Genomic DNA, 72,089 nt, shown 5'->3' on the forward strand with positions numbered 1-72,089 from the left:
CAGTGATAATATTTATCCCACCTCTGCTGTAAGGATGTCAGTGCTGGACAGAACAGTCTAGACACTGTCCTGTAAATCATCTGAAGTCAATAGAACTGTGTCTGTGTCCCACACCTAAAGATTTTTGTCTATACTGAAATAAAGTCTACTCTTAAGGTCTGCAGCATTAGTCTTCCAAAACCTCTTTATTTCCTGTTAGGAAATCACTAATGGGGAAAAGTAATATTCATTTAGAAACTTCATTTAAAATAGACCTCTTATTTCATGTTAGGAAGTCACTAATGGGGAAAAGTCATATTCATTTAGAAACTTCATTTAAAATAGAAGTTCAAAATATTTGTAAGGAGACCATGTTATCAAAACCATATTTTCATGTTCTAACCAAGACTTGGCTCAACTCAAACTGGCTGGGTGTGATCTTCTTGTTGCCAACAGCAACCCCCCAGAAATGTAGGACATCAAATGACATAGTAAGGAGTCCAGAATAAGCAAGAATCACGGTTCCTTGTCTCCAGTAGGAAAGAGCTTGCTACTGAAATGTGAAATACTGACACTGTTGCATTTTTGTCTTGCTTTTCTTTGGCAGACCTTCACCAATTATCACCTAAGTACTCACACCACAGTAATAAGGTTCAAGACAGGTATATAGAAATAGAAGAAAAACATGTGTATGCTTGTATATGCTTGGATGGAACTCAAAAATCTATCATCCTGCTACCCCAAATATCAGCCTGTAAATGTGGTGGCACAGGTAGGTAGATGGGCCTCAACAAATTCATGTATCATGGAAGAAGTTGACTTAAGAATGAGTGAAAAACCTATATAAATACTCTGTAGTTACAGCAGGGAGATCTGGCCAGATTTCATTCATTCATTTAATTCTTCTCTCCAATATGAGGTATGTCCCAAAGAGATCCCAATATCTTGTTTGATCTGAAAACCTTTTTCTTTCTTTAATTGGTCACCACCCATTTATTTCGTTCTTCTCTCCAACATGAGGTACGTCCCAAAGAGATTTCAATATCTTGTTTGATCTGAGAACCTTTTTCTTTCTTTAATTGGTCACCACCACTGACATAGCTGATAATTAAAAGCAGAGCTGCAGAAATAGTAACAGTTAGTACTGATAGTGCTGTGCATGTAAGTATATAGCAAACGTGCTGTTTATATTACTGTTTACCCATTAAATGGTTCCCTTTCTCAGATAAGCACAACTAATCAAATGACTTGCTAGATCACACACTGAATCAGAGGCAGAGCCGGGGAAACAAGTTTAAGGGCATGAAGCTACAAATACTTACGACTATGAGTAACTTTACTCTTGGGAGTATTTCAATTGACTCCAGGAGGGATTATGTAGGGTAATAAGCTCTGAACTTCATGGAAAGTGTTCGCGGGACCGGTCCCCAAGCATATTCTATTGCAGTCTTCACATAAAATCACATAAATCTGTAGTGAGGGACTTTTAATAAACATATTCTATGTCATAAATTACTTTCTGAGGAGGATTTTTAGAGGCATAATTTTACAGCATTGACCTCCAATAGACTCATAACATTCTATCATGTTAAATGTATATTTAATAGCTTCAGACCTTTTATATTAGTGGTCCAATGGTCCTGAAGGGCTTAGGACTGCAACAGCCTATTGTGTCAATGGATATTTAGAGAGGTTTAAAAAAATGCAGATTATTGACTTTATTATTGATGCAAAGGAGCCATTATATCCTATCAGGCAATTAAATGGCCTTTCATAAAGAGCTCATTGTATGGAGACTGAATTTATGAAAATGATGAAACTTAATGGCTCCATAGGAATCATTACATCAGGTCTGAAACGCTTTTTGGGATACTATTTATTTTCACGTTCATACTTGTAGTAATGAGAAATTCAGGGATTTTGTAGTAATTTATAGATATAAAGATGTAGATGTAGAGGTCACTATATAAGTTCAAACAAATCCTAAAGGGAAATGTACTTGCATCATTTCCTCCTTTCTTTAAGGATACCAAGTTAAACCAGCTCAGTGAAGAGAGATGGCTGTATTTTGATAGCTTTTGTAAATCCAGAACATGCCAGGCTAAAATTTACAATTTTAATTTTCATTTCTACATCTGATTTATGAACACTTACCCACACTTCATCCCTTTCTACTAGAGCCATAATTTTGCACAGGTTATTCTGACACATATTTTATAGCTAAGGAAGGTTTTTGGATGTATCCACATGCAACACGGCATTGAACCTAGAAATTGCTCTGCTGTCTTTGCTCCAATCCCTTTGTAAATTCAGTCCCAAATTCAGCCTCCCAGTGAGATAGCTCTGGTTTTCAGGATTTTGCACTTCTGACTGTATGTACTACCCAGTTATGTGAGACAATTATCTGCTTTTTCTTATGGCTTTACCAGGAATTTTACTGTAGCTCCATTCAATCTTTGTGCTCTCATCAATTCTTATTCAGCAAAAGAGGCAAATTCAAGGAAGGCTGTAATACTACAGCCTGTGCTGCATAGTCCCTGAGTAGATAAAATGTTCAAACTGATTACCTATAATTAAAATGAAAATAAAAACATTTGTTTATTTTCTTGGATTTATCACCTCAAACACAGGCTTTTGCCTTTATCTGAGACTGGCAAAATGAAAACACAGGAATGTCACTGTGCTGCCAATGGCACTGTTTTGGCCCTGCTTGAGTAAAGTTTTTCTTAAATATCCTCACATGAATAAAGCCAGTTTACTTACATTACAGGTTTATCTATGGTACTAAGTTGCCCTGATATTTTTTTTATCCTTTTAGAATGTCCCCAATTCTGTTATGACTAGTATATATGCTGAAAAATAGGTGCCTGTATACATCTTGGAAGACTCAGGAGTAACACTTGTAAAAGAAGGAAATCACTGAACGGAGGCAGTGCTTTATAAACCACTGATTTAAGGGAGTGCTTAACATCACACTTATCTTTAGGAATCTCTTTAGTTTCCATTCAGGTCAATGAGACTTGTTCTTAACCTTAAGAATCTTTTATACTTAAAGGCTGCTCTGAATAAGGTCCTTTGTAGAATAATAATTAAAACAAAACCTTTAAAAAAGGCATTTCCATCTTTTACTTTCTTACTGCAGAGCTATAAGTAAGATAGCAAAAATGCTATAATTCAATATAGGTAATCTCTCTGTTGTTACTGTGAAGAAGCTTTATCGACCAGTACAAAATGATTGAAGGCCCCTGAAATGTTTGTTTTCAAGTCTTTAATTTTCATGTGGGGTTTTTCCTAATCAAAGATATGCCATAACTATAAAATAAATGCTTTTGTAGAAGGAGACTGTAGAGCATTCCCTCAAGTGCTTGACTTTAAGGACCTTTTTTAGTCAAGGTGGAGGGCTCTGTAAGGCACAAGCATTATAATTACCTGATTTTGCTCTTGTCGAGATCAGTGGCAAAACTCTCAAAGGTTGTAGTGGCAGCAAGACTGAAAGGAACCGCTTGTGCTTGAGTTTATTGTTCCATTTTCTGATTAACATCTTAAACTGCATTTTGATCATGTAGCTTCTACTGACAGAGAATGCCTGATGGTCTTTTGTTGATCTTCTGAGAGAACAAGAGCTCATCTTGATGCTCAGCCAAGGCATCTATCATTCAGCTGTACCTTTCGGTGACCGTGTTGAGAATGCAGCGCAGCCCTGGCTCTGAGAGTCTCCGCTCCATCTGGTGACCTGTTGGAAGAGTTCTTAGACCTCTTTCTTTTCAGGATCCAGCAATGTTTATTTATTTTCTGCAGAAAATGTATTTTTAACTTTTTGTATTGAGTATACTTAGCAGGTCAGACTCAAAATAAGGTTTCTATCATTCAAAAACTTACGGTGCACCAGCTTGGCCACAGTAACTGTCCAGAAGAGGTATTCTGAGCCTGCAGAAAGTATTGTGTCATTTAACTGTCCAAAACTTTGATGTTAAAACTAAAAAATATGTTATGTCACCATACACTTGCTGCACTGAGTAGAAATGGTCCACGATGTTAGAAACTAAAAAAATATGTTATGTCACCGTACACTTGCTGCACTGAGTAGAAATGGTCCAGTGCTGAAGTGTAGCTAATGTGTATCAATTTGACTATGAGATTGAACCATTTTGGCATTTCTTTCTTTTTGCTTTCCTAAACAGATGGTTTTATTCCTACCATGCAATTTTTTTTTCTCCACTTTATTTTTTGAGCACTCTCATCCAGCTTTCATTAGCTTTTGTTCTCTACACAGTATTCAGGAAAGTGCGCCGCACATAATCTATGATTGCAATTAAACAGAAATGGGAATGGGGGGAAAAAATGGCAGTTCTGTACTAAAGCTTCTGCCAAAGATAATGGTAGATGGATGCAGAGGTCCACTCTTTCTATTACGTTGTAGGACCCTTTATTACATGTAGGTATTAATCAGAGAGTACCTCCCTTTCTCCCTCATTTTAACTTTTCCATTTCATCTCTGCCTTTACACGTGTCACATGACATCCATCAGCAGTACAAAGGCAGTGGCACATGCTTAGTTATTGCTGCCAGTAGTAATACAAAATCAGGCCTGTCTGACATGTAAAAAGCAGAGCCTTCTTTATTGCAGGCCAATAATAGTCACCAACAAAACAGGCTGTGGATTTTTAATGAACGAAAGTGCTAATGAATAGGCATTAATTGAAAATTAGGGCATGAAAGACAGAGAAGAGCTAAGACAAATCAATTGCTATACCTATAAGCCTGACCTGACAATAAATCAACAGCAACAGCAGCAAGATGCATTGGACCAAATTAATCACAGGTACAAACAGTTGAAAGTTGTGAATAAATTAGTTTAAGAAGGGTCTATAAATGCTAAATAATTCCACAGTTGACCATGAGTGGATTGGATCCACTATACAAGAAGAATTTGACCTACACGTCCTGCCTCTGGTAGGAGAGACAGTGATTGACTGTCGGAGCATGAGGAACAAAAGTATGTGGCTCTTACCTTGAGGACAATAGGGTCTGTCCCCGTGTGTATTTTATAAACTTCTGTAAAACCATTGAGTCTTACTTTCCTCTTGTGCTAGGCACAGATGGTGCACGTGCCAGCACCAGGTCTAGCAGATGGTCATGTGGGCATGAAGGGTAATGCAGAGGAGAAAGTCAGGTCTCTGTACCCTGGCTGCCAGGTGACTTCATTTGTGATGTGAGTGGAGAGAATTTACTGAGTAACTCTGTGCTTCAACTCTCCTTTTTAAAATGATTAATTATTTTTGTGTTTGTGTGTGTTGAAAAACAAATTCAGTAAGCACACTGCAGTGTTCTCTTTCATTGACTTCCTGAGGAACAGCTCTAAATATTCTCAAGCTTAGACAGGCATTGGGCAACTTGGGATGAGCATGAAAGAGGACACTTAGGAAAAAGTTACAAGGTCCTTTACGAGATCTTTTTTTGTTGTTCTGGTTTCTGACATATAAAAACTAGTTAGTATTATCCAGATAATGAGTAACTTGTACTGTTCTTTCTTTATACACTATTGCTTATTTAACCCACATTATGTTATGCCCACATGTGCATGCAATAGGCCATCTTGAAGGATGTTATGCTCTTGTGATTGCTGCAAAGCAGCCAACATTAATTTCAGTTCCAAATTCTTTAAAATTAAATTATAATAATATTCCTGCTCTGCAATGGCATTGCTGACATCAACAAAAAACATTAACTCTAATTATAGGACTGATTTGGTCCTTATTAGGCATTTGTTAAGAGCTAAATATCTCAATAAAGCAGAATATGCTGCAACTTGACAGCAGAAGCGAAGCATTCTGGAGAGTGCTCCTGCCATCCATCCTCCTTCCCTGGTGATGATGAATGTGCCCCATGAAGAGATTAGATCATTTTCTCCACTTGAGAAATAAAATGTTCTGTGCACTTTCTTTTTAGTCATCTTGTTGATTCTGATCAAGTGGGGGACTTGGCTGATCTTGGGATTCAGCTGATAAGAACCTGGAAATACTTGAAACTCGGAATTGACTGTGAACTACACTGTTTTATGCATTCAATTGTAATGGTTAAAATATTGTATAATCTTAAATTTAATGCTGTTCTTTATTATAAGAGACCTGTATCTGGATTTAAATAGTTGAATTGATTTTTCACTCTAAATTCCCTAAAGCATAGTTCTTTTTCTTTTACAGCAACTGTTGCTGGTTCCCAGGGGAAGGCTGAACCAGAGGTATGGGACAAGGCACTGCCACACTTGGGGCACTTGCCTTTGCGCTGCTGTGAAACCTACAGAGTCCAGTTCCTGTGTCTGGAGAGCATTAGCTAATGGATATATCACAACTTGGAATTTCAGGTACATGTAAGCAAATGTTTTTGCAGAATTGTTGCTATGTGAAAAGCACATCTGATCTATTTGAGAATTCAGTTGAATCCCATTTAATTAAAACATAACCAGTTAGGCTGCTTGTTTTGTATCACAGAATTTAAACTCCCTTTTCCCAGAGGAACTCCCAAATGACTAAATGACTCTGCAATGCTATATTCTAGGTGCAGTATTTTGCTCCTTCAGCTGAGCCTGTCCCACTTTGTGTAATAGAGTTATCTTGTGCATCAGAAACTGGGAATCGTACTTCCTACCTTTGTAGTGAGTCATCTTTATAGTTATTGAGTCTTCACTCCTGTTTGTAACTATCGTGCTTAGTAGAATAACTTCTAGAGGAAGAACTGAAGCCAACCCCGCTGTGCCTGCAGTAACCAGTAACCCAGATATATAACAGCATCATGGTTAGGGGCATGTGTCTACAAAAGTGGCCTTATAAGTCTATGTCCCCTCAGGAAAAGAAATGTTCTCTGTGACGTTTCCAGACCTTATTGTGTAGTTCAGCAAAAAACCCCAGATATCCTTGGATGCCTCAGTTTAATCTAAAATGCAGGTAGAATCATTAACTACTGTAAGTATTGCCCATTCATTTCAGACACAAACTAGTGTTTGGGTTTTTTTTCCTTTTATTCTGTGTGGTTTTGGTCTTAAGAAGGTAGTGAGCAGCTGGTTGCTGGAAGTAGAAGAGAGTAAGAGTTTGGTTCGATGCAGTTTGCACACACGTGCTGCCTCATACAGAGCTGTTACTTTAGCGTGTTCCTGTACTGGCTACTTGTGGTATTCTTAAGCAACGTAGTCCAAAAGTATGTGGCTGTCCTTTATGCATTGCACAGAAGGACACAGAGTAATCAATGTAAAGATTAGACAGCACTGTCAATTAATCATTAAGTTTCGAAGTTCTTAGATGACTCAGCAAAGGTTTTGAATTCGAGAAATGATATGGGGCGCTGCAGTTTGTTTAAAAGCAGTCTGTGCATTCCTGCCCAATAGTCTTAAGAAGGTAGTGAGCAGCTGGTTGCTGGAAGTAGAAGAGAGTAAGAGTTTGGTTCGATGCAGTTTGCACACACGTGCTGCCTCATACAGAGCTGTTACTTTAGCGTGTTCCTGTACTGGCTACTTGTGGTATTCTTAAGCAACGTAGTCCAAAAGTATGTGGCTGTCCTTTATGCATTGCACAGAAGGACACAGAGTAATCAATGTAAAGATTAGACAGCACTGTCAATTAATCATTAAGTTTCGAAGTTCTTAGATGACTCAGCAAAGGTTTTGAATTTGAGAAATGATATGGGGCACTGGAGTTTTCTTAAAAGCAGTCTGTGCATTCCTGCCCAATAGATGCAGCATTTTGTTAATCTGCGTCCTTGCCGTGCTGTGAATGTCCAGGTAGATGCTCTTCCCTTATCCACCAATGCTGTAACATGTCCTTGCCGTGCTGTAAATGTCCGGGTAGATGCTGTCAGTTGCTCTTCCCTTATCCACCAATGCTGTAACACCATTGTAGAAGGCCACCAAATTTGTCAGACATGATTTGCCTTCAGTGAAGGCATGTCAGCTGTCGCCAGTCACCTCCTTATTTTCCATGTGCATGTCAGCTGTTGCCAATCACCTCCTTATTTTCCATGTGCCTTAGCATAATTCCCAGGAGAATCTGCTCCATGATCTTGCTGGGCACAGAGGTGAGACTGACCGGCCTGAAGTTCCTTGTGTCTTTCTTTTTTCACCCTTTTTAAAAATGAGGGTTACATTTCCCCTACCCTTTTTAAAAATGATGGTTACGTTCCCCCTTTACCAGTTGGTGGGAACTTCACCAGACTGCCACAGTTTCTCTCATATGATGGATAGTGGCTTAGCAACTTCATCTCTACAGTTTCTCTAATATGATGGATAGTGGCTTAGCAACTTCATCTGCCAGTTGCCCCATAACCTGAAGATGCATCTCATCACATCCCATGGATTTGTACATCTTCAGGATCCTCTGATTGTCTCAAACCTAATCTTCACCTCCAGTAGGTGGTACCTTGTTCTCCCAGTCCCTGCCTTTGCCTTCTGCAACTCGGTCAGTGTGGCTAGAGCACTTGCTGGTGAAGACTGAGACAAAAAAGTCATTGAATAGCTCAGCCTTCTCCATATCCCAGGTAACTAGGTCTTCTGTTTCCTTCCACAGAGGTCCAGCATTTTCCCTAGTCTTCCTTTTATCATTGGTGTACCTGTAGAAGTTTTTCTTTTTGCTCTTGGTGTCCTTGGCCAGATTTAACTCCATCTAGGCTTTAGCTTTCCTAACTTGATCTCCAATTGCTTAGACAATTTCTCTGTATTCTTCCCAGGATACTTGTCGTTGCTTCCACCCTCTGTAGGCTTCCTTTTTTTGTGTTTGAATTTGTACAGGAGCTCCTTTTTCATTCATTCATGTTTCCTGGTGGGTTTTTTTCTGACTTCCTCTTTGTTGGAATTTGTTGCTCCTGAGCTTGGAGGAGGTGATCTTTGAATATTAACCAGACTTCTTGGGCTCCTCTTCCCTCCAGGGCTTTATCCCATGGTAGTCTGCTAAGCAGATTTCTCAAATCCAGGGTACTGAGCTTGCTGTGCACCTTCCTCACTGCCCTAAGGATCTCAAACACTACCATTTCGTGGTCACTGCAGTCAAGGCTGCCCTTGAGCTTCATATTCCCCACCAGCCCCTGCTTGTTGGTGAGGGTCCAACATAGCACCTCTCCTCCTTGGCTCTTCTATAGCTTGGGGAAGGAAGTTACCATCAATGCCTTCCAGGAACCTTCTGGATTGCTTATGCCCTGCTGTGGTGTCTCTTCAACAGATATCTGTGTGGTTGAAGTCCCCCAGGAGGACTGGAGCTTGGGAATGTGAGGCTAGGCTTTAGCTTTCCTAACTTGATCTCCAATTGCTTAGACAATTTCTCTGTATTCTTCCCAGGATACTTGTCGTTGCTTCCACCCTCTGTAGGCTTTCTTTTTTTTGTGTTTGAATTTGTACAGGAGCTCCTTTTTCATTCATTCATGTTTCCTGGTGGGTTTTTTTCTGACTTCCTCTTTGTTGGAATTTGTTGCTCCTGAGCTTGGAGGAGGTGATCTTTGAATATTAACCAGACTTCTTGGGCTCCTCTTCCCTCCAGGGCTTTATCCCATGGTAGTCTGCTAAGCAGATTTCTGAAATCCAGGGTACTGAGCTTGCTGTGCACCTTCCTCACTGCCCTAAGGATCTCAAACACTACCATTTCGTGGTCACTGCAGTCAAGGCTGCCCTTGAGCTTCATATTCCCCACCAGCCCCTGCTTGTTGGTGAGGGTCCAACATAGCACCTCTCCTCCTTGGCTCTTCTATAGCTTGGGGAAGGAAGTTACCATCAATGCCTTCCAGGAACCTTCTGGATTGCTTATGCCCTTCATCAATGTCTTCCAGGAACCTTTTGGATTGCTTATGCCCTGCTGTGATGTCTCTTCAACAGATATCTGTGTGGTTGAAGTCCCCCAGGAGGACTGGAGCTTGGGAATGTGAGGCTATCTGTAGAGGGCCTCATCCATTTGGTCTTCCTGGTCAGGTGGCCTGTAGCAGACCCTCCTTCATTTAATCCTGACCCATAGGCTCTTGTTGGCTCCTCATCCATCCCCAGGTGGGGCTCCATACACTCCAGCTGGTCATTGACATAGAAGGTGACACCCCCTCCTTGTCTCCCCCTGCCTGTTCTTCCTAAAAAGAATTGAATATAAAACTCATGCCTCAACAGCTTGCTTAGGTTGGTGGGGTGCGGTGGAATCCAATATAATATGGCAGGAAAACAGCAGGCATCCCTTGCCTCTCTAAGCAAGGAGAAAAGATGGTGAGATTTACATTTAGGGATGGGAAACTTCTTTCAAAACTTCTTTTTACAATACTGTAGTTTGGGAAATATATAACAATGAAGGCATGTTTACTTTTTGTAGAATTCATGGCATGATGAGGATAATAAGACCCTCCAAGGCAATAATTGCTTCGCTGTAGGGTGCTTCTGCATCTCAAATTGCTCAGCATCTGGGTTTTAAATCATTTGTGCTCCTGGTGGGTAAAGCTGCCAGCTAAACAGGCAGGCAGACAAGTAGCATTTTTAAACTTACCCAGCGTGATCATGGCATGTGTGCATTTAAGGCTGAGCTTATTATCATCAGCAATTGTTATCTAAACCATAGAGACAGACACCAAAATAGATTCTATATGATACTCGCTTAATAAATTGTTTCCATTCACAAGGAAACCATTCAGCCTGTGGTTATGGATCTGGTACTGGTTGGGGTGTTTCTGGCAGACTGTCCAGCATGGTTTTCTGAGCTCAGAAAATGGGCAATAAATCCCACGGTTCATCCATGCTGTGGTGAGCAGGTGAGGTCACTGAATGCCACGCTGAAAATCATGTTATAAGCAGGAAGAGGCTTTGCTGTATTCGTGGAGAATTATGTTATTACTGTGTAGAGCAGACCTCTTTTTTGGTAAGAAGTGAGGCCATTCTGTATACAGGAATCATTTATTGAAACTAAATCTGTTTCATTTTTACTGGGGGAGGGTTACACTGATGGCAAATACTCTGCCTTTAATATGTCTTTATTGTTGTTTGTGAATGTTTACTATGTGTTTCCTGACGCAGACGATTTCTTCCGTTCCCGAAGCTGCAATACACTGAGTATCTCATGGTGCATATGGGGATCAGTGTTTTGGTTTTTATTTTGGAAAACTTTGGGAAGATTCTCTGAGGTGATGGTTTAGAGATGGCTGGAAGTCCAGCTTGGAACAGCAAGTCTGCGCCTTAACTGTCTGAATGGTTAAAGCATGGCAGCAATGAGAAGACTTGCAGCCAAGCTCTATCCATCTCAATTTATGGTTTAACACCTTGTGTTCATGCTTTTATATCCCCAAGTCCCAGTATTGGTATTTTGGACCTTAGGTTCAAACCCTCCTGTTACCCATGTCCATCATGTCCCTGTGATAGAACAGGCGTGTGTTCTCCTGTCTGTCCAGGCTGTAGGTCTGGAACACCAGGCCAGCTTGTTGTGAAACTACTACCTTAGGAGAGACCTTGGTGAGGCTGTGACTTGTCTGACATTTCTTTTTGGCACCACTGGCAGCTGCTTTGAGTTTTTCCTTTTTTTTTTTTTTTTTTTTCTCTTTTCCCCCCTTGGGTTATTTTTAACTTGGATCAATTCCCTGATCCGATTCACTTTGCAGTCACACAAATAGTTGTACTGGCACAACGGAGGGAGCAGCAAGAATTAGCAGAGGGAGTGGTAACTGCACACAGCAGCCCTTGTACAAGAAGGAAAACATCTTAAACTCCTCTATACTGTGCCAATTTGAAGTGTCCTCATTCTCTCTCTGTTACAGGCTCTTTTTTTTTTTCTTGTTGTTGTGGATTTTCCTCACTTTGTTGCTACATGGGTTTTTTTTCCCCATACAACATGTTGTTTCCACTCTGCCAGTACTCATCTGCCATCTCGTTGGTTGTCTGCTGACTACTGAAGCCCTTAAAAAAAAAAAAAAAAGGAAAAAAAATAAGAAAAAGTCTCTGCAGCCTTCTAAACTGTGTTAGCAGGCAATTGAAAACTAGCAGTAAGATGAGCATCACCTGATTTTCAAAAGGCAAAAAGAATAATCACTTTCCCAGTAACCAAGCAATTCTTGACACAGTCACAGATACAAAGTGATGGTACCCACTCCTTGAGGGGCTTTTCCCCTCTGCAGCCAGAGAAGGAAAGGTTTGCCAAGCATGCCTGTGCCAGGACTTGCAGCTTTCATGTTCACCCTGGTGGGACTTTGTGTTATGTATGAGGTAATGTGTATCACCATGTTGTTTTATGACCTTGAAGGTATTAATTATAATTGCTCCTGGTGGTCAGTCATTTTGCTCTTTGCTCACATGCTTTTTTTTCTTCCTTTTTCCATGAAGAGAGGCTCAATGACTTGGGGCCATTCTGCCACCCAATGTCATGCTTCTCCACACTTGATATAACCTTCTTAGTTTACCTGAGATCGTGCTTTGTTAGTTCTCATCCTCAATTTTGGGAAAGGGGAGAAGTTATTAATAGGAAGTGAAAATAGATGTTTGACTGCTATGGCCACTAGGATTCAGAAACGATTCACAGGTCAGGCTTGACTCTTCTTCAACCAGCAGCACTAAGAGTCATCTTTTATACTACTACAAAGCGGATGCAGGACATGATCCTGCCTTTCTTCTGCTGTCATTTGAGAGTGATATAATGAAGTGGAAGATGTACAAGTACCAAACCTTATCTTTACAAAATACTCTAGTAAAACACAGGTTTGCTGTAAACTCCAGCTCTCCTGTTGCTTTTTGTTGCCTTCTGCTTTGGTAATATGTGGATTCCGGGCAAAAGAGAGGTTGCTTGGTAGCTGTGAAAAACAATTGATTTATAGGTTTTATAGCTCAAAGTGTGGACCAGAACCCAGGCTTCATCTGAACTGTACTTGGAACTCTGCAGTTGAAAAGGGAGCTTGAAAAATAGTGTTAAGAGTAGGAAATGTGCTCAGTTCCTCGCTATGTCCCAGCATAGAGCAGAGAGGCCATTGTTTGTTTCTGGGACACGGAGAAGCCTTGCTGGTACTTAATGCCCAATAATGTGTTCACCAGGAAACCAGAAATCAGTGCTGTAGGAGCTATTATACTTACTCTTTGTCACAAAATGATAACTTTCAGCAAAGGGAAGTTTTATTCAGCCAGATCCAGCAGATTACAGGCTTGTACCTAAAGGTAGAGGAGATTCAGTTCTTTAAGATATATAGTACACAAAAGAGTGATACATTTCCACCAGGTTAAGAAAGTGTCTAGAGACTTACCTTTGAAGCAACTTTTTTCTGCTTTTACCCATATAGGTCTAAGGCAATTAATCAATAAGCAAGGACACAGGGTGAAAACATATGGTCTTTGATATTTAATAAATGGATTAACAGAGTCCACCGCTTAATATTCAGCCTCTGCTTTAGGAGTATAAATTAATAAGCATTAGGTCCTTTTTAATGAGGAATTTTCCCTTTTAAAACCTGAATGAATTATCAAAAAGAGCTCTGGCAGAATTTCAAAGACATTTTCTGACCTTCTAGTATTCTGGCCTGCATGAATTTTTAACAAGATGCTATATATCTGGAAGGTCTATTAGAATTCGTCTGCATGAAATCTGTCTGCCCTCTAGCCCCTCACCCCCTCTTTTCTTTTTTTCTTTCTATTTTTTCATTCTTTCTTTTCTTTTTTCTTTTTTTCTTTTTTTTTTTTTTTTGTATGCAGACAACTGAAGCAGAAAAAGGAAAAGTATGTATAATAGCAAGGGAAGGTTTAATTTATGTAAATGAAGTTTTAAAGAAGAGTCCTTATTCGAGTTAATAAAACCCCACACATAACTTTTAAATATTAATAGTGGCTGGCAAAAATCCTTTATTTATAGTGACATTTTCATTTATATTCATTTTTGAGTAGTATCAACAATGTAAAGTGTTCCAAGATCTGTTTGAAAATGCATATTTTACAGTGCGTAACATGCATAACTTATAATTAAATGCACATGGCTATACTTTCAGTCTTGTAAAACATTGTTGTGGGTTTTTTTGCTAGTTTCTATTCCAGAAAACCTTTAAGAAATCTTTTTGATATCTTAATGTGTTCAGAAAATAAATGTAATAGACCAAAGCAGATGTTTTAAATATTTGCAGGCTGATTTTCAGCATAATGAAGAAAGCTTACTGTCATTATTACTCGCTTTATTTTTTTATTTTTTAAAGGGCTGTTCTGTGACATTTTGAAAATGCAGAACACCCTTTTTCACAAAAGGTTGCAGTTATCTATGCAAATTTTTTACTGATGATACTTCGTAATCTAAATGCCACTTCAGGAAATGTATGCATTAATGAAAACTGAACTGTTTGGCTTCTCACAATTACAGTATCAGTTGGTCCTGCAGATGGGATGGTCGATGAACAGGTTATTGCTCTGAACTGTAGTAACAGATTCCGTGCTTCAGTAACTCACTTGTAGCTTCTATTCAGTCCTGTGAATTAGACACCACCTCCTGGAACTCCCTGGGGTTTTTGATCTTGCCCCTCTGGAATCTGCTGAATAAAAAACACTTAGGAAGAGTTCTTGCTCCTGGAGGTGATTAATGTGCTGCTCGTCCACCCACGTGCACTAGGAAAGAAGCAACCGTTAGGTTTTAGTAAACAGGTTATTAGAAAGTGGTTGTCTTTAGCCTGTTAATCAATAATGGCAGGAACCACTAATAGGATTTCCATGTCACTATTTCTTTTATTTCGCTTGTTTCAGGGGAAAGTTCCCTTTTGAGTTAATCCTTTTGAGCAAAATACATCCCCAGGGTAAATTCACAGGAACTGTTGTAGTCCATAGAATTGCACCTCAGATGGAGCTGAGCCACCGAGAGTCACTGAACATAAAACTGGGAAATTTAGAGTGTGTGTTACATATTCAAATGCTAACTGGTCTCTTGAGTCTGGGGTTCAGTGACATCCCTCACCCTGGCTCTTGATTAGGACCAAACAAGAGTAGAAATGATGCTGAAAAACATGGCTTTATAAAAGCTGGTTAATTATTTGCTCCTGTAACTTTTGTCAGGACAGCTTAACTCTGGAACAACTCCACTGTGGCTTGGGTTTCAACAGGCTGCATTAAGCAGACAAAATATCGTGTTTCTAGGTTTTTTTAGTGAGGATGAGGGAAATGCGTGGTTTTAAGGATGTATTGATTTAATTGTTGAGACTAAGGCCTGCAATAGTTCATGCCAGTACTTGTCTACCTATGTCAGATGCTTCCAAAGACACAAAGCAAAGCTGGATACATTGCTGTTATCAGGGGGTGGTAGAGAACTGTATCCCTGTTGTACTTTTCACCTTGTCATCATTGGTTCTCTGTCTTTCATCTACATATGTAACAGGCAGGTTTTCTGAGCTCGTTGCCCTCCAGCAGGCAGCCTGACAGTTCCCTTCCAACTGCCTGCTGCAGGGATGACAGGGAAGTGGGGTGACACTCTCCACAAAGTGTTTTCCATTAGAGCAAGTGGTGATACCTGGCATGAGAAAGAGACTCCCATGGGGGCCGTTTATTCTAGTTTTTATATGGAACTCATGGGTGCAAAAACAAAAAGGCAATTGGAGTGACAGGTAAGAGCCTGCACAGTGACAGTATCCCTAAAAGCCAAGATAGGGAAACTGGAGAGGACAGAATAGTCTCAGGAAGGTAGGTGGCAGGAGCCCTAAGGGTATGTAGTAGTGCAAAGGGGAGACCTATGTCTTAGCCTTTTTTTAGCTAAACCCATGGTTTTTGTTGTTTTTAAATGAATCACTGGATCTTTCTCCACTAAGACTCAAAGTAAAATAAGTTTGAGATGGCTAATAACACAAAAGTGCTTTAGCATGGGGTCTTCATTCAACACCAAAAGGGTACATCAAGATGGTTGAAGCTTGTACCCCAGACCTTTTGTTGAACAGGGCAGGATGTGTGACATAGCATAGCATTGCCTAGGCAAACTGGCAAGCAAGCCCTTGCAAAATTCATGGTAGAACTGGTATATGTGGTGCTCTGGAGGGGACACACGTTTGATGGCAGAGAAATAAAGAAACAGAGTTTGTTTGGTACCTGGAGATCAGGCTACTCAATTGGTATTGTGCAATCAACATGAGCGATCAGCTCTTGTAATAAGAGGCCTGTGTGTCTGACTCTTTATTTCATTTTCATTTTTCATATTTCATTTTATTTTATTTCATAAGAAAGAATAAGTGTACATGAGAACACGAGCAAAGGAATAGTAGCCTTGAAGGCAGGGTCCACGTCTCCTCATTCCATTCTAGTGAAGTCTGTTGGACTAAGCCACATAGACAAAATAATGATGAGATTTTGAAAGACACCCGCAGATGTTAATCACCCAAAGGCCATCAACAGTACTTGAGAAATACCTCCACATGCCTCAATTTAAACAAGAAGACCGTCAATATCTACTCAATTAAGCTGGGTCCCCCTGACAGTGCTATTGACCACAAGGAAGGGAATGTGCTACGTAGATGATAAATGGTGGAATAATTAAGAAGCTGTTGTTCTTCAGAAAAACTATTATATTTCCCCTAGAGAGCAATAAAGGTGGGGCCTTTTATGATGGAAGTATTTTCTGAGTATGATATCAGTGGGTTGCAGACCGGAAAAAGGGATAATTCTGTGAACCATCATGCTTATCTTTAAGAAGATTAAAATAAAAATATATTGTGCCTTACATCGGCAGGCTGCATAGGACTACATTTTCAAATGGTATTTTTTCTGAATAAGCCACTGCACTTGCAAGGTTAATTTGCTTTAAGTGATTTAAATGAATAGGTACCCGCTTGACCCTGGAAAGCATACGCCAAAAGGAACCTGGGAGTGGAGAGCCCTGACGTTTGGATCCTGAGCCAACTCTTCTCAGAGGTAGCCAAGTCTACAGCCGAGCACAAACAAAATTAAAATGATGTTTTCAGGTGGCCAGCGCAGCTGCTACCTTTGGGTTTGCCTTTGTCCTGTCTGCTGATTTCATAGCATTTCTTTATATGGTCTGACTTCTGATTTATGCCATGTGACAGAGGACCTAATTGGTTTTGCTGAAGTTTAATACGGCCATTGGGTTCCACGTTGGAAAGAGTAAATAAAGGCGGGTGGCACAAAGAAAGGTGCCTACAGTCTGTTGTCTTGGCTGCCCTTTCTGCAGGGCAGTGGGAAGGAGCTTTTCCTGAGAGCAACTTGGGGCAGCAAAGTCCTTGGAGTGGTCTTCAAATTTTATTTTCCCCATCTATGATGAAAGGCTGATACTGCCTAAAGTACCAGTTCTCTCCTAGAGATTTCAGCAGTTTAATACAGGCAGGGAATTGCACATTCTCTAATCTTTTTCAAAACAGCGAGTTGTCAGCTAACTGGGTAAATGCTGCTCTCGGAAACTCTCTGGTCACTGGATTTCTAGTGCTCATTTTTGCTGTTGGATGAGTACAGCTTTCAGTTGATTAAGATTTCTGGAAAGGAAAAATCAAATATTTCTGGAGGGCATATTAATAAGCATACATTAGAAGAATAAACAATGACCAAAGGAAATATTAGCTGTTAAATGCAGGAATTGAATTCCAAATGTTTTGGTCAGCTCACCTGTTCTCCAATTTGTTCCAAAGCGCCTCGGAGGAACAGCACAGAGAGGTTCTCCCTCATATGTAGCACCGAAGTGTTCAGTAGATTTTGTATAAAAAAAATGTATGGAAGTGCATTCAAACAGCTACACTGTCCTTCTCGAATGTGGAGGTACAGGTTGCAGTTATCCTCTCTGCCAGGTAGTGGGTAAAGAGCAGGTGTGAGTGAAATTGTGTGAAAATCTGTGTCAATCCAGCATCACCTTTGGCCTTCCCACTGCTCACTTAAGATTTATCATCACAATCACATGAAATCACAACTTAGCATTACCTTTGTGTCTCCCTTTGTAGACTCTTGCACACATTTATCAATAAGCATTTATAGTGTGAAGACTTAGATGTGTGTTCATGCAAAACATTCACGGGAGTACAAGTTAAGGTATAATTTTGGGTAAAAACTTCTGTGTGTCGTGGTCTATCACAGTTTATTTCTGTGGCACATTTTAGGCCATAGCGTGGTATCTGCTCATTTATTGCTGCCTGGTTTGTTTCTCTGGTGGGTTTTGGCTGATGCATCTGTCCACAGCATCCTAAGCATCCATAATGGAATTATTTTTGTGGAAAAGAGGCAAGTACATGTTTAAAAGTTTACAGAAACGTGATTTTTTTTTTAAGGTTTTTGGGGTTTTTTTTAAGTTTTCATCAGATAGGCTGTTATGTCATCCCAGGATATTGGCAATGCATTTTATAGATTTAAAATTAATGCTATGTAATATGAATGCTACTGAAAAGTTAAGCATATCTGAAGGGAGCCCTGTATAAATAAGGTTGCATTAACGACGCATGGAAAACCAAAATCAATTGGCAATAATTGGATATCTGTGTTCTGTGTGCATGTAGCAGGAAGAAACAGCAATTTTATGATGTTAGGAAAGAGACCAGGAATGATGAACTTTTAACTGTGACTCCATGTGTCAACTCTGAAGCCATTACATGTCTCTCAGACAGTACAAGTCACCACCCTCCCTGCCTTTTTCCTTATCTACCTTTATAGGGCAGTTAAATGCTGGGATTTTAAAATTTATTTCTTTATTTTTCTCTCTCTACAAATAACGATTTGAATTTCAAAAGCTTTTGCTTTGGAATTGCTATCACCTTCTTTGTTTTCACTTTTTGCATAAGTTCCATGATTTTGCTGGCAGGGAAATTCATACGCAGCAAGTTTTAAATAATTAGGGAATATTAATAGAGGGTGAATTTCCAATTAGTATATATGGCATTTCACACAATCTATTCTAAGTCATATGCTCGTCCACTTATGAAGTAGAAATGTGCTGTGTAATTTATGATCTATGTCAAATGGGCTACTTCACAGATTTTAAATATCAGCTCATAAATCGTGAATACTCATATTCACAAATATTATTTCTAGAAATTAATTAAAATTAATAATAGATCTGTATACTAATTGTTGACCTCGAGTGGCAAAGACTGTGCATATGGGAGAAGAAACTATTTTTCTCAATGATTTGCTGCACAATTTGTCTAAGAGACACTCTGACTCTGTAACTGGAATATTAAGGTTTAAATTAAGTATTGAGCATCAAGTACTGGGAAGGTAGGAAGCTGCATGTTTTGCTTTGCACTGTGGTGAGAGGGATGGCCACTTTTATGTGTTTAGTTCCAGCAGTCAGCTTTGTGGAGGAAGCACTAAATTCTCCATGAAAACATAACTGCTTTCTGGAATGCAGAAGAATAGCTCCACGCTAATGAAACAAATGCAGAAATCCACATATAAATGACTGCACACGGTCTTTCATTTCCGTGTGTTGATATATGATTATGTAAACCCTTGAGTTTTTTAAAAATTCTGATCAAAAAATCAAGGGTTAAAGTTGTATATTCTTTTTCTATCTGCAAACTCAGATATGCTTTAATGATTTGGACACGTTTCTGTGCGACCTGCTTTGGCAGGGGGGCTGGACAAGATGTTCTCCAGAGGTCCCTTCCAACCCCATATAATTCTGTGATTGGTCTTATAAATCAGAAAACAACTTCCACCAGGATAATGATTTGCTCTTTACTAAAACTTAATTAAGGATGCCTTGCCCAGGAGGAGCCCTGTTTTTTAAATCTGCACCAGTAGTGCCAATTGTGTGGAGAGAAACTATTCACTTGGCTAAGAATTATCTCTGTGATATGAATCAATGGAGCAGGCTTTTTTATTACTTTGTTTATATCAAGCCCATGATGTGATTGAAAAACAGAAGGAGACTCTCCTCGTCTGACAAAGACTTGTTATCACGAAAGAGGTTAAATACATGGCTAACATAAAGCATGTTTGCAAGTCCTTTGAATTGACTTCAGTCTGTTCATGCATTGTTTCCCTTATCTGTAAAATGGGGGGAAAAAATACATATTGCCAGTGTTTCACAGGTGTGTGAGCTCTGGTTCTGAATTCTTCTTAGGGAGCTGTTTGGTGATGGGAGGTTGAGAAGTGCCAAGTGCTGCTACTGATTAGATCGAGGTATTACTTTGCAGGGAAATAGCCAGTCATAGCCCGAGTTCAACATTTTTGGGGGGTCTTGCAGGGTTGTGTTTATTATTCCCTTAACACTCGAGGAAGAAACTGTGGGATGTTTAAAGGCTCATGGCTTCACGTCTGCTTCCCTGTTAATTTTTCAATTTTCTTTTTTAGAGCTACCTTTGGTAGCTTTTTTATTTTTTCCCACTGCCTGCTTTTTCTGGACCCTAAGACACATCTGAGCAGGTGACTTTTGCTCTCTGTGTGGTCTGTAAATTACATCCATGCTTAAACACTTTTCCTATTTCATTTTCCTATTTCCTATTTCCCTTGATGTAAATCAAGCCCTAATTACCCTTGTGTCTGCAGTGGTTCTTTAGTGTTTTTGTATGATGCTTGGATTTGGGGAGTAGGTATGATTTTCCCTAACAACTTGCAGAGCAGGTTTCAGGAGACAGCAGTAGTTGACATAAGCTTCAAAAAAGAGGGGAAAAAGGGCAGAGATAGAGAATAGAGGGTTACTGGCTTTATTTTTTGTTACTCCCAGCAATGCTGCAGCTGTAGCCACTTTGCAAACCTGTTCCACAGCAAGATGAGAGCAGCTAAAACACCTCCATGTAATAGAAACAGATCCTGAATTCACTGCAGTCACTTAAGTGAGGAGCAAGACTTTTGCACAGGGGAGGTGTGATTTTAAGGAGAAAAAAAGGTTTAGTCTGAGGTGTGCCATAGACAGTTTAACATGGATCCAGAGTACTAAAGGGAGAAAAAAAATTAGCCTGCTCTGTTGTTTTAATCTGTCGGAGCAGTAAGGAGACTTCACTGTTCCTCTGGGCTTGGAAGGAGTTCTTAGCACACCTAATTGAGTTGAACTTGGTCTAAAATAATATATAGAGAGCAAAGATTTCCACAATAGTGACCATTAACACCTTCCAGTATGAGCAAAATGATCTTCAGCTTTTTCAGAATAAACCAGAGGACACACCGTGGCTGGTCTGTTATTATGGAGACATGCATTTGCTACCCAGCAATTTGGCTATTATTTTTGGTTTTTGTTTTTTTTAAGGATAGTTTAGATCCTCAGCTGGTAAGTGTACTTTGTTCATTTTAGCAACTGAACTGTAGCTCAGTATTTTTTTCTTTATTTGGTTGCAAAACAAAGAGGGGTTTTTTGTTTGGTTGTTTTTTTAATATTTTTTTTTTTCATTTTAAGAGAAAAGCCCTGTGGACCCAGGAAACAAATACATCATATAGTATGTTTTTTGGTACTGCATAGTTTTATTATAATTGTAATTTGTTAGTCATTCTGTTTCTTACAAGAAATAGCTCTTGTTTCAGGATTACACAAAATCTATTGGGGATAGAGAAATAAGATATTTATAAAAGCAGACATCTTTCTTCAGTTACTTTACTGGATTAAAGAAGAAAAATTGTGGATCCAAAAGGAAAATGGAAAGAAATGCTTATTTGTTCTTGAGATAATATGTTAACACTATTCCATTGTGTGTATTTATCTCCAATCTGTATAACTCAAAAGATTTGAATATAATAAAACTCCAGTACACAAAAAACAAGAGGTGATAAAGAAAACATTGTTCTAATTTAATGTATTTGACAAATTACCTCAAAGACAAGAAATTACTGCATTTCTCATTTTTCTTTTCCAATGCAGAAAAAGCCCATAACCTTATCAGATTACAATTCCTTAACATTACAAACTTTGCTCATAATTGAAACAGTCTGTGTATCACTTTTTTTTTTTTGTTTCAGAATATAATTCAACGTGATTTCTGTAACATTGGGGACAAACAAGACTTTACAACTGAATTCTAAAGATGCTTCACCTGAGAAGAGCTGGACTGGTGCACTGCCCACTTCTAGTGCACTTACCTGATCTTACTGCACTTAGTGTAAGTTCTGCAGTATTTTAGCTGGAAAATATCAGTGAAAGCATTAATCCCCTCAGAGATGGGGAGTGTTTACTCACTTCCACACAAATAATTTCTCAAGATTAAATATAAAGAACTTAACTGGAAGTGACGTGGGCAGACTAAAGGGAAAAAAACCCTAAGCAAACAGTAAGTAAAACTCTTTTTAGTGAGTTTTTTATGTGAAACCTGCATTATCTGTATCAAGTCCATCCTTTGCCTCCATTTTGTGTTTGGTTTAAAAAAATAAAAATAAAGAGAAAAGAAAAAGGCAGGCTTTTAAAATTGACACAAAAGCTTAAACATTATTTTAATAATTGTTCCATTAAATTAAAAAAAAACTTGGGACATAAAGGGGCATACATTAAGCAATAGGGATAATTGCAGTACATCTGCTACACAGAACTGTGACAATAAGACCAAAGCAGATGAAATTTGGTGAATGGTGAATGGATTAAAACAAAACTAACAAAATTTCAGTTCCCCAAATAGTCTTGTGCATTCTGACATAGGTTTTCGCCAAAGCTGGACCTATATTAAATTTGATTTATCAGATACCTCAATGACTTAAGAAATCAGTTTTCTAAGCCAAATAGCAATGTAGGAATGTTTTAAAATCAGATCAACTCAAGCTTTTTAATTGAAATGTTCGCTTTTGTGGTTTGACATACTTCTTGTTAATTTTGCAGTTTTGAGTTTTATCTCTTGTATGTTGGCTTTTAGGCTCCACAATGGGCTTTTCAACCCATGGTCACACGCAGGGTGGTGGTCAAAATTCGTCTTTTGACTTGTCTGCTGTCTTGGGCTGTTCAAAGTCACTATTCATACCGAGGTAATTGGGAAAATCACAGTTCTTTATATCCCTTAGATTTGGGCATGGATGGAGTGAAGGAAATAGCTTATTATTAAAACCTAAGCAGAGGAAAAAAGCATTCAAAATAGCCACTTTAAACCAGGTTGAGTTTAGTATCAGGTGCCTAAAATAGGCATCTTCCTAGTGTGATCCAGAACAAAACACAATAATAATAAAAAACCCTCTGAAAATAACTCTTATCTGAGCCATTTAGACCCAGGCAGCACTCATGACATTGTGACAATAGACACAGAAGATACTGTGCCCCTGTTGTCACTTCACATCTTAATATAATAGTCCTTGATCCTCTGTTTCTCCTAAAGTATGTCACAGCCTGCCTTGCGATGCACTTGCTAAAGGGGAAAGAAAAGGATAAACCACACGCACCAGTGGATGCTTCCCATCTTTCTGGTATGGTTATATCTCAACCTGTGACTCCAGAAGAAAGAAGATGAGAAGGGCAGCGTAGATGAGGAGTGCTGGAATGTACAATCAGTTGACTTTATGTTTTTGTTCCCTGGAGTTACCAAACCTCTCTTGAAGAGTTAGATTTGAAGAAAATTCAAAGAACTCTCATTTCTTTGTCCTACCCTGTTGCCTGTAGGATGACTTCTTAGTTTGGCTAAGTTCCTGGAAGCTAAAAGTCACTTACACAGACAATTTCTGTCAAGGACATGCTTAATCAGCTGCACTCAGGTAGGAGGTAACAGCAGTGCTCTCTTGGGCTTTGTAGTGAGTCTTCGTGTAGATAAGCAACACGGTCCACTGGCAGCTTAAAAGTGTCTATTCTGTTTGAAGCAAACTCCATGGACTCTAAGCTGTGTTCAGAGTTACTTTGATAAATGCATAGCTTAAATATTCTCAGCCAGAGAAAAGTTTTTAAAACTGGTGGACCACCTTCCCCAAGCTAGTGAAAGCTTCCTGTCATTTGCCTCTTATATTTCCATTTTTTCCACATCCAAGGCTAAAGGAATAAAGCCCATTATACTTCAAGAAATGTATTTTGATTCCTTTTATGTTGTCTTCTTTAAATATGATGTTATATGACAGTATTATTGTAAATCTGAGAGTGATTCTCTTTCCTTTGAAGCTGAGATCTATTCTTCATTTTAATGTGGCTACTAGCTTCACGTTGCCCGCTCTGCAAGCTTCCTGTGAAGATGCAGTGCATTTGCTTTTGCAAACGCTGTCATCTCCTTCTCGAATGTAGAGTTGAATTTAACTTTGATATGGGAAGGGCTTAGAGGAAAAAATTACTCTCTGCCATGGGAAGTTCTTGTTGTCTTTGTTAGTATCCTTCTATTTATAGTCTGTGCTTCAGTATTACTGTGTTCTGTTTGACTCTTGAATTTTCCTCCAAGGTGTAGATATTTGTTTGACGAACTTTGAACAGTGCTTGCACTTAAAATGTTCTTGCGTCTTCATAAACACATCTGGATAACGTAGGCAGTGGAATCTTATTCTTTTCCCTTTCTTCTGCTTTGACTAGAAAATATCACAGGATCGTTACTCTATAACCTTGAATATATATCAGATTTTTCATAGCACTTTCTGTGGGCTTTTCAATTAGGTAAATTTATATCCATTAGCCAGGATTTATTTCATTATTTGATTATTTTGGCTTCATTGATACCTTTCATGTTTCTCTAATGCTAACAATTTTTATTGAGTACACCGGTTGCTATCGTATCTCTAGAGTAAATGTGGGAGCACATAATTCTCTTGTTTCAGCCTCAGGACAGTCCCTCTTCTCCATCCTGAAAAGTTTGTCTTCCAGAAGAAAATACTCAGGTGAGAGTGACCTGCCTGACTCTTCATTTTGGGGTGAAATCTTCACAGGGGTTTAATGGCAGTTGTGTCTCCCTTGTCTTTTAAATTCTTTAATCTGCGTATCTAATCAGTCTCTGCTTTTGCTGGGTTAACTTGTTTTCAGTTCCCTGCTGGTATGTTTGCTGGGACATCAGCTCTCCCAGAAGAGCACTGCCTGCTCTGGATGAGGACATAGTCAACCTCATAACAGGAGTGTGCTTTTGACACTCAACCCTGCAATGTCTCAACTGATAGACTTGTGAAAAGGAAAATATGAAGGGGAGAGATTGATCCTATAGTTGTCTCGCCGCAATTTGAGAGGATTTTTATCTGTGCAAGGACCTGTTCCAGAATAGCTCTGTTTTTCTCCCAGCTAACTGTGTGTTTGTGAATGGTCTTATTCCTTTAACTCCAACTGTTCCCTAATCTGAAGTGTATTCTGCTGTAAGCAAGCCATGAGCAATAATATAGTTGAATTATTGTCTTGAAATTTGTTGGATTAGATGGATTGGCTACAAGTTCTTATGGTAAAATTATTTTAAAGAGTTATTGGAATATCTGCCTTTCTCTGTGCTAAAAAGTTCTGCTGTGTGAGTTTATACTTGCCAGAAGGCTTGGCCCATGCACTGAAGGCGTTTGACTTTCCTTTCCTTATGTATAATTCATTTGGTACATACCTAGTCTTTCATATTGACTGTCTTTTTGTTTATAGTAGGATATGGATTTTGCCCTTCATGGATATTTTCAAGAATTTGTCTTTCAGATTCATGCTCACAAAGTGAATTGCAGAGAAATTGCCACGAGAAGGAAGTAACTAGTATGTGAAAACTCTTTAACTTTCTTTTTCTGCTAACACAGTATTTAAATTGATTATATAGTGCTCATTAGCCAGGAACAGCTATGTTTTGTGTATTGGCAATTAGTCAATGTCTCTCTTTCAGTGTATAGACTTTTTTGGCTAAATGCAGTAGGCATTGAAATTCCTCATGGGTAGTTCTCATGTGTGCTGTATTTTGAAACAGTGATTTAACCTGGTGGTACCAGTAGCCAGCTTCAGGCTCATACTGAACTCTGCTGATTCCAGTCTACTAAAGCTCCCTATGAGATATGCCTATTTGAGGCCTGCTAATTTTTATCCTTAACTCAAAAAAAAAGCAGCACTTACTTCGTTTAGCCTGTGGGACTATCCCCTTTGGGTGGAAGAACAGGTTGACTTTTTCCCGTCAACCTTTTAACTCATTGTCATACTTGAGCCTGAATATTCTTTTGATACTTTTGCTTTGATGAGAAGACTTGTATATTAATATTAGCAATTGCAGTAGCTAGTTATTAGGGATGAGTGGTTTTGATTCATCCTCTTAGGAAAGTTCTAACTGTATCACTCGGGTTCTGTAAAGCAACTAAAATGTGCCTTAAACCATATTATGACAGAAGAGGTAGCATACGAAACAGCAATAAAGATCATCATGATTACATCTTGTCATTACTGCAGGTATTCTGTCCTGGCCTTCTGACTTGTGTAGTAACTTTCAGTGCTTTTGAAGAGTTTTGCTCAAATGTTTTCCATCTCCCTTTTAGGATTTAAGCAACCAAGAGACTAACTCACTAACTTCAAAACAGATAGAGATGGGTTTTGCAGGGTTTTGAAGTAATTGAAAACTTCTTTGATTTCCTCAGACATGCATGAACTCTTAATTTGTAATTAGCATCAATTTAAGTTCTGTACATGAATGTCTGTCAAGCATTGGGGATGTAAATGCAGATGCGCTGATGTTGGCTAAACACTTAGCAATATTGTTTATTAATTGCTGGTGTTATTGTCCATATCAGCATTGGCCACAAGCAATGGGGGTGGCAGCTGAGAATTCCTACAGTTTTGGTTTTGCTACAGGTTATTTGAGGCTGTGTGCAAAAAGGGCTCTGATCCTTCAATGTGCTGTGGGCATCACTCTGTTGGTACTGGGGAAAGAAAAAGGTTATAGTAATATCATTGTTTGTTATAGCTTAGCTGAGTTTGGCTTCCTGAGATATACAGGAGATAGGGATTGTTAGATAGTATAAGAAGAGGCAAAATATGTATAAATCCCTCTGTCTATCACCTTTTAATGAGTTATTTATTACGCTTTTCATTATGTAGGGATTTTGAGCTTAGTTTAATTTATGAAAAACTATTATGATATACACATTGAACTTGAGATTTTAGGTTACCAGAAACCGATGAGAACTAAATTAGTTCCTAAAAACAATTGGGCTTTTTTTCTATCTTTGAACCATTTAAATCAATATTGAGATCCTAGGAAAATTATTTGAGGATGCTAATGAATTAATTCTCCTGGTTTCATCTGGGATAGAGTTGATTTTCTTTCTAACGGTTGCTGTGTTTCAGATTTGGTAGGAAAGGAATGTCAATAATGCATATTGGTTTAGTTGTTGCTCGGTGATGCTTATGCTATTCAAAGACTTGCTTCACCTTCCCATAGAGGCTGAGAAGGAGCGTAGACAGAACATTGGAATGGCCAATGGAATATTCCGTTCCATAGATGACATGCTCAGTCTATAAAGAGGGATTGGCCAAGGAGTGAAAGGAGAGTGTAGAGAGATGGGGGTCGGTCTCTTTTCTCAAGTCACAGGTGACAGGACAAGAGGAAATGGCCTCAAGTTGCGCCAGGGGAGGTTCAGGCTGGATATTAGGAAAAATTTTTTCACTGAAAGGGTTCTCAGGCATTGGAATGGGCTGCCCAGGGAGGTGGTTGAGGCACCATCCCTGGAGGTGTTCAAAAGACGGGTTGATGTAGTGCTGGGAGGTATGGTTTAGTGATGATGCTCCTTGTTTGTTGTGTGGGTGACTATTTTTGTCAGTCAGGTTGACGGTTGGACAAGATGATCTTTAAGGTCCCTTCCAACCTAGAAGATTCTGTGATTCTGTGGTCACTTCTTGGGTCGGGCCAGTTCACCGGCTGGTGAGAATATTGTATTATTACTGGTGTTGTATTACTTTATCTTGTATATTCTTTTACCATTTTTTATTATTATTATTGTTATTTTCTTTTTTTCTGTCATTGTTCTATTAAACTGTCTTTATCACAACCCACGAGTTTGGGTTTTTTTCCTTTCTTTCCCCTCCTCTTCTCTCCCTTCTCCCTACCCTTCTGGGGAAAAAAGGGGGCAGAACTGTGTGGTCCCAGCTGCCAGTTGCGGTTAAACCACAACATTCATAAGGATATTTTATATTTGTATTTTCAAAGCAGTTCAGGCCTTGGATAATAGAAATCTATTTCTCTCCATTTCTTGGTTTAAGTTTGTACTTCCCACACCAATGCCCCTTGTGAGCATTTTATGCCTGGTTCCATGTGTGTGACTCCCAGGATTTCAGCCCACGTGGGCAGTGCATCACTCAGAACAGCCTGCTATCCAGATGAACCAATTTGGACTTCTCTTCCTAATGTGTGCCACCACACCAATATAGATCAAGCATTTATAAACCACATTTTGTTGCATATAGGTGAGATAGAGGGTGTCTATATAACTTAAAAATATTGGGATTTTTCTATGCCCAAACACTGGAGTTGCTAGCAGGTAGGCAGTAAGGGGAAATATTGGCCACATGATTTGTCACACAGGTCACACTTCAGTATGGCCAAGAGATGATTCTGGCCTGGTCAAATGATTTGTCACCCAGGGCACACCTCAGTATGGCCAAGAGATGATTCTGGCCTGGTGGTTGGAACAATTCTAGCCTCAGAGTCAACTAAGTTATGAAACTCATTTTCTCTTTTAAGGTCTGTCCTTGGAGTTAACAGATCAAAGGAATTAAAGATTATTTAAAAAGATTGTCTAGAAGGGAATCAGGTGTACTGGGTAGTTGTTTGTGCCCTCCTTGCATTTCATTAGAGAATGCTATCCTCAAGGTAAGAGATGTATGAATATTGATGGTTTAAAATATTTTTTATTTTTTTTCCTGTTGTTTTAGACTATTCACTGCTCAGGATTTTTAATGAAGTATCTTATAACCCCACTGAGTTGGTTGTGACCAACTTGTTGGTCAAATTTGACTTTGAGAATTTCCATGAATTAAATTGAATTATTTCTATTGGTGAGCAGGGTTTTTTTGTTGTTGTTGTAAAATTCTTTATGTTATGGTAAACACGCACAAATACAGATTCATTCCCTTAGCACTTTTCAAGTTGCCATTTGTTGTCGTGAGGAGTACAGGTTTTTTGAAAAATAAAAAAGCTCTTTGATTATTTTTAGGAATTTAAACTAAAAAAGTGTTTAAAGCAAAATCCAATCCGATCTGCAAGATGAATGTTCTTCTGTAAATAATTATGCCTTTAAAGCACAAAACTAATTTAAAAACCCCACAAAATTTAACTCCACAAAAAATAGCCAGTGTTAGGTTATCTCTGCAAGGAAAATATAACCTGAAAAAATGAAGCCCAAAAGACCATCATTGTATCAACTGTCTAACTGTCTGACATGAATTTAAAAATTAATAGCTTTTTTTCTTGGTTTTTTTTTTTCCATGTGGAGTAAAATACATCCTGGTTTTTGACTGATTTCTAATGGTAATAGAGTTCAGTTCACAAATTTGTCTTCTTTTTTTTTCTCTTTTCCTGTGCTACAGGGATCTGGAAGTCAATAGTTTATAATAAGTGTTAGAGTAAGTCTCACATGCAAATAATGACATTTCAGTGATAAGTGGTTCACTTGCCAGTATAAAAATAGACACTTCCTTGTAACTTTTGCACCATGTCATTTATTATTCTATATTAGCAGCCATGACGCGTTATTTAATGCTCTTCAGTGTTGTGTAGGTGGTTGAGTTGCACAATGAGCCAGAACAGACTGATGGACCTTGCTGGCCTTTGAGCTGAAAAGCCATCACTTCATGCAGTATCCCTGAAAGAAGCAATCAACAGATTTACAGAACAACACCACACTCTAACTTTTACTGCCTGTCCCCAAATCATAATATTAAGTTAGATGTTAAAAGGATATTAGGAGCACAGTCTTCGGAAGAATCCGACTTGCATCCAGTTTGAATTAGCATATAGATGAGCTGAAGTCTCAGATGAAGCACAACCTAGATGAGTTTTCTAGCATTATGCTGCTTTGTACGTTAGCTCTGTCAAAATACAGCGTTGTGAATAGAGCCTTACACACACATTTTGGAGATGTTGCATAGAAAGTGAGGAAAATATAGTGGCAGACACAATGGAAGGCATTCACCTGTATTTCCATGCTTATCAAGCCTTATCAAAACAGAGTTGATACACGTGTATGCGACACTGCATCATATAAAATAATTTCTAAGACAGATTTGTAACCCTAAATTGCTTTTGTTGTCACATAGAACAGTATTTAACCATTCCTTACACAGGTACTGTTAGGTACAATATAATTTTTGAAAACTTCAGTAGAATTGCAAGCAACCTTAGATACAAGACTTATATATTCAGCTGGAATATTACCCTTGTACACCAGTGAGCGAAGACCTGGGAAATATTTTAAAAACCTCTTCAAATTAAACATAAATGAAGCATAAACACCCATTTAAGAAAGCAGTAATATTATGTTTGCAGAATAAACAAATAGCACAGCTTGGAATTGGACAGGCTTGAATTATTGACAAAACCTAAAAATGGGGTTGTTGGGCAAAATGGGGTATATTGTCCTTTGGATAATGTGAGCCTGAGTTTTACCTGGCAAAGTGTTTCAATAATGGTAAGTGGCCTGTTTGCTTTGTTGCTAATTCCTATTAGGCTTGATTGTGTCATTTGAGAAGTACAGGAGAGATGTCTATGTCTCTAGGAATGTTTGACATAATACTAAAACTGGGGGGGCAAAGATGGCTCTCCAGTGCAACTGGCATCAGTATAAAGAGTTCATACTCAGATGAAGCTTTTTTTTCCTCCCCTATTTATTTTCTAGCCGCAAAGAGTGGAGCATCTTTGCACTCCAGTGTGATCGTTGTTCAAGTATAGGAAAGGGGCTTTCCCAGAAAGGCCTCCTCCTACGTGGCTGTTGTGTGTTCTCTTCCAGGCTGGATATAAGGAAAAAGATGTGGATTTCTCCCCACATGGAATATTGAAGGGAATACCTGAGTACTATCCAGAAAGGAGATATAAGAGAGGAATAATTATTTTCCCAAGTGCTGTTGGTGGGGAGAAAGTTTTTATTACTAGCTTCACATCCTCACAATAAGAGTTAGAAAAGAATAATTAGGTCACTGATGGCACTATAATGAATTATTAATACTGAGTAGTTTATAAAAATGAGTGTTTACCTATATTTGAAGCCCTCTCTGAGAATGTGTGTAAACCAGAAAACACCTTTGCTGATTAAAGACTAATCAATACCTGCGGGATCTGTTAAGGTCTTAGTGCAGACCATTAGGGCTGTTTGCAAGAGTCTTACTAAACTCAGAACATAGGATCAGACTGTTTGTTGATAGAGGAGAATCTATTTACTTGTATTTACTTTACTTTGTTTACACCAGAGAAGCAAATATGACTTTGAAACCATCATTGCTTCTCTTCTCTTCTCTCATCCTTGTAAGATATGTTGTCAGATCAAGAAAAATTAGTGCATTCTGCCTTTTGCTTTTACTTAAAATTTACAAACAAAAAACAAGGTATGGAAACAGCTGACATGTTTTGCATCTATTCTTTTTTTAAAAAAAATATATTTCTTTATCACACCTTTCATGTTGCAAACAAAAAACAAGGTATGAAAAAAGCTGACATTTTTTGCATCTATTCTGTTTTTTTTAAAAAATATATTTCTTTATCACACCTTTCATCAAGGATTTCAAATGCGGCTGGGAATGAATTCACAGAAGGACTTTCTTTGAGGCTTTCTTTGGACCAGGCTTTGCTGCCTTCCATGTATTTGAACACCTGTGGAGAGAGGTGGGGTATCTGCGTGGAATTACCATTGGAGGGGAGTTACTGTTAGTTTGAGATGCACCTTATGTTTTAGAAATCAGTGAATATTGATGGAATGCGAATAATGGATACTCTTACATTGTGATGTGTTTTTTAAAATAGTCAGTTTGCTTGGTCCTTGATCCTTGAAGGTATTTAAGTAGCTAACGAGCAGGTCAGAGCAATATATTTCACTCATTTGTAGATTAAACTGATTTTGACATACTGTGGTGCACGTTTAAGTAGAGTGGAAGGTGGGAAAACAGATATTACCCATACAAATTTTAACAAAGAGCAAACCTGTTTTGTATGTCTCTCTAAAAATGATAATCCTTAAAAGAATTTGAGTTATAGTAATTTTCAGCTGGGTTTTCTTTCCAGACACACAGAGCTGAATTCTGTCATGTATGTACAAAATCCATCTCTGATTAAATAAATGCTTTGAAAAATATTGGGCTGCATGAGGAAAAATAGGAAAAATTATCAGAAACATGTAAATTGTGTTGAGGGTGGGTAAATGAGGTGCTGATCTGACCAATGCCTTAGACATCCACTGTACTGCTATGTTTTATCTGAATTTTAGCAGGGAGCTTTTTGTTCCCTTTTCCATATATAACTTGCCCTGTAGATATGAGAAGGTGTTTGTTCCACAAGAAACAATAGCAACTAGAAGTGGAAATTACTGCCAGCTCATCAGATGCAATTGAATAATAATGAAAGCTAATGCAAGACAACATTCAAGGTTATTTTTAAATCTTTGTAAAGGTCAATGTATTCAATGGTATTCAATTCGAACTGCTGAAAGAGTCGCTCTGTTTAAGTATGATGCCCTTGTTGTTTAGGAAGTAAGAGATCCTTGCTAGGAAGGGTAAACAGGACAAAGCCATATCTATGTCTTCTCATCACATAATTTAGGAAAACAATTTCAGAAGTATCAAACACTGATGATTACTTTCAGTCTCAGGAACTTGTGTATTTTTTCCCTATCTCAAGTTGTTAAGTTAATTGCCAGAGAAAGAGCAAGGTGTCTCCTTCATGGACCTTTTCTATCCTGGATAGCCATAAAAAGCAAAGAACCTGACTGGCCTAACCTCTGGAAGCCCTGGAGGTGTCATTAGGTAATCATGTGGCCACTGTCAAAATGTCGCCATGTAAATTTTATAATGTTTATGGTCTTTTGTTGTCATGACTTCTGTCCTCACCACTTTTTGTTATTGTGCTAGTAGCAAGAGAAAAACATCCTGGTACTCAGAAATGGAGAAGTGAAGAATAATAGGAAGGGACAAACAAACCAACCCAAAGCACCAAGATGGAGGTACTGACTTGAGCTAGCTAGAGGTGTGTGCACCATCTCCTTTATGTTGTTAATTGTTAATGAATATTACACTTGTGCTCCACAATATCATAGAAAATGCTGCCAATGCATCTCAGAGGGACACTTGCCATCGTGGAGCCTCATGCAAGTGAAGAGTCCCCTCCCAGTACCCACCCCTGAGGAACGCCACATACAGCATTTCAAGTATTTATTTTCGACTCCGTTTGTTAAAGACTACGGAAAATAATTAAAAAGGTAACTTAACTCATAGCAGATAATTCTCAAGTACTATAACTTAACTAAGCTCCCTTTGAATAAGAAAAATGATTTTACATAAAGGTTTAATATGTCTTTGTAATGTAACACAAGCAAAGCAGTTTAATACATAATGCCTAGAGACAGCTTTGCATAAATATTTAGTTACCAGACTTCTTTTTCTTTTCCAAAGGGAGACAGGCATTTAAATGCTTTTGAAGATGTTGATCTTAACACCATCTAAGAAGGTCTAGTTGTACAAACTTGCTGCTTTCTATCATTCGAATAAACCATCTGGATAAAGGTTATGTGTTTTTTTCCCAGCCCTTTCAGTGGAATTGCACAAAGAGATCAGATTGAATGAAAAGAAGGACTAAAGGAAGAGGGTTCAGAAACAAAGTGGGCATCACAAAAGAGACCATTCAGTGAACAGTGTGCCACCTTCTGCCATGTAGATGTCCATGCTGAAATAGAGAGAAGAGGGCTAGAGGTTGTTTTAAAGCTGACATGGTTCCATTGGTTGCAACGAAACAATTATCACCAATTACCTTGTGTCCAAGGAGAATTTGGTACGTTTTTCACGTATTTCTCTGTAGTTTTCTTCCTGTATCAAGTACAGCAGTGTGAAAAAACAGCATTGTGTCCTCAGAACTTACCAGTAAAGGGAAAGTATTTACAACATGTCTCTGAACAGCACTGCATGGATGATGGAGCACTTCTAAAAGAATATCTGTGAAGGAAATAAACCCATTAATTGAACAGAATTATTGCACACCAAAGCTACATGTTTGAGAGGTCTCTGCAGTATTCAAATAACTATTGAACCGTTTGGCACTTCCCTAATAAAAACCTTTATCCATTAGCCCCATTGGTGCATGCTTAGGCAAATTAACTCTTTTATATGTAGATCTAAAGAAAATGGTGTGTTATAATTAAATGATTCTTTTGGGGGCACTAAACCTCTCTTCAAACAGCTTGAATATTAGTGCAGTCGTTTTTCTTTCAGCCCTACTAATCACAGCAAATTTAGCTTGCACAGCCAGAGTCAGGGTGCACGTTACAGGACATTCTGGCAATGGCGATGAACAAATCCCATAAGTACTGGTATTTGGTTTATAAAAGGATTTTATCTGAAGTTAATGTAAATCTATCTGGATTCTTGCTGTTTGTGAAATCCTGTTGCTGTTTGAAGGTGTCTGGTACTTAAGATAAGTGTAGGTCAAAGCCCACCTGATAGAAGCCCATCATATGACTGACTGTGGATTTGAATGGGAAATCTAGAGGATAAATGGCAATTGTCATCATTACACTTTAAAAAAAAAAACGCACTACCCCCAAGTCACTCAAGTTTTTCTCCCCAGTTTCAAGTCATTACACTTTAAAAAAAAACAAAACCCCACCACCCCTAAGTCACTCAAGTTTTTCTCCCCAGTTTCAAAATAATTTGAAAGTTATTTGAGATTTTGAAGGCTCCTTATGCTGGATGGAAAAGGCACCAGATACTGAATAACAATGGAACAGCCCCATAGTTGCCTAGAAGAGTACTTAGGCCAGGATTTCCTGACACGACTACCGATTGCTGGGATCTGATACTTTGAACTATACCTCATTTACTGAAAGTGCGGAATACCTGTTTTCTGAAAACTGGGCTCTATGGACATGACCTGTTCTGACTTTTTAGTTGTAAAGCTAAATGTACCACATTTAAATGCTGTAATCTCCCAAGACTGCACAAAGCTGCTTCCTTAGATTTTTTGTCTAGTATATAGAAGGTAGTCTTTATATTATTACCAAATTTAGTCTCAGATTTCCACAGGTATCTACTGTGGAATTAACAGGATGAAAGATGTATTCATACCTCCTTTTCTTCGCTGTCTGTGTCTCTTGTTGTCAGTCTTGCGGGTGTGCTCCTGCTGAGCGGGGCAGCCGACTGCTCTCAAGCAGTTCCAGCTCAGTCAGTTGGATGGTTGCATCCAGCACAGCCCTCTGTTGGAAACTACATCATGCTATTGGCAATGATGAGCTCTCTTTTCTTTTTATTTTTTTAGGACAATTGCTTACAGGGACTGCAAATACTCTGGTTTGCCTTAAGGCCTAGCTCTGCCTGCATTTTTATGTTCTCCTAGAGAATGGTGGGCTACCACAGGAGCCAGTGTCATCACCCAAATCTTCATTTCCCCTGGGCTTTCTGAACTACCTGGTAAGTGTCGTGGAGCTTTCAGCTCTGTAATGACTTCACTATCTGACATCTGAGGTCAGGAAGCTCGGCTATTGTCGAAGTAGAATAATTCAAATGGGATTTCTGATAATACCGAACGTGAGTGAGATTAGGAGCAAGATGTGATTAAAATATCCAACTCATTATAGACACCGCAGTTTTGAATTCCAGTAAGGAGAGCAGATTGGTTTTTCAAATGATGTGCTGCAGGGTATGAAAGAGCGAGGAGTTTATCTCACAGGACCATGAGTTGCCTTCAGTCTGCACGTGCAGCTTACATGGGTGGGAGCCACAGCGCGTCCCCAGGGCATGATATACAGTCCAAACCTGACAAATCTCTTAAGGGGAAGAGTGTTCAAAGATGACCCATCCATTTTGTTTGGCACTGCTTTAAATTGAAAATTAGCCCACTTAAAATGGCTAACTTCAGTGTGCATGTGGATCTCAGGCTGCTGGTATGGATTCTGGAGCATGATACACATGTTTTCTGTTATTGGTGATCCCATTGTGCTTAAATAAAAAGAACAGTTACAGTGCCCAGGAGGATCACTTGTAGAGCATCTGAGTGTGTCTGTTCTTGCCTTTAAGGTATCATATTAGTAACCTCTAAAGCTCGTACAGATTTACTGAGAAGTGGAAAAGGCAATTGCAGTGTCACAGCTGGCACTCAATTGTGGGTAGGCATTGAAGTGTGGTGGGAGCTGAGGTGGACTCCTACCTCCACTGAAGTCCATGAAATTACAATGGTTTACCTCCTGTATGATTTGATGCCTAATTTAATACATCTTCAACTTCTTTCTAAGCTCTTTGTGTGCAAAATCACACTGATGTTTCTGGTGTACATTCGCATGTCTGCCATCTTAGACTGTCAGTATTTTTATTCCCACATAAGGATGATGTTCTCTTTGCTCCTGCTTAGGCACTGATTAACACTGTCCACTGATTTTAATTAGCCTGCCTAGACTTTCCAAAGGTGGCAAGAGACATAACTTGCATGAAAACTTAGGAGGTGTTTCATAGAATCATAGAATCATAGAATGGTTTGGGTTGGAAGGGACCTCAAAGATCATCTAGTTCCAACCCCACTGCCCTGGGCAGGGACACCTCCCACCAGACCTGGTTGCTCCAAGCCCCATCCAGCCTGGCCTTGAACCCCTCCAGGGATGGGGCAGCCACAACTTCTCTGGGCAACCTGGGCCAGGCTCTCACCACCCTCATAGTAAAAAATGTTTTCCTGAGATCTAATCTGAATCTTTTTTCTTGCAATTTAAAACCGTTTCCCCTTGTCCTATCATTACCCTTCCTGGCAAAGAGTCCCTCCCCAGCTCTTCTATAGGCACCCTTCAGGTATTGAAAGGCCGCTATAAGGTCTCCCTGGAGCCTTCTCTTCTCCAGGCTGAACAATCCCAGCTCCCTCAGCCTGTCTTCATAGGAGAGGTGCTCCATCTCTTGGTTTCCTTGTTCGTTGATTTCATGAGATGGAATTTTATCCATTATGGAGTTTGGTGAAGGTTAGGAATTGCAGAGATGTTATTATTAGTCAGTAATTGATTTATTTCAGTGTGTTTGTGAGGGTCATCGGTGCACTTCCGGAGAAGCAGGGCTTATCTCCAGCTGTAATTCATACCCGTTGCTTCAACTCCCAGCACCAGTGGGTTGTTTAACCTTGAGGCTACTTGCTCTATCGGTGGCGGTGCCTCATGTGCAAATGTGCTGTTTTGTAATGCAGAGATTGTACCTCCAATGTCCTACCTTACAGACTGCATTAAGTTTTCTAGAAGGTGAAGCATTATTTTCCACATCTCTCCTGGGATGTATAGAAAGCCTAGTGAATTCTTTAAAGACTTGGTATTTAGTTTGCTTACCGGTCTCTCTCTATTATCAGATACCAATGAAAATACATAATGTAACACGCAAAAAAAGAAGTGATGCTTCAGCATTATGTAAAAATCGCTGTTGTTCCATTTACTTTGAGATGTTCTTTGAATGCCAAAAATAGTCCTTTGGCATCTTGTGTAAGTCTTATGTATTTCCACATCCAGAAATATATCCTGATAGTGGGCAGACACTGTCAGGAATCACAGGTGTCAGAATGTGGGGTCATGGGTCTGACTCGAGAAGGAGTAAGTTCAGATGCAAAGGAGACTAGAAATACTTGGGATATTAAGAAGCAGAAAATACTTTATTCTCTTTTTCCCTTCCCCTCATCCCCCAAAAGCAACAGTCACTGAGTTCTCATGGAAGTTCACGGCTCAGACTCAGGCAGTGACCAGGTTTCACCACTTCACAGTTCACATGGCACCAGCTGATGATGAAGAGCCACAGCAGCTTTAACTCTTCTTAAAGTGACTTTTTATTCTACCTAAAAAGCAAGAAGCAGCTACTGTTAAAGTGGCTGGAGATTTTCTGAAGGCCTGTGTCTCTATTTAAAATGAAGGCGTGTTGAAACTGAAGCAAGTGGAAATTGGTTGAGTCTTTGACAAATTTTTCAGCATGATGTGAAGGTAGATTTTAGGGTCCTTGAAGCTGTTGGATTCCCTGCCATCTGCTTCCCAGCTCTCTAGTTTCCTTGCCCCGTTGATGCCTGCTGGGGGAATAATTGTTGCAGTGGTGGGGAAAGAGGGACCGAACTCTTAACAATAGCTTCTCTGCAGTTCTGCTCTTTGAAAAGCAGTTCATCTTCTGCCTTTGCTTTGACACCCAAGAAGTTTTACACACAATTTATTATAAATGTGAAATTTTCCATGTAGGGGGTAATTTTGGCACAACTTTAACTTTCTGCGCTAATTACAAAATGACTTCGTTAGTTTCCCATAAACTTTTTACTTATAAGCATTTCTCAGGTTAATTAAACCATTTAAGTAATTCAGCTGATACTGTACATAGTCTTAATTTCAATGTAATTATTACAAGAAGTGTGCAAGCAATTAGTGATTTAACCCTGGTAGAGAATGTTTCCAGTTTTAGGTTTGGGGTTTTGTGCTCTTAATCCCTCCACAGCCTCCCTCTGTAAGAATTTTCAATGTAATTACTACAAGCAATTAGTGATTTAACCCTTGTAGAGTATGTTTCCAGTTTTAGGCTTGGGGTTTTGTGCTTTTAATCCCTCCACAGCCTCCCTCTGTAAGAATGAAGGTAAAGGAATACACAGTGTGTTTAAGATTATTTCAAGGGGAGAATCATAGTTTGGGGAGCAGAATTGATTTATATTTGGATAGGTTGCAAATGGAATAATTTCTTTTTTCCACGCTGAGCAGTGTCACCTTGTCTTTCAGCAGCTACTTGGGATTCCTGGTTTCTTCTTCTAGCTTAGACATTGATTCACTGTCTGGCCTTAGGTAATCTATTATGACACTTTCAAATTTATGTGCCTGTAGCTACATTCAGATACTTAAATAAGTGACTTGAGGACTGTTAAAAAGCAAGTAATTTATGTAATTGTGTAACTACAGAGCACAACCCCAGTTCTGCACAAGCTAAGGGCAGCTAATTTTACGCTGATTAGTGCGGTTCACTTAAGCATTTACTTAACTCTTAGTAGGAAGGAGAACTGGGTGTCTAATTCAAAGTAATAAATTTTTAATGCTCTGTCATTCTCTAAGCATGTCAGTTTACTTGTGTGTAAAATACTTTCATTTTTACCCTACCTCTGATTCTACAAAGATTGGGTTTCTTCTGTATTAGCCCGTTCACCAGCAATTGCAATGTTTGTTGAGTGCATGTGAGTAGAGAAAAGTTGATGAGCTAATGAAATGATGCTATTGACAGCTATTGCTAAGAAAAAGTAAACAATGGCTTATGAAAGAATCGTCAGTGAAAAATGTATAAATATTTAGGTAGCAGCTACAAATAGCTTTGTAGCTACTAATATTCTTTTTAACAAATAACCTTTTGGAAAAAAGACACCTGTAGTAAGTATCAAACTCCAGAGCTCCCTTGCTGTCACCTAACAAAAAGCATTTAGTGCGATGTCAAAGAATTCTCCTGTAGACCAAGAAAAAAATCTCTGTGGACATGTCTTACATTTCCATAGTGCAGGAGAGAGGTTAGAATATGTATACCTTTGTATCTATATAGATAATCTCGCAAGTGATTTTGGTTTAATCCTCAAGGAAAATAAGTGCTAGAGACCAAAGGTGCAGGGTAGACAGGCAGGATAAATTTCTAAAACAAGTATTTCTGGGATGGAAATAATGACTGTATGAACAACTTCCAGCCATTATGTACCTATTAGAGGACATGCAGGTCTGACTGCAAATTACATGTATGCTCTCCAGTAGTCTACATCCCCTTTGCTTCCTTGGTTCATTTTCAAGAACAGCTCAGATTTTTCCAGGCTTAAGAATTAATTTATACTTTGAAATGATCAGAACTTTTCTTTTTAAAAATACATAACTCAATTTAATGCTATGTTTCGTGAAGTAAGTTAAATGTGATTTCCTGCATATTTAAAATGATGACCCTTTCTTTTAAATTGCTTATGATGTTTAATCAGCAAATCAAGACATACTTCAACTCTAATTAAAGCTCAGTGGAAGCACAGGAGGGTAATGGACGTAGGACAGGCAATCATCTGAAAATTGAAAAAGTAGTACATTACAGAAAATGTTTATGGCACATTTGCATTTTCAGAAGGCAGATACATTCGCTACTGCTGCATCAGTTATCAGGAGTTTTAATAATTAGCTGCAGTATAATTAACCATTAAATCAAGGAAGTTGTAGTCTTGTTTCCTTGATAAGAGGTTTCAATATTTCTGTATTCACAGTATGAAACGGCCATAACTTTGTTTTAAATTACTCTAGAAGAGCTTATTTACATTCCCAAGCATGAGTAAATTTTACAACCCTTGTATTATGCTCTTGCTGTTTCCGATGATCTTCATTCCAGTTTGAGTCAATGAAACCTCTTAGGTTGGGGTCACAGTCACATTGGCCCTTTGTACCTTTGGACACCCCAACCTGGCTTCATGTAAGTTGTGCCATTCACAATACCTGCATGTCAGGCCCCCTCTACCTTTTAATAAGTCTTTTTAAATGTGGGGGGTTTTGGCTGTTCTAGATGGTTTTGAATCCTGGAGTTGCTGCTGCTTGTGCCCTCGGATTATTAGCTGTGGATCTTTTTTTAACTTTTTCTTCCGCCCCCTCCAACACCTCTCTTCTCCTAATTTTTTCATTGACTGTCTTATTACAGTAGCAAACATGATGTATTAGGCTGGATTTCTTGCTGGTATAGTTTCAGTAGCTTAAGGTTTTTTGTGAATTTGACACATGGTGCAGGAAGATTATATAGTGGTTAAGGGAGTAGGAGAAAAACGTTCTTTTTCCACACACATATGCTTACATTTAATAAAGATCCCATGGGATGGGTATGGATTGTTAGACAAGACAAATGGAATTTTATTTTATAAATTATTACAACTGATCTACATGTATATGTGATATGTGAAACAAGTATTGCAATCTCTTTCCAAGTAATTATTTTTCCATAATACTTTTTTCTTTTGGACTGGTATCGATAACGTGTTGTTCATGGTCAGCAATGACTTCTTCCTGCTACTCTCCCGCACTTCCCTTAGCAAAATATTAACAAAATCCTTTTGGCTTGTGCAGAAACAAAGAAAACCAAAATTTTCTCATTTATTGCCTATGTGTTGCATGCACAAAAGAAACAAAAGGTAACCACTGCATTTAGTTTGCGGTTTTACTGCACTGAATTTTGAAGTGAATCATAGTGAGACCTGAGGAGATGGAGCTCTGCTCTTGTGTACTTCACTGGCTCTTTCCGGGTGAGTGGTGGAATTCAGAACCTGTGCAAAAGCTGCCAAAAGTCTATGCTTGCAGGGTTTCATTCTTCCCAATGCTAACGTTAGACCAAGTGCACAAAATTCTAAAATTATATATGTTTTAGAAAAATCTTATTTTCATGATTCAATGAGGTTTTTATGATAGGCTTCTGCATCTAAATTAGCACTACTCTCTCATGAAATTTCCTCTTTCTGTAAGATCCTTGCAGCACTATTCCATTTGATCAGCTTTTGATTCTGGCCATGTTTATAAGTACGACAGATGTGCTGCCTGGTGCACAAGGTGCTTGCAGAAGCACACAGGAGATAATAGTCTCCTTTCAAGCTCAGTTTCTGACCTACTGGATGATTTGAAAGATGCCATTTCAGGTTGCCCCCTTAAGTTAAGTGGAGAGGATGCGATGAACTGTCTTTTTAAAGAGTTAGGCTTATCTGTAGACAAATAGCACAAGTTCCAAGCCATTCATTATGGTTTTCAGGGCTACGTAAGCCTGGTAGTAGGGCTGGTTAGCCAAATACTGCCAGAGAGAGAGCCTCTTGCCCAGAAAGTCTTTTTAGTGCATTAGAATTCGAATAGAAGGAAGATATGAATGGGATTTCAGAGGCATTTTGATTTCCAAGGGTCTTGCCAAGTTGGGAGTTTCTGAGTTTCTCCATAAAATAAGACACGTTCTCTGCATGCCGCTGGAGATTTTGAGGTTCATGTTGGTGGGGGTATAGTTTGTGTTTGCTTTTGTTTGTTTCTTTTAAATCAGATCTGCTGTTCTGAAATTCACCATCAACTATAGGTATACATTGCAGTGAATAACAGGAATATTTTGCCAAGAGGTATGTATAACTACTTCTAAAACAAGAATTGTCTAGCACTTCCTATTCATGAGTATGGTTCCAAACAAGATCTTTATATCTTATTAAGGGAGAGGGGAGATAACCTGCCCACTTTTTAAGCAATGAAAAGCAGTAACTTCTTGAGATATGAAACATCCATATTTTTCTCAGCTCTTAAAAATTACATGATTAACAAGAAAAAACATTTATTGAATAATTAAAAATATTTATGAATAAGTTTAAGTTAATGTGAAATTAATTCTTGAGATAATTTGAGTCTTATTGCACACAGTTTTAATAACTGTATTTCTCATCAAACCATCCAAATTCAAGGAGGACCAGACAGTGAAATTTGTGTTTAAAATAAATAGGAGGAATGAACGTGTGATATATATAAATGTAATTCTTGGTGATTTCCTTCTTTTGAACTTAGATCACAAGGAATTTTGCAGAACTCAAGATTGATGCTTTCAATTTATCTGACGTTGCAGAAAAGTTGTATTTAACAGATGGAAGGGCTCTGATGAATGCAGCACTTAGTTTTTCCACTATCCAGTAAAACCGGAATGACACGTGTGAATCTGGGAGCTCTTGTAATCTGTGAGAAGTCGGAAGAAATTGTATTACAGTAATTGACTTCAGTAGGATTGAGACTTTCTTTAACAATTCCATGGGGTTTTAAGTATTTTTGCAGTCTATTTTAAGACATGTGAACGCTGGTGGAAGTAGTGCTTCTAATCAAAATGGGCTATATTTTATTCAGACCTTGGAGACCAAGTAGGTAGAGCTAATTGGCTTATAACTGACCTGCTTAAAGGATGTCAAAATTGGCTGTTGGCTGTTCCTTTATAACATTAGTTTGATTGACTAAGTGTCTGGCAGCAAGATATGAAATATTATGAACACAATTCATTAAAATTGTCCCCATTTTAGATCATTACATATTTTCAGAACAAATGGAACATACTTGCAGTATAAAAGAAATATAGATATGTAAATTACCAACCTATCAGCTGCCTCTTTCTCCTTCTGTTCCCCTCCCTGGAATAAAAACCTCCAGTTGATAATATGAAAATAAGGGGGGAGCAGTGGGACATAATATTTTCCCATGGTACTATGCAAAATAAGTGTTTAAGAACAAACAAACAAAAAAAAACTTTAAAGAGGAGTATCATGAGCCTGATTTCCATTATTTACTTCCAAGTTGTCTGGTTATCTGCCATGCAAGGACTTAATGAAAGAACGATGTGCATCTAGATCTATCATGACATCAAAATTCTGCCTCTTGTTTGTTAGGGAGGGGTTTTGTTTATTTGGATAAAAGCTTTATTTCACCTTTTTTACATCATTGACTTACTCTGCTAGGCATATTGCTGCCCTTTCTCAGATGACTAAGCACTGTTTCTGTGAATGCAGAAGGAGGTGAGGTTTTGGTAGCGGTTCATCTTTTCAGGTAGTGTTTATGCTGGGAACCATCTCGCTGAAGTTTGCTTAGGGCCACTTTCCAGCTGCTGCATTTTCCAGTGTCCTTGGCTTTCTCCTTGCTCAGGTCCTTGGCTCAATCCTTTGCAAACAGGATCACTCAATTCTATTGAAAAATAGCCACAGTCCTCCAGATGCCCCTGGTTTGGGCGGGCACTGCTACTTCTGTGTTACACCTTGTTTTATAAGGGTATCCTTCTGGGAGCTTAAGCAGGTAATAGCCATATCTTTTAAACTCACCAGTTCCAAGAAAGTCTAATTTAAAGCATATCTTGACATAGAATTGTCTTGGAAGTTGTACAAAGCAGATTATGTTCTTGGAAGGGTGTTTTACATGTACTCTCCACATATGATTTACAGTGGTACTATTCAATGTGCATTTGAGCTATGCATCTTATCCAAGCCCTTGGAGTTGCTCATTAATATATGTTGTTGTTTTTTCACTTTGGCAAACTCCAGAAAATCCTGCAGGGGCCAAACCTAACTGAAATCCTCATTAGCTCTTATAGCAAATGAAGCGTTCAGCATCTCTAAGCTGAAAAACCCAGACACTTTTTCTTTCTTTGCACATTAAGTAGCTTTTTCAGGTTCTGCATTTGAGCACAGAAAGCACAACATAATGAGTACCAGTCTTCAGAAAGAGGCAACGTGATGAGGGGGATTTACCTTTTGTGTTTTTGTTGGCGTTTTTTAATGTATGTTACATTGCAGTTGCAAACATAGCGAGTTTCAAAGATTTTGCTGGATGCTTATGTTCATTTGTGTGTTCCTTAGCGAGTGCTTTGACAGTTGTTAAAGTGAGAATATCATTCTTTCGTTGTCACAGGCTTCTTCCACATCAGTTACCCTATGCACAAAGTCACAGTCATGCTCTGTTCCTGCTCTTCGCTTTTGAAATCTCTTTTGGGATGTAGGTGGCTCAGGAAGAATCATAGAATCATAGAATGGTTTGGGTTAGAAGGAACCTTAAAGATCACCTCTTTCCAACCCCCTGTCATGGGCAGGGACACCTCCCATTAGACCAGATTGCTCAAAGCCCCATCCATCTTGGCCTTGGACACCTCCAGAAGTCTGGCATCATTTGCAGGAGCCTTGGAAACATTAGGGGGGGAGGGGTGTGTGTGGGAATAATAATATGATTAAAATAATGATGTCTCTTGGTAATCTAGACTTAATCTGTGTTAATGACCAAAAAGTTGTTGCTTGCACTCCATATTCTGTGTCGAAAGGTTTTCATATTGTTCTCTTCCTTAGTGATCGGGTAACAAATTTTAAAACGAAGTCACAGCAGCCAGCACTAAGTAGTATTTCTTTTAAGTAAAGAATGAGCTCTTGCCCTCCCCAGCAAAACTTCACAGCATGGTGAGGCCTTCGTGTATACAAGATGCATAAAGGAAATTCATAGTAAAAAGCAAGATTTACCCATGTTTTGTAAATTGTTTCAATCATTTTGCAAGAATAATGCATTATAAGACACAGGAAGTTCTCAGTTCTATTTACTGCATTCTTTAAACAAAGGTGAACGATTTTATCCATTTCATCCAGCCTTTCCAGTGTTTTCTTTTACTGCTGAAAATTTAGATTTTTCATTCTTGTGTGCTAAATGCTCCTTTTCTCCCATTGTTAGCGGTGTAACACCATTGGATAGAGGATAGAAAACACAATGATTTGCCTCAATCTTTCTTCTGCCCATCTGAAGTACTAGTGCACAACCTGTTTTTCTCTCAAATGCATGTTGATTTCCATGATTTACACAGTGAGGACCAAAAATCAGGTAAACTTCACCTATTTGCATTTTGTGCTCCCTTGAGCCTTTCTTACTGTTTTTAGGTTTGATATTAATCATTATCTCTCGGTATTTCTCCTCGCTGCTCCGTGTCTAGCTACCATTTTCCTCTTCAAATTCTGCTGAAAACTTGTTTGGTTTTTTCTTACCATCTTTACCCCAGCACTCTGCACATCCTGCCTTTACCAGACTGTCTTTTTTTTTCATTTATCTTATGTATTTATGGATTGGGATATGTCCTTTCCTGTGCATTAAATCCTTTGGTGCTCCCTAGCCAGCCTTGACTGTGTGAATTTAATGAGGGTTGTGTAGTGGTTGGTGTCGTAACTTATCTTAGGCTGATTTTTTTTCCTCTGGCTGCTGTTGGGTTAGTTTATCACTTTCCTGATGCGGGGAACATAAGGGTGCCCTGAAGGCCACTACTTAGAGCATTGATCTCCTTCTCTGAAGTCTACGGCTCATCCGAATGCGGGGCCAAAGCTGCTTTCCTCTTAGGTATGGATTTTGTTACAGGGTGGGACATACATAGGGGAAATAAAAAGTTGAGGGAAGACCTGTATTTCCTGAGCACCTCCAGAGCTGGAGGGAGGAGCATCCACCAGCAGAACAATACTAGAAGCATATTTTAGAGCTCCAAGTAATCTAACCCATTTGCAGAGTAAAGAGAGGTTATGAACAGGGATGATCATGATCCCGACAGTTCCTGTACTGCTGCTTTCAGCGTGGGGCATGAGTAGCGTTGCTTTTCTGCTCCTCTTGAGTGATTGCTTCTTCTCAGGAAGAGCTGAGGTTCTTCTACAGTCATGGAAATTGTTCCCACTTACAAAATACGGAGGAAGATCAGAACCGAAATTTGAAATTTTGTTAATCATCAGGTAATCAAATCTAAATTGGAAAGTTCCAAAAGTTCAGTCAGGCATAGCAAGAACCTAATTACACATCTTCTCACAATGTGGAATAAAATCCTCGTGGGATAATTGCACTTTTTTCATAACCAGAACGTGCTCTTAATTTCATCTAAACTGACAACACGTCAAAGTAAGTTCTTGCTGGTGTCCTACTTGAGTCCTCGACTGTTCCTTGTAAAACACACCACACTGCTGTGGCACAAATGCCTTCCAAAACACTCTATGACACTGTGCACATCTTGAAGGTAAGTCAGGAAACTTCTGTGGGATTATGAGCTACAGTATCTCACCTTCAGCCAGGATTTACCTTTTGTGTTTTTGTTGGCGTTTTTTAATGTATGTTACATTGCAGTTGCAAACATAGCGAGTTTCAAAGATTTTGCTGGATGCTTATGTTCATTTGTGTGTTCCTTAGCGAGTGCTTTGACAGTTGTTAAAGTGAGAATATCATTCTTTCGTTGTCACAGGCTTCTTCCACATCAGTTACCCTATGCACAAAGTCACAGTCATGCTCTGTTCCTGCTCTTCGCTTTTGAAATCTCTTTTGGGATGTAGGTGGCTCAGGAAGAATCATAGAATCATAGAATGGTTTGGGTTAGAAGGAACCTTAAAGATCACCTCTTTCCAACCCCCTGTCATGGGCAGGGACACCTCCCATTAGACCAGATTGCTCAAAGCCCCATCCATCTTGGCCTTGGACACCTCCAGAAGTCTGGCATCATTTGCAGGAGCCTTGGAAACATTAAGGGGGGGAGGAGTGTGCATGGGAATAATAATATGATTAAAATAATGATGTCTCTTGGTAATCTAGATTTAACCTGTGGTAATGACCAAAAAGTTGTTGCTTGCGCTCCATATTCTGCGTCGAAAGGTTTTCATATTGTTCTCTTCCTTAGTGATCGGGTAACAAATTTTAAAACGAAGTCACAGCAGCCAGCACTAAGTAGTATTTCTTTTAAGTAAAGAATGAGCTCTTGCCCTCCCCAGCAAAACTTCACAGCATGGTGAGGCCTTCGTGTATACAAGATGCATAAAGGAAATTCATAGTAAAAAGCAAGACTTACCCATGTTTTGTAAATTGTTTCAATCATTTTGCAAGAATAATGCATTATAAGACACAGGAAGTTCTCAGTTCTATTTACTGCATTCTTTAAACAAAGGTGAACGATTTTATCCATTTCATCCAGCCTTTCCAGTGTTTTCTTTTACTGCTGAAAATTTAGATTTTTCATTCTTGTGTGCTAAATGCTCCTTTTCTCCCATTGTTAGCAGTGTAACACCATTGGATAGATGATAGAAAACACAATGATTTGCCTCAATCTTTCTTCTGCCCATCTGAAGTACTAGTGCACAACCTGTTTTTCTCTCAAATGCATGTTGATTTCCATGATTTACACAGTGAGGACCAAAAATCAGGTAAACTTCACCTATTTGCATTTTGTGCTCCCTTGAGCCTTTCTTACTGTTTTTAGGTTTGATATTAATCATTATCTCTCAGTATTTCTCCTATCTGCTCCGTGTCTAGCTACCATTTTCCTTTTCAAATTCTGCTGAAAGCTTGTTTGGTTTTTTCTTACCATCTTTACCCCAGCTCTCTGCACATCCTGCCTTTACCAGACTGTCTTTTTTTTTCATGAATAGAAGAAAGGCTCCCTTGAGCCTTTCTTACTGTTTTTAGGTTTGATATTAATCATTATCTCTCAGTATTTCTCCTATCTGCTCCGTGTCTAGCTACCATTTTCCTTTTCAAATTCTGCTGAAAGCTTGTTTGGTTTTTTCTTACCATCTTTACCCCAGCACTCTGCACATCCTGCCTTTACCAGACTGTCTTTTTTTTTCATTTATCTTATGTATTTATGGATTGGGATATGTCCTTTCCTGTGCATTAAATCCTTTGGTGCTCCCTAGCCAGCCTTGACTGTGTGAATTTAATGAGGGTTGTGTAGTGGTTGGTGTCGTAACTTATCTTAGGCTGATTTTTTTTCCTCTGGCTGCTGTTGGGTTAGTTTATCACTTTCCTGATGCGGGGAACATAAGGGTGCCCTGAAGGCCACTACTTAGAGCATTGATCTCCTTCTCTGAAGTCTACGGCTCATCCGAATGCGGGGCCAAAGCTGCTTTCCTCTTAGGTATGGATTTTGTTACAGGGTGGGACATACATAGGGGAAATAAAAAGTTGAGGGAAGACCTGTATTTCCTGAGCACCTCCAGAGCTGGAGGGAGGAGCATCCACCAGCAGAACAATACTAGAAGCATATTTTAGAGCTCCAAGTAATCTAACCCATTTGCAGAGTAAAGAGAGGTTATGAACAGGGATGATCATGATCCCGACAGTTCCTGTACTGCTGCTTTCAGCGTGGGGCATGAGTAGCGTTGCTTTTCTGCTCCTCTTGAGTGATTGCTTCTTCTCAGGAAGAGCTGAGGTTCTTCTACAGTCATGGAAATTGTTCCCACTTACAAAATACGGAGGAAGATCAGAACCGAAATTTGAAATTTTGTTAATCATCAGGTAATCAAATCTAAATTGGAAAGTTCCAAAAGTTCAGTCAGGCATAGCAAGAACCTAATTACACATCTTCTCACAATGTGGAATAAAATCCTCGTGGGATAATTGCACTTTTTTCATAACCGGAACGTGCTCTTAATTTCATCTAAACTGACAACACGTCAAAGTAAGTTCTTGCTGGTGTCCTACTTGAGTCCTCGACTGTTCCTTGTAAAACACACCACACTGCTGTGGCACAAATGCCTTCCAAAACACTCTATGACACTGTGCACATCTTGAAGGTAAGTCAGGAAACTTCTGTGGGATTATGAGCTACAGTATCTCACCTTCAGCCATCTCATTGTCAGAATGACATCTGGTTTTAGTAACTGATAGTAACAGATGATGTAAGGCACTGTACAGCTTGATTCTGACTGTTTCCAGGCATATTTATCAGGAAAACTGTGTACAGCTCCCAGATTTATAGTGGAGCTGTAATCAGATAATTTACAACAAAATGTGCTGTCCTTTCATGTATGTTTTCCTTCTTTGTTCTCTAAAGTTATCTTGTGAGAGTCCAGTGAGACTTTAAGAGACTATAATAATCTTAAGTCTTAAGAGACTATAATAGTCTTAAAGCTTTGTTTATGCTGAGTTGTGGTATGTACCACAGTAGAGGGTTACCATGTTAGGGTATTATTAAGCATCTTAAATCTGGATATGGAGCTGAAACCATATCTAACAAAAACATTGGTGCAGTTTGGGTGACTGTAATGCAGTTACTGATCTAATGTGAAAACTCACTGATCTCCACATGGTTTTTGGGGGTGCAACTGATAGACTGAGTCTTCATGTATTTGGGAAAAATAGCTTTGATAGATAGATTGTATAAACTGGTGGTGGTTCACTGAGAACTCCTAGTTGTTCATCAGTGTTTTATGGGGTCAGCATTTTAGTGCAAAGTGCTGTGGTGTGGGAGTCCAGGGTCTGTCCCTCACCCTGCCATTGACCTGCACTGCAAAGTCACACAAATTGCTTCACCTGGCTGTGTGTCAGCCTCACCACCTCCTCAATAAAGATAATAGCACGCACCTTCCCAATGACGTGCTTTGTGACCTCTTGAGGTATGATAGTTTGTCAAATGGTCACTAAAGATCTGGGAGTTCAGACAATTAATAACGACTTTTTCTTGAATGTCAGTTTCATTTTTATCTCTTTTGAAGTCTTTTTTTCTTAGTTTCTCAAACCTGCTGCAGTTCCCTTTCTGGGCATTTCCTTTTCTCTTCTTATCTGATAGGAGTGATATGTGGAAGACAGTTTTATCTGGCACACAATACTTTGTCTAATGACCTGAGCAATCAACAGAAGAAATAGTTAGGCACTTAAAGCGATTCTTGGAATTTTCTAAAGATAAAATACTGGCCAGAGGCTGGCTTTGTGATTTCTGGGTTTGTACAGCAAATTTTTGGGTCTTTCTGTGCCCATTTAACCCTTTCCCCTCAGTCTTTTGCATGCTTCTCATAAAAACAGAGCTCTTACCAAAGTTCTCGTGGTAGTTAACACGAACTGTCCTTTGCTTTTATTCAATGAGTGCATAGTCCTAGTTATTCAGTCCCTGGGTGTGGAAATTGTTTGTTGGTTTTGGACTTTTTTCCTCTGCTCTTGTGTGCACTCATCCAGGTGAGATTTGGATACTTCGGTCTTGCTAAAGCCTGCAGGCTGGATTTTTGGTTTTTTTTAGGACATTTTGTTGGTGGTGGTGTTTTCTTTTTCCTCTTGTTCTACTGAAAGCATTTGTTCAGAAAGATGTCGTTGCTTTAGGGAGCTTTCCTAGCACCTGGAATTCTCAGCTGCGGAGTTGACTGTCGCTGTCGAAAGATGTTAAGGCAGGAATGGCTCTGCTTCTCCACTCACTGCTGATCCCAGACCCACTGGGGAAATGACAATGCTGAATATCTTCATCTTTGGCAGCCTGAAAGGCTGGTTCACTTGAGTCCAAATCTCTTCCAAAGCAGCTTGACCTGAGCTTACTCAGAGCCGTAAAATGAACTTTTGCAAGTAAATGTGTATAAACTTTTAATAAATCAAGGCATTTGTAAGCCAAAAAAGCCCCAGGGATTTACAGATCTTTTTGGAAAGACTTTGTTGGGGTTTTTTTAAGACATCTTGTTCTTTTTACTCTCTGCTAAGGTTATCTGGAAAGTCTCAAGGTAATTACATTCAACAGAGGTGGAGGGAGGCGAAGGGGGCACCTGTACTGCTTTTACTTTCAGGATGGTTACTTGTCTTATTTCATGTCAGTGAGCCAAACTCTCTTCTTGACAAAATGAAACCCCAAGGTCAACGGAACGTGGATTTACAGTGTCGAGCATCGGATGCAGCACGGCAATGGGTGCTTTCTAGAATCCATATGGCATTATGAGAATATTTCACTGAAGCCGTGTTCATTATGTGTGGTGTGGACACAGAGGTTTTGACAGACTCAAAATGACAGATGCCCTTCTAAAATAATCTGGCATGACAACCTGCTTAGCATAAACCAGTAGAATTTGATAACACATTCTTTCATCAAGCCCATAATGTGTAATTGAGCTAGAAAAGAAGATTTTCAAGACATCGAATTATGAAGCATCCCTCTATGCCAAATTTAATAGTTAATTATCCATACAAAATATGTATTCTTAATTATCCATACAAAATATGTATTCTTTACATGTAAATATAAAAGGCTTATGTTTTCAAAACTGGTATTTTGTTCTGCATTTGCCAAAACAACTCTTTATGATCAGGAATCCACTCGCTTCTCACTTAGTTCTTCTGTAGTATCAAATGTAAGATATTTCCTTGATTTTTCCAATTTGTCAGCAAAATTTGTACAGACTGAATATTGTATATTGAATAATTTAATATTGAATAATTGTACAGACAGGAATACTGTCTTTATCTTAAGTATAGGTTGGTACCTTTGTGTTTCCATTACTGCACCATGCTTACATATCCAGTTTCACTTCTCAAGGACAATCTATTTTACAGGCACTTAAGTGGCTTAAAATACTTTGAAAAAATGATGAGTATAAAACATCTGGTGGAAAATTCTGATGCAGTTGTTGCTACTTCACTACTGAAGCCAAAATACTGTTTGAATACAGGTTGGAAATGAGCAGCAGTGTGTGTTTTCACTAGGTAGATGTAGAACAGTGCTGTGTGTAAAATCCTCACTCCGGCGTTGGATATGGCTTGGCGAGATCAAGACTTGACGGTCTTGGGTACAAGAATTTTCTGAGGAGATGTTGGCATAACATAGAGCAGCCCCAGAGCTCTTCTCCTGATGCATCAGAGGCAAAAGCAGAGAGAGGTATGGGATATTATATGGTTGTATTTGCAATGCTCATTGTAGTGGCAGCAAGCTTTATTTTAAGGATCTGACCCACTACCTTCAGGGTCAGATAAAGACTAACATGTTAAATTGCTACGATGAAGCATGTATGATAAGGATGTTCAGCTTTCCTAACAAAATTTATAAGGTGCTTTTTTTTTCCGTTAACTATTTAATGAGAATTCATTTTGTTTGATAATTACTGTGTGTTGAATATACCAATAGGGATATTTTATTCTATTACAGGTGTTATCTCTGCTTCCCTTTGCTTCACCTTTAAATATCTATAATTAGATTTGGAAAGAGAGTCTTTCATTCTTAAACTTATTTTAAAAATGGCATTTTGCTGTACTTCATACAATAGTTATACCAATTAAATTCTTCAAGATAATGGTGTTCTGAACTTGCATCTATTTTTGGAAAATTAATGATATTTTGCAGTGCTTCCTGTGAAAAATCAAGAGACAGATACAAGCATTAGTATGTGTTAATTAAATCTAAGTTAATATTATATTTTTGGTCAGAGCTCCGCAGCATATGCATGGATGTGATTGCTGGTTAATATTTTTTTATGCTATTTAGCATAGTTGTATTTCCTTATTAATGTAATGGAATATATTAATTTTTATACATACTAGATAGAGTTTGATTCAGTCAGGTCAAAGTTGGCTTCTGTCCCTGTTATCCAAGATCAATCTCTGCTTTACATAGAGCAGACAAAATGTGCAGGGCTACTACTTAAGACAGGCTGTTTGTCAGAAATGTTAAACTGAAAGTCCTGTCAGGTTTTTTTTTTTTACAATTTATTTATAAAGATTTTTTATTTTAAGAGTTAAATCTCTAAAAAAATCTAAGTTTTCATGCAAAACTGAATATGCTCTGGGTTTTCTTTAAAATGTTGCTGGGATCCTTCTTCTTCGTTTCCTTTCATAAACTTAATTCACAGGTAGTTTTTCTGATGCAGTGCTTTGACCAGGTAAGTCCATGAGGCTTTATATTTGTGCTCTGCATTTTCCATTTTTATAAGGACATCATGGAAACCATAGTGTCAGCTGGGAAGCTGAGCATATAGATGAGACTGTGGGCATGAAATATTCATGCTACGGTTTCCTGAAAGCATTGCAGGGTGTTTTCTTTCCCTTTTCCTCATCCCCCAGTATCCTGCATTGAAAAATCAACGTTACACACAAAAAAACCCAAAAAACAAAACAAAAAAAGGCAGTTCTATAGAAAGAACAGCTATGGGAAGAGAATAGCATGAGAACATTTTTGACCAGTCTCATGTCCCTGCTCTGTAAATTGGGAGAAAACAGCTGAATGGTAGTTGTTGCCCTTTGCTTTTCATCTGCTCCTTTAATCTTCTGTATATTTTCAGACTGAAATCTATTTTTAATTTCTCTTGAAATGCACTGGTGCACTTGACTGCAAAAATATTTCAATTCTCTGTGAAATACTCAAGAAAATTTTAATTCTTCTTGCAAATTCTTCCAACAGAAGTATTGTGGGGTGGCAGAAGATTTGGAATATTTTGTTTCTTTTTATTTTAAGGATAAATTTATTAAAATTTCAAGAAGTTAAACCAGTTTTTAACCCAAGGGCTCTCCATTTAGAAAATGTAATAATGAAAATATGTGAATTTCAGCACTCTTTTGATATTCTTTTAAAATGGCAATATTCTTGGTAACTAAACTATGAATGTGTGTTGAAACATTATTTTCCACCAGAAATAAATTAATTAGAAAAATTTTTACCAAGTTTATTTACTTATTAATTCTTGTACACATGATCTGGAACTGTAACCCTAATTTACTTAAATTATTCCAGGCAGTGACAGAAAATATTGTTCTTTATTACTTAAAAATTCATTCAAATTACCATTATTTGAGAAAAATTTCACTGTTGTCTGAGAATGCAAGTCATATGCTGTCTGAAAGACCTCCAGATCTAATTGCTGTAGGCAATTAAACTTTTTAAGCTATTCTTCTAAATAAGCAACCAAGGCTTTCTTTTGGTGGTACTGTGTAGAATGCAAATAATGAACAAATATAATTATGTAATTTGGAATAATTAAGTCATTAATGGATAAATGGAGGTGTGGGTGTAGAAATTTTTGTTGGAATTTGAAAAGGAACCTGTATTTCCTTGTGACTTATCTGTCCTTTTCCTCTTGGGTTAGTAAAATGTTAACGATTTGTTAGCAAAAGGAAAATGCTAGTAAATCATTATTTATGAATAATTGGAATTAGGCCACTGAGTCATGCAACCTCTCAGCAGAATTAATCCAGAATTTTCCGTTATCTGTTCTTCATCAGAAAACTGGGGAATTAAAATTGGATATAGTCTGTTTTCTAAGAAGAAACATCATTCTAAGGATAAGAGGAAGAACTTTTTCTCACCTGGGAGTTGGAACTATGTCTTCCTCAGGCAAGGAACCTTTTCTGTATTGCATTACTGTGATTTACTAAGAGACAAGGTGGTCCCAGCTTTCAGGGGATGGAGACCTGCCTAAACATTCAGGAGTCCTGTGAGGATGAGCAGTCATGTTTGTGCATCAATGTGATGGATGTGCGAAAATTTTGGCGTTTCTGGTGTTCGCTGAGGAGTCAAAATTTGTAAAGGAAAAAGAAACAGGTTTTCTACAGTTTATTTACAATTTTTTCTACCATTGCATTATGATGCTGTTATATCTGTGCCTTGTTTGGTATTTCTCTCTTTGCAAAAAGAGAATATCACTTAAATGTAGTTTTTTTCTACCCCTCCATTATGTTCCTGTTATATCTGTGCCTTGTTTGATATTTGTCTCTTTGCAAAAAGAGAATATCACTTAAATTGTTGGCTGTCAGTGCTGAATATCCTCTTTTGAGAGTCTGCTTTACTCTTACAAGGAAAGACCTATGTTCATTTATCCATGGTATGGTCCTAAAACTAATTTGTTACATCTTATGCACTGTTTCAAGCATAATGGGTCTTGCATGGATTTTGCACAGACAGGTTTGAAAAGCATCTGTCAGTGACAAAGTAATCAAATATTCCTCACATCAGACCTTAGCAAAGCAGAGGGAGATAATCTGCACAAACCACAGTTACTGATTGCCATCCCCTCCCCTCCAAATAATAAATAATTTACAGCTATCACATGTTCCTTCTACAGTTAAGTATATAGGCAAAAAAAGAAACTATCTACATTTCATCATTAGCTTAATCAAGCCAGTGTATCAGTAACCTGCCGTGAAACTGATTGCTGAAGAGCAGGAAGAGTTGATGCCTGCGTAACAAATTATTTTGAACCTTAAAGTTTCTGAATTTTATTCGATTTTAGCTAAAGTTTCTAAAAATGGTAAGTTCTTTTCTATGAGAAAAGAACTGTTTGGGAACAAAATTTCAAGAATACTAAAATATCACAATTTCCCTGTTTCTTTTTCTTGTTTGTTTGTTTGATTGTTTGTTTCCAAAAGAACAGGAGTCCTTGACCCTAGGAGAAAAAATTTGTTTCCAAATGAACAGGAGTCCTTGACCCTAGGAGAAAAAAGGTGTCCTGAAAATCCAGTAACCTTGACTGAAGCAGGGGGCTCATGCCCTCAAGGTAAGCTCTTGGCTGCACAACTTGGAGCCTGCAATTCTGTAATGCTTATTTTTGTGACAAAGTTATCTGGGTTTACGAGCTTCTTACCATGGAGCCAAGAGCCAAAATCCAATATCTGGGTAAAACTAGGGCTACTGGATTTCTAACTAAAATGGGGGAGTGTGAGCCAGGAAACCCAGACTCAGAATCCCAGAGAAACAGATGCTGAAAACATGGGGATGTGGGACCCAGCTCGGGTTAGTCTCTGAAGTAGCTGGGTGCTTATGGCTGTTCTTGTGTAATTATCCACCCCTATGAAAAATATTTCTGTCCTGCTTTGGACTAGGAAAACTATTTTTAGACCAGTTCAATTTTAAATAATTGTATTAGCACTTCAGTAGTGGAAACATGGGATGTAAGCAGGAAAGCTAAATATTCCCACCGGCCAGTTTAAAAATGTGACTGACAATAAAGGATTAGATTTTTCATTTGGAAGTTCTGCAGATACTTGTGGTTTGGAGGCACAGAAGATGGAATGCCAGAAAGACCTTAGGGGTCTGTAAAAATGTATTCTCTATCCAAGCAGCTTCAGAGTCATGGTTTGTCTGAATTTTACCCTTAAGTACTTTGGGTTTGGATGATGAAGATGGTAAGTAACTGCACACTTCTCTTGGAATTATCACCTTTCTCATTCTTCTTATAGTCATCTTTTCTTTCCGCCATCCTCAAGACACCCTGTGGCCTCTTTTGTTCCTCTGTCTATCTCCAGATTTTTTTATTTTTATTTTTTACTTTCTGGAGTTTTAAAGCCCTCCGGTTAAAAAGGATGAAGACAGATCTGAAATGCTCAAGAGAGTTCACATCCTGTAAAAACAGGAGTGAAAGTCAAAGGGGGAAAAAATTACGGAAAAGCACAATGCATAGGACCAAAAGGTTTAAAGAAAGCTTGAAAAGAGACCTTCAAAAACAAATTTTCCCTTTGAGAAATATTCCATCAAAATATTCTTTCAGCTTCTTTTATCTCCTGTGTCTTCAGTGAATTATGTTTTAAGACTGAAATACTCCCTTGAGCATATATAAGCTCAGCAATGAATTAGGAACTAAGCAGAGATGCAGAATTCTGCTTTGTACCCTAGATAGTCTGCTTTTTTTTTGTTTGCCTTCCTCTCCTCCCCCTGTCCCCCCAACCTTAGCTGGATATGCTGGACTTTTCTAGTTCAGGGATAAAGATAATTCTGGACTAGTGGGTAACAGCTTTTATTTTCCATGATAGAATTAATTCCTTGCACACGTTTTGGTGCTTTTAGGCTCTTCTCAGTGTCAAGTCACAACAATTTGCCTTATGCTTTATAAAACCTACAGCATAAGATGAAAGAGTGCATCAAGATAATGACAGTATAATAGTGTCAAAACAGCTACGGCATTTTTGGGAGAAGCTGATAGAGATGACAGCAACAAACTAAAATTATGAATTAAAATTACAGGAATATAAAATATATCGACTAAACATAAGCGTATTTACAGTGGTATGAGAGAGAGAGACAGATTAGTCAGGTGTAAATTCTGGGCTGCTTTACTTTTCATATGGTCCCACAAGGCCAGATTCTGACCTGGATCAGAAGTAAATAGGCAGAAATGAACCAGTTTATAGCCATTGACAGAGAGATAAGAATCCAAGATGCTGATGTCCCTGTAGCTGCATCTGATACAACTCATTTCAGACTGAGTAAAACATTAAATACCTTTGTGCTTCCCTCTATTATATGGAATGCTCTAGTTATGAGTTTGAGCATCCCCAGGTATGTTTCAATGCAGAAATTTATTTGGAGAAGGGCCCGCTGAGGGTTCTGTGCTAAGTTATCTAACAAAAAATAAATTAAAATGAGTCAGTGTCTCATACGCATTACTGCCTTGCTGAACCTGCTGCTGTATTCGGTGAGGTTTGAACAAAGATGCATTTCTATAGGTAATCTTGTTTAATAGCAGTATTAAAACGTTGGAAAAAGGACTGGTGCTGGTGGATAGGCTGAACAGTGTGAGAAGACAAGTTGGCACTTAATATCTTTTTATCACAGGAGTAGGGATGCTCTACCTGTGTTGGAAGGGTTTAGTCTGAGAACCAGATCTGTGAGTTTCTGGATCTTGCCAAATGTATTTTAGTGTTCTCAGAACTCGTTTGCAATTATTTTTAATGCTGGTTGGATTATAGCTAATTTAAGTCCTGCACCTACGCAGAAGTTTAGAATGGGGAATTAATCGTCTGATTTTCAAATAATGGCTGGATAGGTCTTGAATTCAGAGTTGGACCTGCAAATAAGCCCAGGGAAGATTTTATTTTAAAAAAATAAATGTACTGTACTAAACCCACAAGAATTTTTTTCTCATTTTCTTCTTTACTTAAGGAGACAGTAAAATAAAAAGGCAGAGGTAAAAATGCTGTGATTGAAGAAATGCCAAGGAGATGAATGAATGATCCTGAAAAATCCCCTTTTCTAGCTGTTGGATGGATGATGTTTGCTAGACACAGCCTCACTTAATGGGGTAGGAAGCACAGGATTCCTCAGTGTGTAGGAAATGGGAAATCACAAACACCTATTGGGGCAAACGCTTGATTTGCATTCAGATAGGGGTGAAAGAAACCCCATTGGTTTGGCTGCCTAACTTATTGAAGCCTAGGGTTTTTATTTATGAAAGTTTCTAAAGCTGTCATCAGTCTGAGCAGCTGCTGTGTGCTGGTGAGGGCAGGATGCTGTGCTCTCCTCTCTCTTTCAGTGCAGGTAGATCTGAGCTGCTCCAGGGTGCCCGGGTGGGCTGGGTACCACAGACCCCCCCAGCAACGCATCTTACATCATCGGTGGTCTCAGTGTTACCTACTTGTATGTGCAAGTGGGCAAATTCTGGGTGGAAAACAGAACAGAATAGGATCTCTTCACAAATTTCTTTTTTCTCTGAGGTAGCTCACATTCTCGTGTTGCATTTGAATTCCCTCTAATGTTTTTGTTTTTTTTTTTTCAGAACTCCTTCGCCAAAATAATGTACGTTTACCTTTCTTTTACTAATTCCAAAAGGAGACTTTACTGCACAGCTTCACCAAAATAATGTACGTTTACCTTTTTTTCACTAATTCCAAAAGGAGACTTTACTGCACAGGGCACTCAGAGGAGATGGGCAGGCAAATTTCCCTGGTGTGTAAATGAAACCTTCAAGCCAGGGGATGCCTTTTGTTCTAGTGAGAGAGTCATTTTCTTACCCCTTAAGCACAGCAGCCCTGGAGCTGACATATCCTTAGTTCTGGCAGTGAAGATCAGCTCTGTAGATTAAACAAAGAATCCCTGAAAGTTATGTACCCAATTTTCCCTTCAAGTGTTACAGTTTAAAGGCACATTGTTCAGGAAGGTAGAATTGAAATGCTTTTCTGCGATATTACATTGATTCTCCACGCTACATCCTGATGAACTTCAATCATTTTTTCCCCTCAAGTGATCACTGATTAATCTAAAAACTGTGAAATTAAGTTGTTTGAACCAGGAATTAAAAATTTCCAGCAATTAAAAACAAAGAAACAAACCAAAACAGCCACCAGCATTAGAAAGTGATTAAACATGACAACAACTGAGATGCTGAAATTAGTTGTCCTCGTTCCAAAGGTTTTGTAGCTACTATGATGTTTGTGAAGCTATTAAATGATAGTTAAGCCGTGTTATTATTTGTAAAGCAGCTACTTTTGTATCCCGGGCCCACCGAGTGAATGTCTTGCTCAGCAGGAGGCTGGAAGATAGCAAGCCTAATCATTGTCATTTTACTGTACAAGAGGCAATTTTAGAAAATGATTCCTTAAATTATAAGATCCAAACAAAGACAAGGCTCTGCAGCTGGGAACTTTGTTCTTTTCTGTCATTGAAACGTGTCTTTCTTTTAGATTCTGTGAACTTGGGGCGGTTTCAGTACTACTAGACTAAATATAGTAAAGAAAATTTAAAATTTTGCATATTTAATAATCTTTCTATTCCTTAATGTAAAGGTAAGGATTTGATGCTCTAGGCTAGCTTTGAGTTGTCTGTAGAAAGGGTACAGTGCAAAAAAATTCTCTCCTGAATTGCTCTGGCTTGGCTCCAGTATAATTGTGCTGCAATCGATAACATGACACTGCTGTAAATTTAAAATAATGTAGAAAAGAATCAGATGTGATTAATCCGATGTTTTGGATAAGAGTTTGCTGATAGCTTATATACTTCTTGTAGTCTAGGCTTTAATTGTTACCCCTGGTTATGCAGATGGAATCTGTTTTACTGCTGCTACATACTGTTTGGAAGGTTTGAGAGTGCTACATACAGTTCAGAAGAAGCTTTTAGGGTGCTACCCACCGTAACCTCTTCCTATTCAGACTCTTGCAGCATGTGCTGTTACAGAGACTATATTCCATTTTTGTGTGTTTTGCTCCAGTCCCATTACCTTACTTTTTTTTCCCATATGAATTGTGCAAACTGTTCATATAGCTCTTAGTTCATTCAGATAATTTTAAATATTTTTGTCACCCTCCTTTGTACTGACTTAACTTTCACTCTTAGCCAAGTGTCACCTCTGACTGCGTTTATTGGCTTTTCCAGCTTACAAAAAATGTGTACAAAACACGTGTTAGTTCCGAGGTCCCTTTGTATCCCATTCTCTTGGCGTTTTTCCCCTCTCTGCAGTGGATGTAAATATATTACTCATTTTTCTGTGGTAACATTTTATACCCACATTGCACCGACGCAGATTACTAACGTGAGGTACAAGGCAGCAAGGATTAGGCCAACAATACACTGGGAGTCTCAGGACAGACAGGAGTTGATGAAATCTGGATTCCACCCCATCTCGTTAATTCACTTTGCACAGGGCTTTCCTTTCAAATGCTGGCGGTGAGAGAGAGCTCTGTTTTATTCACAGAGGCAGCATCTCTCCCTGTCAGCAAGTGAAACTCAAATGAGATCCAAGGAGTCCTATGAGGAACACAGACAAATAATTTAACTTGATATTAAACTTGAAGATTTTTCCTTCTCTTCCGTCCTGACTTCCACTTGGTCATCAATGTTCTCCTAAAGCGATCGCTGCTGCTGCTACCAGTAGGTGTGTGTGAAACTGCTTTTTGTCTTTAGATAGTGTGTTATATTCTGTATCACTGAGGATTTATCCACCCAGCAGGTGACAGATTTGAGGAAAAGCTGTTTCCAGAAAGCTGCAGCTGGGCGCAGGGAAGAATTTGATGGAGAAGCGGGAAGAATCAAAGAACTACTTGAGTTGCTGGAGGGGAAAGTTTAATGACAAGTTACCGTGACATTTATGACCAGATTGATTATGAAGACTGAATAAATCTATGGTATATTTCAAGAGTGTTACTGTATGACCATCTGATATAAGGGTTGCCATGGTAAGTACAGATTTTCTATTAACCAGGAAGGTGAACAGTCTCATAAAAACCCATGCAACTTTTTAGTGCATAAATTGCATATGAAAAGCACCTCTGTTGACCCCCTATGGAAATTAAATATTTTCAAACAATACTGTAAAGTCGTTTTCATGGTTATTTTTAAAAAACAGTCTGTGGTGCTGTCAAATCAAAATGTACTGATTTTGGTATTCCCCATGTCTAGGATGACAACTTAGACAGATTGGAAAATCATCACTGAGCTAAAAATACCAGTGTGGAGGCAGCAGGGTAAGAGAGTGAGTTACTGAATATTGTTAAATAGGACTTGTTCTACAGCTTTGATACTTGCTAAGGTTAAGATCTTCAGCGTTACAAACTGAGAATTAAAAAAAAAAAACAATGTTCATTTCTTGATTATGTAACTTGTGAGAAATATTTAAGGAGACCAGTATAAACAGGAAAAAACGCATTATTGTTAATGCAACTTGAAGAAACTGAGCAAAGAAAATCTCACCCCTCCCTATGTTTTATGTAGATAGAAAAGAGTTCCCCTCACTTACGTAGAGTAACCCCAGAGAAAGAGTGCAAAGGTAGAAGGGAGGGTAAAGCTGCGTGGAGTCTTGCTTAGGCCCAGATATGAAGCCACATTCAATTTGATGTGATGTGCTGGTTGAAGCAGTGTGGTGGGAACACTGCTGTGGTGTTGCCATCTTGCTTATAATGCAGTACATCTTTCTTCTACAGCAGTTTTTGTTCACCTAAGAACCACAAATTTATTACTAAAACTATGATTTTATTGTTTCTCACAGGGTATAAATTAGTCAGTAACTGATGATCTTGGTCAAGTCCAGTGGAACACAGAAAATGCATTGGTCTTTCACTGGGCAACAGTCTTGGTTGGTAGCAAGAATTTCTGCAAGGGGTCGGTTCAGCTGGTGTCAGTCCAGAAGGGAGAGTGTTGCAGCTGTGGATGCATTTTGTCTTACCTACAGCAGGTAATTTCTTATTCATTACATCAAGTGTATTTCTCTTAGCAGTCATCTTCAGTCTTCTACATTCTTATTAGTTATTTAATTTATCCATATGCTAAGTGCCTACTCTAATAATTAGCATTGCCATGTATTCAGTTCATCCCGTATCTTTTTTAATACTGTATGTTCTTATTTCCTAGTCCACATATCTTCCTCCAAGCAATACCACAGGTGCTTCATTTAGACCTCCGTTAGTCCTTTGAACTACAAAGGTTCAGCTTGTTAGCCTGCTGTCTCACTTCTTATCAGTCACACTTGCTTCTCATTACTCCAGTTGCACAGCTACCATAATTAGATTTTATATTTTTAGGCATTCATAACGCTGCTTTAGTGTATGCTGTGCTATCAGAAGCATTCTAGACAAGCCATAAGACCAAACTAATTAAAATGTTCCACGGAGACTTTTTAACGGAGAGTTATTGTTACTGCTAAATTGGTAAATTCATGCACACACAGATGTTAAGGCCAGAGAAGGCTGATAGGACAGGGTAGTTGGTTCTCCTGTGTACTGGAGGTCTCAGGATCTCACCCCGTAATGTTTGCTTTCAGTCCATTTTATCTGATGTCTTTTGGGAGAAGATAAGCCAAGTTTGGCTTCGAAGAGTTGGGTTTTTTCCCCTCCCTGGTATAAGCTTCCCTTTTCACTCCTGGAAGTTCTTCCCTCTTGCTAAAGGCTGCCCAGAGATCCTGAACCTCTAACTTTGTTCATTAGTACCAGTTAATCTGAACACTTCTCATAAACTGCAAATAGGGCTACCCACCATATTCAGAGATTGCATTTGCGAGTCATTAGGGGTTTGGTTAAATATTTGTATTATTTAAACTGAATTTGCACATTTTAGGTTCTACTAACTGTCTTTCTATGCATTCTCTATTACTTGTAGTCTCCTGCTAGAGATTTTCTTACCAGAGGTATAATCTCTGCCTTTATTTCCTTTCCTTAGCAGTTACATTTTCCTCCTCCTATGAATGTCTGTTGTCATGCTCCTCTTCTCCAAAGAGAGCAATGTCTTGGTAAGTGATGGGCTGAGGCTGTCTTTTCACTCTATGTAGAAAATATCTATAGATAAATTGCATACAATATGGTCCCAGCAAGGGAAATGAGTCTGGAAAGCACCCTGCGATGCATACCTGTAAGATATTTATAGAATTATTACTTTTCTGTTTTAAAATGTGGCTCTGTGCAGGAGTATTTGCTGTGCAGTCAGCAGTAACTTTTGAGATGTAACTTATCTTGTTGTATGGTCTCCATATGGAATGGGTGATTTTTAGACAAGAGCAATTTTGTATACGGGAAGCTTTAAGTTTACTTTCTTTTCTGAAATGTTTTCTATCTCTTGTGTTGAATATAATCTCAGCTATTGAATTTCATTGCCTCCTAAAATAATTTGCATAGAATGTATTTATTTATACTTATTTTGTAACTTACATAATTTGTATTTATAGCTATATTTTTGTAAGCATTCTATCTGAAACAAGAAAAATGACCTGGTATTGTGGTAGGATGCTCATTTCCCTGGAAACCCAGCTTCTACAATGAAGCTCACTTGGAAATTAGGTGTAACAGGTGTAAGTGCTCTCCATCCTCCCATCTCATTTATTTAGAGTCTGCAAGCACTATAAATGGTTGCTTTGGGAAAATGAACACTGTATTCTACCAACGTAAGTATATTCCTCTGTCATTCATTCACTTACTTTAGATTTAGCAAAACAAGTTAAAGGTATATTTCACACAAAGAACTCAATGAGTGAAATCTCTGAAGGGAGCAAGTAGCAGTAAATATGGGACAAGTGTACAATAATATTTAAAAATAATAACTGCAGTGCTAATTTACATAAATAACTACAGTTCTTTCAGAATCCAAACCCCCTCCCTTTCCTCTGTAGTTAGATTTCCATAACCATAAGCTGTGGTTTTGGTAGCACTAGTGTTGACTTCTGATTTGGAGATCACGCTTTAAAAACCTTAATCATTTGTATTATACCATGTTTCAGCAATTGAATTTTCAAGACCATCTGTGTAAGTGAGTTAGAAGCCACCAATTCACTGAAGATCGTTGTTTTTGTTCTTTTTAGTGGAACAGGAACTCCAGACTCAAGGGCTTTGGGATATCACACCTTGATAAATGCAGATATATACACAAACTGCAGTATTGTTTTCACGTGGTGAAATACTCTGTATCCTTTAGCACATACAAAGAAAGTTTCTACAAAATGTATTTTTTTTTGTATTGGGTTTTTATAAGCAGGATTTTGTCTGCAGGAATCTTTCTGGAAACAGAGGTTTCTTTGTCAGCTGATATTCCTTGTGCTGGATCCATCATTTGTGTCTTGTGTATCTCTGGGAAAAACAGAGAAGTGGACTGACTGTAGCCAAGTCTCTAGATGCACCAGAGGACTCTCTTTACGGGGCATAAAAGAAGAGATTGATGTTCTGCTCGCTGTAGAAACACACAGATTGTTTGTGGATAAACAGGTGGGTCATACAGCAGCGCCTGAAGAGTGCTCCCAGGGGTTCCCATTGACCGTGCTCTTCCCATATTTTCATGGGGTAGCATTTACAGAAACCTCGAGTCTCTCTCTGGTTTTTATATATCCGTAAAGCAGTAAATAAATTGATGCAGCTTTTTGTTGGCTACTTAATGGGCTGAAGTACTCCATCCACGCACCATCCTCCCAGGAGCTGTCGACAGAGCAGATGGATGAGACAGCACCGTCTGTCAGCTTGGAGACTGTCCCACCCAGGATCAAGACAGGTAAATACCTTGCTCCTCCTGCAGATTGAATGCTTTCAAGAGGATTTACAAATGGCAAAACAACACTTATTTGACTTAATACCTTGAATGCAAAGCACAGGCAGTGACAGAGACATCGGCTGGAGGAACTGAGGCCGTGAGCCTTGACAAAGCAGACCTCTAGCCCCATCAGCAGTAGAGAAGAACAAGCAGATGTCATCTGAAAACTGTCATAACTGGTCTCTGTCTCTCAGTTGGGTAGAGCAGCACAAGGGACCAAACGTTCCACTTCCTCGTAGAAACTGGTGACTTGCAAGCCTGTGGTGTTAGCTTTTTCCTTGAGGAAAAAATAAACAAAAAACCCGTTGGGGAAGATTTGCAGAATTCTGACTCGTGGAGGTGGCCTGTGGTTAGGAGAGGCTTGATCAAACCTAACAGTGAAAGAGTTACAAAAACATGTTTAGAAACTAAGAGAAATTAAAGCAACTGTCATCCTGCTTTCAGAATTTGAATATGGAACTTATTTTTTTCTCCTCAAAGATAGGAAGTTTGAGGGAAAATGCCTCTAGGTAACAAATTACGCAATTTGGTCAAAAAATCGCTCAAAGAAAAATGATTAAGGAAATTTTAGCTTTTCAGGCTGCCTTTTGTTTCTCTCAGTTAGCAACTGGAATATGTATTTCATGCTCTTTAATTTGTTTCTGCATTGTTTCTACGTTCAAGCGTATTGTCACTGCGGACTCTTACAATTCAGCCTGTTTGTCCTGTAGTTTTAAATTGAGAAAAGCCCCCGTGTACTGCAGTGCTGAGAGGTATTTTGTGTTCAGATGGGGCTGACCACATCCTGTGCACGTTTTCTGGGCTCTCAGACAAGTTGCATTTTCTTCTTTCTCTCGCTGTCCTCTCTTCATATAAAGTGAGGGTGACTTATCCTACAAACGGATGGTTTGCTTTGGGAAAAGTAGGAGCTTCCATTGTTATTTCTGCTTCAACAGCTCAGCACAGGTTTCAGTCTATTTAAAGATTCTTGTAATGATTTCAGTGATTTTTATGTGTATACACGGGAGGATTTTTTGATGTATGAAAGGCAATATTAAGCGTCAAAGACAAGAAGTAAGAAATGTGCCCATGTATGTGGGCTTTCTGTATAAACTCTGCAAGCCCTAATCAGTTGTTAATGATGTTGATTTTTTGTTTCTTTCCTGCTGTAAGAAGTATTTCTAAGAGGCTTTACAGCCTTATTGAATCCAGCTGGGTCTTCTGCATTCTTTGGCCACAGCCTGGTGATAACAGGAGCTATCGTGGTCAATATCACAAGAGTTTGGGTCAGGGTCTGTGTGCTGGTTCTGGTTCTTCATTTGAATTCCTCTCAAATGTCTCCTGTTCTTTACGGGCTTTTTTCTCTGTATTAGCTGTCAGTTCTTTATTTATGCTGAAACTGTTGCCTTCTCTAAAGCATTTGTCTCAAACTGTGCTGCTTCCTGAAGTTCACAGTCCCCAAGTCCTCATTGGGAACCAGCTTCCATCATGCTGAGACAGGGGTGAGCAGGTGGCATTCATGCTAGAGGAGATGTGATCTGGTACAAGCAGGAAAAAGACAATAAAAAGACAAATTAGGGTAGTATAAAGAAGCAATATTGTAATTATGGACACCTTGATAGCTGCATCATCAGCATAACCTAATAGGACAAAATGTCTTTTGGTAGCCTTTTTGTTTATCTCTGAAGCACTGGTCCAGCAGTTTGCTGGTATATGGTGTGTCTTGTTTAGCCCAGAGGAAAGGAGATGTTATCATGACATCACTTATAGAAGGCTGTAATTTGAGTATCAGGTTAGAAAATGGAGTTGTAGCTGGCACGTTCAGGACAATCAAGAGATGTGGCTCTTCATTTACATCCCTCAGGGAAAGTAATTCCATCTCTGAATTTTGAAGGAGAAGATGGAAATGAAATCTGTTATCCTTAGAAGAATGTTTCTCATTCTGTAGAAGTGCAGTTGTCTTTTCTGATGCAAGGAAAAATTATTGGTGAACTGCAAATAAACCTTAAAAAGAAATATCCTTTGAAGGATAAGAGAAAATAGAGAGCTTAAAGGGTCTGAGATGAACACATGCTTTTCTCTTCAAGCAGATTAAAATCACTGAAAGCACTATTCTCTCTAATGCTGGCATCTAAGCCTTTTAACCAATGAGGCATTATATTATTTTTTTCTTTCTTTTCTTATGCAGGGAAAAAGTGGAAAAATCTTACGGCCAGCTCTGCCTTCTGATTTAGTAAATCCTGGTTGAGATTGAGTGGACTCAATAGGTTATTCCCTACCCAACGCTCAGCATCAATCCAGGCTGTCTGTCATGTTGCACCTAGATCAGGTAGGTACAGACTACAGCACCCTTCTCAGTCATAGAATCATTCAGGTTGGAAGAGACCCTTGGAATCATTGAGTCCAACCATCTACCCTACTCTACAAAGTCCTCCCCTACACCACATCCCTCAGTACCGCATCTAACTGATAGTCCTGATACTGGGGTTGTTCAGAATTGGCTCCTGCTCCTGTCAACACCTTTGTGGTTTACGTACAGAATTTGTCACCCCCAAAAAATAAGGTACTGCAGAGACCGATGCGGTGTTGGATCTCCCACCGAGCCAGTGGTAGCTGTGGTGAATGTTCAGACTCTTCAGCGTGGAGGTGCTTGCTCCCAGGGCCGTCAATTCATATCTAACCTTCGAGGCTCTGACTTTTAATGCAGCACAACACTCCTATTGAAGCGTCACGGGAAATAAACAAGAAGTGAGAATAATTCAATGTTACCCTTCTCCATTTCCAGCGTATGAAATGCAGACCGAGTCCCTGTCATTGAGTGAACGTACTAGTCAGGGATTTCTGAGGCTGCATCAACCCAGGCTTAATAAACAGTGTTATCAAAGTAACAATTCTCTTTCCTTTTCTCAAGGCAGTTAATTGTACTCACTGTCAGAGCAGCTAAGGATGTATCTGTTTATCTTACTAATGGGCCTGTCACAGCTATCATTCAGCAGTTGCAGAAAATCTTTGGAAAATAGTACCTATGTAACAGGCGTATAAATTTAACAGTTTACTAAGACTCCCATTTAAAAGTTTTGGCCTATGTTTTGTCCCATTCCTTGCAGACATTTTTTGGAGTGTGACATCATGCAGAAAATCTTTTCATGGGTCCACTGTTCTAGGTCAACAGTGCTAGAGAGACCCTTCTTAGGTCTAAACCATTTATGATATATCAAATATGTGTAAATTCTATAGACAGAAAATACCTTATTTTCATAGTATTTTCTGAAAACATACTGAAAATTCACTTAGAGCATTAATTAAGCTAGAATACTTACATACAAAGAGTTATGCTTCCTTCTCAGCATTACAAGAAAGCAATTAGTAAACACTGGAGGCAATGGCTTCTGCTAATCAAAAATACTGAGCTTCCTTGTGTCTGCTTAAGCAATTCTGTTATGGAACAAAGGAGAAAACCAGCCAAACTACTGGACTATCAATTAAAATGAAAACACGCAGTGCAACACAATTAATTCTGTTAAAAGCAATAATTTTCCATTCATAGTGCAAATGTGCTTGGAAAATGACAAGGCTACTAATCAGTCTTTGAATCATGTATTATGTGAATGACTTTTTAAAATTCAAGCTTGCAAGTTTACATCTGTTGATAATAATTTTTTTTATTTAAATTCTTATACATGATTGATATTATATTCTCACCACTCTTTTTCATTTTGATCTTACTGACTGATTCACCTTGGCTTCATCATCACATATCCTTTGCCTTCCATAAGTGAGACCTGATGATCTTTAAATAGATCCCTTAGGGGGGATCTATTCTCCTATCACAGGATTTGACTGAATGAATCTTTTCATTTTTTCTTTTTTCCCCTCTTTTTTTTTTCCTCTTTATTGTAGTGAGTTTATAGGACATAATGGAATTCCAAATTAATATTCTTAATATTTTAAAATATAGTTAGCATTTATCATGTGGCAGATAACAGGCATCACAGCTTGTCTTGATAGATGTATTTCCAGCCATAACAGCTCTGATTTAGTCTTTATATGAAACATCCCTACACAGGGCTTTTTATTATTCATTTATACACTAGCATTAAGGAAGTCACTGTTCTGGAACTTGAGATCTGAATTGAATTCTTGACTTTGCCACAGATTTCTTGTTTGTTCATGTGATGTTGCTCAATTTACATACCTGAGATGAGACTTTTGGTGAAGAGCAGAGTCGTGTTTTCCACTCAGCCTTTTCTCCCTAGTCTTGACTGTAATCTGCAAGCAGCGAGGATTGTCTCGTTTGCAGTATGTGGTTCTTACTTGGGATCAACCTCTTGTTTTTGGAAAACAAATTTAATTATTTCTGTAGAGCTATTTCTGTTAGAACAGTCAAAACGCCAAACCAGAGATTACGAGTAATCAGAGTTTTGTGATAGAACATTTGTCTCCTGTTGAATACAGAGATGTCTGTAGATTGACACACACAGTTGAGTGTTCTTCGTGGTAGGTTCACCAGTGAGAACCAACCATTGTACAGACAGACTAGTAAAAAGATGGCATTCAATGATGAATCTAATCTTGGGACAAAGGGATGAACTGAAAGAATTCTTGTGTCCTTCCCTTTCCTATGCCTGTCTGTCTCTAAAATAACCTATCATGGTCTTGTCCAATGTTCTTCATAAAAAGAGGAAGATGGAACACCCAAAATCTTCTTATTTTTCTACAGTCTCCACGCTGAGATTGATTAGAGAGATTAGATCTCTGATTAGAGAGAAAATAGGTGTAATCTAATGTTTTGCCTAAAATGTGATGTCTGCTTCCCAGATCATCAAAATGTCAGTGGAATATTTTTCAATTGTTTTGTCTTTCTAATTTAGTTCCCTGTCTCCCTGCCACCCTCCCACCCCCACTATCTTTTGTTATTCACCTTCCTTTCAAAAGCACAAAAGGAACTGGCCACTTTCTTCCTGCTGTGAGTGACAAAAACTCAAGATAGTGTTGAACTGACATGGACTGTGCTGCTTTGCCAGTCTCTGAAATGTCATTGCCCTGGCAGCCTGCTGGGCTCAGCTCAGAGCCACAGTGCCAAGGCTGCTAATAAAGAGAAGAATAAAGGTTAATGAAGGAATGCTTTGCTTTTTTTTTTAATTCAAAATAAAGTTGCCAGCTTTTTATCTGTAAGGTTTTCTCAAGGCATAAGTTTTTTGATTTTTAATTCTTTATTTTTCCCCTTTGCAGTGCGTCGTATTTAGTTTGTAGGCTAAATCACAGTGGATGCATGGACCTGCTCTAGTATCTTGCTTTCAACCTGGTCTGCTTGTTTTCTCTCTCAGTCCTTGAAGCAGGAGCATCCTAATGGACGTGAGTGGGTTATCCTCATCTGACCCTGCATGATTGCAAGGCAGAGAATGGTATCTTAGGTCCCTGTTTCAACAAGCAAAAAGCTAAGCATGCCCAGGGCCCCTCTCCATTAGTGGAGCTGCTTCTTGTCCCTCTCAGTGTAAAGTGTTGTGAAAGACAGGTATGTTCCTGTGCACTGGTTCTGTGTTGCTGTGTGCAGTTTGGTGGCATGTCCAGTCATAGCAGTGTCACTTCTCTATTGATTAGTTTATATAGGGATTTTACGTTTCGGTCTTTATTTTTGTTTGTTTACCTGTTGAGCAACAGTAGAAGGGTGTGCTGCCATGAAAATAGTCTGTGTGAAACACAGGGGTTGTTTGGAAGATGGAGATAAGGCAAAAAACATTAGACATACTTTTTTCCTCTTGTCTGTGTGAGCACAGTAGCTGTATTTCAGCTCTAACACACCTCGATGCTGCTCCCACCTCCAGTTCATCAGTGCAAAGCCCATCTGTTACCCATCCTCTCCCTCCTGCCACAACCTTGCAAGCTGTCAGATCCTGGTGGTTGTTTATGTTTTCCCAACCCACTGGTCATATACAATTCTGGCCTACAAATACAAGCTCCTTGTATGATCTGTGATGCTCTGAGGTTAGACTGCAGCTGGTTCTTTCTTCTGGTTTTTGTCTCTGATAGCGGCTCAGTCCTGCTGCTCACAGGAAGCAGATCTACCCTTACTCTCCACTTCTGTATTTGCTTTTGTCACCACCCAAAAAGTGTATATATCAGGATTTTTGTGAGTCTTTGCATATCAAGTCCAGGGATCAGTTTTTTATAGTGACCTTATAATGTTACGGCATTTCTGGCACGCACCGCACATATTTTAATTCTGCAGTTGAGATGGAGACAATTGTCTACCTGAGGGTCAATTTTTATTGTAGGATTATGAAAAAGAACTCATTTTACAAAGGTAACTATCTGTTCTGCCTTCCATTCCACCTTCCTTTAGTAGCCCCCTGAAAAACTCACTGGGAGGCTGACAGAAAATTCTCCACAGTAGCAAATATCAGGTTGAAGCCTGACAGCTGCAAAATGTTCTTAGCTGTAAGTCATACTTATAGTAGTGGAGAAGGCTGAAAAAAGTCAACTTTTTTATTTTTTACAAAGCTGGTCCCAACCTAGATGATTACTTATTGCATCTCCACCTTTTATTGTAGACTATTTTGGGAAATAGCACAATTTAAATGGTTTAAACTTGTGTGAGACCAGGATAAAAATGTATAAGTGGATGTGCATATCTATATGTCAGTGCATACATACAGATACCCATCAGTGCATACATACAGATAGACAGATTTTTCTGCAGACGTGCATTATATAGTGATCAAAAAGATCAGGCCTTGTTTGTCACTGATTATTAAACTGGAGGTCTCCAAAATTAAAAACAAGAGCCGTCACAACTGGAACTAACTAAATGGTTCCTGGAATTTGCTGTTCTGAGATGTTATTCTTTCTTACTTGAAAAATGGCAGAAATTTACAGTTGTTGCTACCTGATTATAAAATGAGTGGGAGGCTGGTGGGAGGAAAGGAGGCTATTTTTTTTTAATCTTCCCTTGCCATCAGTACAACCTTAACAGCAGAGAAAGTAAATATATTCCTTTAAAAAAGAAAAATAACACCTTACTTGAAAAGTAGAGTTTGTTGGGCATTTTTGGTTGGTGTGGTTTTTTTGGTTGGTTTTTTTGGTTGGTTTTTTGGTTTTTTTACATTAAATACTGGGGTAAAATACCAAAGGAAAGCTCATACCCAGCAGCAAATGGCATTACCCATCTCTCAGTTAAGTCACTGGAAATCCTCCCAATGACAATCACTGCACATTGCACAGTACTGAAGGTAGAATATAAAATGAGAGGGAAAACGTAATGCAGATGCACCCAAGTGTTGCATAAAATGATTTTGTAGAGTGTTATATATT

This window comes from Calidris pugnax, unplaced genomic scaffold (assembly GCF_001431845.1).
Source record: "Calidris pugnax isolate Ruff unplaced genomic scaffold, ASM143184v1 scaffold52, whole genome shotgun sequence".
NCBI lineage: Eukaryota > Metazoa > Chordata > Aves > Charadriiformes > Scolopacidae > Calidris > Calidris pugnax.